This window comes from Mus musculus, chromosome 13, assembly GCF_000001635.26.
Source record: "Mus musculus strain C57BL/6J chromosome 13, GRCm38.p6 C57BL/6J".
NCBI classification, from domain to species: Eukaryota; Metazoa; Chordata; class Mammalia; order Rodentia; family Muridae; genus Mus; species Mus musculus.
The window spans coordinates 64,993,216-65,055,945 of record NC_000079.6 but is presented as its reverse complement, the minus strand read 5'-3'; the positions used below and the strand labels follow the sequence as shown (position 1 = coordinate 65,055,945).

The window sequence follows — 62,730 nt, the reverse complement described above, 5'->3', positions numbered from 1 at the left end:
GAAAAAAGGGGGAATTGTTAGGAGCAGGTGTGGCGGCAGTCCTAAAGGCGCCAGGGACTGCAGCTAAGTCATATGACTTGCACCTGACTTCCTCATATAAGACACAAACATCTTGAGAGCTGCACAGGTGTACCAGGATACAGGTGAATCCAATTTGGTGGAGATTTGCCCCTGCTGCCCTGATTAGCTGAAGCTGCGTGCCTGGTGAGGTGGCGTGGCCTGCTGTGCGTGGATGGGAACTGAGTATATAAGAGTGAGAGGCCCGGGTTAGAGGGAGGATTATTATTCGAGAGAGGATTACTATTAGGAGGGAGATATAAACAAGGGAGATATAAACAAGGGAGAGATATAAGCAAGGGAGATATAAACAAGGGAGATATAAACAAGAAGAAACAGGACTGAATAAACGTGTGCAGAAGGATCCTGCTGTGGCGTCGTTCTTGCTGGCGAGTTGGGGGCGCGCTCGACACAGGAAGCTAGTTTTTAGTTCCTCTTATATGACTCCGAGAACTACACCACCACTTTATTGTTGTTATTAGTTTTTACTTCTCAGGATAATCACATGGCTTTAAAGCATTTTTACATTCCATAAGTTCATAGTAAGTTTAAGGAAATAGTTCATGCCATAGGTCGATAAGGCTTAAGGAGTTACAGCAGAATTATTTACATGTCTTTTCATTGAGACTAGTACCTGACTAAACATTCCTCATCTATTTTCTAGCTTCATAAGTTCATTGTAAGTTTAAAGCAGTAGTTAGCATGATTTTGTCAAAAGACAAATAATCTGCATTTTTTATCTTATTATTTTGAAGTCTTGTATAGAGTAAACTAGTCCATAATTTATTTTCTGTTCTTATAGCTACAATAAATTGCCCATCCCAGTTTATGACCTTAGTTACCAGATAGTGGCCTCCTTCCTAATTCAGAAGGATTTTTCCTAGATTGTAAATTTGTTCCAAGGCTGTTTTCTTTTCCTAGTGCAATCAGCCTGTGACACATGAAGCTTTACAGAGCTCTATCTGCAGCTTTTTATTATACAAGGGATTTGAAATCACTTGTATCAATTTAGGTATTCTATAAAATCATCAGGGATTTTGAAATTATCAATTTGTCTACATAGCATTACTACCTGAAAGTATAGCTTCATGTTGATTCTGCAGAATATCTATCCAGTAGGGTGGGCAAATGCCCAGAAAAATTATTATTCTATGTAATAGTGTGAGGAAAGGTTTATCAGCATCGAGAAGCAATCCTGGGATGAAGTCTCTGAGGACCCTGCATCTCTGAGTGCATCCATTGCAGTCATGCAAAACGGTGGGCCATCTCCAGAAAACTCACTTGCTTGCCATAGTCTTTTCTAGATATCTTCTGATAGAAAGGGTTTATTTGCCTTACAGCACCACATCACTGTTCATCAGTGAAGGGAGTCAGGACAGGAACTTAAACAGGTCAGGGTCTTGAAGGCAGAAAAGGATGCAGAAGCTATAGAAGGGTGCTGCTTACTGGTTTGCTCAGCCTGCTTTTTTATAGAACTCAGGACTGTTAGCCCACCCCCACACCACCCCCAGTGGTATTGGCCCTCCCCTTTCAACACTAATTTTAAAAAAAATGTGGTACAGGTTTGCCTACAGCCCAATCTTATGAAGGCATTTTCTCAGTTGAGATACCCTCTTTGTTGACTTTAGTTTGTGTCAAGTTGACATAAAAATGTTCAACACACCCTGATACCAAGATATTGGCTATAACTGATACATAGCAGTATAAGTGGAGCACCAGGGAAGGAAAGGATGTCCAGAAGAGCAGCATGCACAGACGTGTGGAGTGTTAACTTGGGATTGAGTTCATTTTCTGCTAGCCATCTATTGCTGGATATGCAACTTACCTTTAAGAGTAGTTTGTTTTCCCAATGAGACTCCCTTGGAGGAAACAGAATTTTCATTTGCAAATGGTCATCAACTGGAGATAGCTTCTGGGTTAGAGGGTGGGGCTGTGCATCTACTTCTTTCAGCCCTAAGACCCCAACTAGTACAGATCCATCAGGCCCTTTGCACGCTCGCTCAGTCTCTGTGAGTTCATATGTGCATCAAGCATGCTTATATAGAGGTCCTTGTCTTCTTGGTGTTTTCCACCTTCTCTGGCTCTTACAGTCTTTACTCCTCTTCAGGTTTCCATGATCTCTGAGGATAGAAATTTAATGAAGACCTCCCTCGTATTTATTAGAGCTGAGTGTTCCAAGGTGTCTCCCTCTCTGGCTGTGGGTCTTTGTATTTGTTCCTATCTGCTGCAGGAAGAAGCTTCTCTAACGACCCTTCCTGACTGGACTCTGTATTACTGTGTGTGTGTGAACACATACTTAGAAGGGCATTTATTAAACTGGCTACAAGATGTGGTCTGAGTGCTCCAACAATGGCTGTTTTGCGGTGGAGAGGCCAAAAATCTGGTAGTTGTTCAATCCTTAAGTCTGGTTGTCTCAGCAGTCCAAATCTGGTGCTAAAGTCCTGGAGTACTCTTCAAGAGCTGCTGCTGGTCTTAAGTCTGTGTTGGAATACTTCTGGCTACAATAAGAGGATAAATGAACTTGCCAGAAAGTATGAGGCTAAATGGGTAAAAAGCAAAGATTCCTTCTTCCACGTCCTTTTATATGGACTGCCACCAGAAGATGGACTCAAATTTAGGGTGTGCCTTCCTGCTTCAAATAATGTGATTAAGAAAAGCTGTCACTTGCTGGGTAGTGGTGGTGCTTGCCTTTAATCCCATCACTAAGGAGCAGAGGTAGATAGATCCCTGAGTTCTACTACTACTGCTACTACTACTACTCCTACTGCTGCTGCTACTGCTACTACTACTACTATTACTACTACTACTACTACTACTACTACTACTACTACTACTACTACTACTACTACTGAGCTGACTACTACTACCACTGCACTATTGCTGGCTACACTAAATCGTATGTTAGAGGCTGAGAATGACAGAAATTAGAACCAGGGTCATTGTGGTCTTGGAAGCGTCCTGATAGGATAAAAGCAGGTAGGAAGGCCGAATCCAAATAGGACTTGGGGGCCTGTCTCCAGAACTGTCTCAGCTGGGGTCAGGCCCGGGTCAGGGCAGGGGTCAGGCCCAGGTCACGACCAACTTCCCCACAGGCCCTAGCATCTGGGATGGGCACAAGGGCGACGAGGATGCCCTGTGGGCCCGGCCCCCTATTCTGGCCGCTGCTGTTACTGCTGCCCATAAAGCCTAGCATCCCCAATGCTTCAAAGGTTTCTGGGATAGCACCTGGAAGACCACAGCCACAGCAAGGCTGGGAACCGTCGGCCAGCAGGAACCAGTATCCTGTGAACAGACCAGGTCTGTTTGAAAGGCAGTGGGCGGGCAATGAACGGGTGGAGGCCATAAAGTCCAGGTAAGGCAACGGAAGTGGTTCACTTTTTGCCTTCCCCTCAGAACCAGGCGGTCCCAAAGAAAATATCAATCAAGGGACTTTAGGTTCCCACTTAGGGACTGACTTTACATCCTAGAGCGTGGTGTGGTGCCCACGGGACCAAAACGGTGTCCAGGGCTGTCCCAATGGTGTTGGTAGAGAACATGGGATTCCTAAGAGTAGGGACAAAAGAGAACAAAGCTCCCTGAAGCCTAGACTGCCAACTCCTGGGAACAGTTGAATACAACCTGCCAAGATCTGGGACATTAAGCCATGACATTGAGCACCTAACATCAGTAACCCATAAGACTTCTAGTTCTTTGATCTGAAAAGTAAGTACAGAGCTCTGTTGTTGAGGGAATGAAGTCCCAGGGCCTCCCACCTGTCCATCTGCCCTTGCCAGGACTGCTTAAAGATGGGCTGTTGTGACAACCCTTTTATTTACCCTCTCTCATCTTCCCGGACTCCTGGGCTCTTGCTTCCACAGAACCATTAGCTGAACTTTTCATGTCAGTGAAAGCAGAGACCAGAGTTGCCTGAAGTCATCTACACAAGTCACTTGTCTTTTGCCATAGTCTTCCAATCTGTTAAACGTACATAAGTCACTTGTCTTTTGCCATGGTCTTCCAATCTGTTAAGTGGAGGAACAACCTCCTTGTGGTATTATTCTGCCCCTCAGGGATTGTGTCTCTAATAGACTGCATGGGATTGTCTCCACAGTTTGTGGGAAGCCGAAGATGGTTGGGAAAGTGTTCGGTGGCCAGGACACATTGGCTGGCCAGTGGCCATGGCAGGCCAGCCTGCTGTACCGGGGCGTGCATCTCTGTGGAGCTGTCCTCATTGACACCCACTGGCTGGCTTCCACAGCCCACTGTTTTCGAAAGTGAGTTTGCTTTATCAGGAGCCCTCAGAGAGGGATTGGGTGTTAAGAAAGATGTAGGCTGTGAGGAGGAGGGTTATAGATAATATGCCATTCTCCTCTGGGCTTTTCTGGGGTAGTTTACTTCTACCAAAGACACATTGATCCTTCCTTGACCCACAAACCACTCCACCTATATTATTACCCATATGCAATCAGAATTTCCTTCATCTGCCCAGGTCTTCATTATCTTTCATTCTCAGTTCCTGTAGAAATCCTTATATTCCCTTTCTGTGTCCACTAACACAGACGTTTTCCAAGAGGATTGGCCATGCTTTGATCTCTAGTGGTAGACCTCAGCTTATTTCCAGTCCCTTACTCTCCTGTGAGCCAGGTTCTAGGCAAAGACCACATATGAGTAGCAGCCAGGTGATTTCTTACCAATTTTGTAAAATTGAGTCCTGAGAAAAACTGTGGTCATTCTTATGCTATTATCAAGCTGTATGGAAGGGAAATGCAGGCCCCTAGACCTGAACAAATGATATGGGCAGTCAAGAGTCTCTGGAACCTGATTGAGGGTCTAGCTTCTAATAATATATGGAGGGACCCAGAGGGAATGGGTACTGTACAGTCTAGGTCAGGGCACTGAAATTTTGCTTATTGATTTTGAGATTCTAGTTTAATCCTGTTGGCACCTATTCTGTGCTGAATTCACCTGAGACCCTTTAGGTAACAGAATGTAATAGATCCCAGGTCAAGATTTCTTTTTCTTTAGAAGGAACAAGCTTCAATTAGTATGATGCAGGTAAGTCATGCCACAGTGTGTGAAGAAGGCAACCCCAAAGAACATAGGTCTATAAAGATGCTGCAGTAAGGGAGGAGGGCAAAGGAGTTGCAAAGGCTACCAAAAGGAGGGACTGAGTATGTGGAGTAAGTGAAGAGTCTTCTGGTGTGGGAGATGTGGAAACAAAGCTGCAAACACAGGCTGTTTACACAGTCCTAGTCACCAACAAGGGGAGCTTCCCTTTTATCCTCTCGTGTGCATTTACCAAATCCTATATGAATGCTTATTACCAAGTGGAGAAGCAATTCATTGCAAAGGGGTCAGGAAAAGATGCTAGATTTCTGTCTCCATGACCAAATAACTTAGAAAATGAACAAAAGGAAGGAGGATTATTTTGGCTTATGGTTTCAGTCCAAAGTTAGCCTGTTTCTTTTGAATCTATGGTAACACAGTTCATTATATCAAGAACATATGGTGGATAGGGCCTGCTGACCTCATGGTAGCTAGGAAATAAAGATAATGAAAAGAAAGAGGCTTGCAAGAACACTCTAATGACATAGCTTCTTTAAGTATCACTTCCTAAATGTTCCACACTTTCTGGGTAGTACCACAGGCTGATGAGTATGCCTTCAGTTATTGACCTAGGAGACATTTAAAATTTAAATTATAAAACTAGGATTCGTCATAGTTTTTCTTAAGTTAAAAAAGAAAGGTTAAATTTGATGGCCCTATCAAGGACCCTTCCAGTGCTGGAATTCTTTGTTCTTTCAATTCTAAGATGTAATGGGAGAATATTTTGTCATGAGATTTGAGTGGAATATCCATCAGTCTGCAGAAAGAAGGCTCCTATCTTTGTTACTTTCCTATTGCCACAATGAAATACTATAACCAAGGAAACATAAAATAAAATATTTACAGTATCTGAGGGCTAGAGTCTATGACAATTAAAACAGGGAGCATGGCAGCTGAAGCAGTAGCTGATAGCTTACATCCTCATCCACAGACACAAAGAAGAGAGAGAGGGAGAGAGAGAGAGAGAGAGAGAGAGAGAGAGAGAGAGAGTAGAGAGAGAGAGAGGAAAGTGGGAATGGCTTAGGCTTTTGAAACCTTAAAGCTTACCACCACCTCTGAGATACACTTCCTCCATCAAGGCCACACCTCCTAATCCTTCCCAAACAGTTCCACCAAATAAGGAACATTCAAATATATGAGCCTATGGGGGCCATCCTCATTGTAACTACCATATCACTTGACTGTCAGAAATGCGGAGACCAAGCTGAATGGAATCAGGGCAGAATGACCAGTGATACACGAGGATGCAGGAAGACAGGGGTATCCTCCCACTCAAGGATTATGGTAATGATGAAATTCTTTATCTTCCAGCAAATCCCAGGCCCCAGAGGACTATGAGGTTCTGTTGGGGAATAATCAGCTGTACCAGGAAACGAAGCACACTCAGAAGATTTCTGTGAATCATATCGTCAGTCATCCAGACTTTGAGAAGTTTCATTCTTTTGGAAGTGACATTGCAATGCTGCAGCTGCATCTGCCCATAAACTTCACATCCTATGTTGTACCTGCCTGTCTCCCATCCAAAGACACACAGCTCTCCAACCACACATCCTGTTGGATAACTGGTTGGGGAATGCTTTCTGAAGACAGTAAGGGAAAGAGAAGTTGGAGAGGGAGTGAGGGTAGGGAGAGGAAGAAGACAAAAGGTAGATGAGGAGGAAGGAAAGAGTGACTCAGCTGGCAAGAGATCCAGGCTGGTTTTTGAAGTCACTGAATATTGCCTTCTGTACCTCACCTCTATGGCCTGACATGAAAAGACCATTCTAAGGTCCTTCTAGCTCTGAAAGTGTGAGAGTCCACAGCCATAAACCCTCCTGAAGCTCAGGTTCTAAAGGTTGGGAAATTGTTGACATTTGCCATCTAGAATCTGGGCTCCTTGAATAGTAATGATCTTTTTATTCCAAGATTTTACTCAGTCATGGATCTGAGGAAACTTGATTAAATTCAAAGGCCATGTGTGGCAGCCAACCCAATCCATGTTAGTCAGGTTTCCAGCACTAACAAAATACCCGAGGTAATCTGTTTAAAAAGAAAGGTTTATTTTAGCTCATAGTTTCTGAGCTTCAAATATATGATCATTTGGCCATGTTGGTTTGCCAGTGGTGATGCAGCACATTGTGGCGAGGCAATGTATGTTAGAACAATGATGCATACCATATGGTGGTCAGGAAACAAAAAGAGGAAGAGGAGAGACCAATATACTCATACCTTGTTAACAGATAGGCCCAATGCCTAACTTGCTTCCACTATGGTCTACCTGTTGCCAATAGAATACTTTATGACCAATAATGTCACAGGCTGAGGGCAAAGCCTAAAATACATTGGCCTCAACACTCTATCCAAAGTATAATACATGACATTACCATGTATCTTGGTAAGTACTTGGGTAAAGTGGAAAGTCATTACATTACATTACATTATTCCATAAGTAAATTTCTCACCATTGTCCTTTAATAACTACTTCTTGGTGTGACCCTACATAGTCTTCACTTTCATTATAAAATAATAATCACATGTGGTGTGGGAACACCGATAATGCATGCTTGAGAACTATTATAGCTCCAGAGTGTTTCATCTCACTTAACCTTAGCTGGTTCTCATCCAGCTTTACAGTCTTGCCAGGTGAATTACATAATGGGGAATTTTGTTTTGTTTTGTTTGCTTGTTTGTTTTTGGTATTGGGGATTGGTCCCAGTATTTAATACATTCTTAAAAAAGGCTCTACAAGTGAAACACTAAAAACACTTGTTTTTATTATTTTATAATGAAAGTGAAGACTATGTAGGGTCACACCAAGAAGTAGTTATTAAAGGACGATGGTGAGAAATTTACTTATGGAATAATGTAAATGAAAAAATAATGTAGATTTTTAAAGCTTTATAGGTTCATAGTTTGGCATATTTCTTCTCAAACAACAGACTTTGGGTGTTCAGGGGAGAAAAACATGTCTTCCTAAGGAACTTTGCTTAGTTTTAGCATCCTTGTCCTTGTCCAATAAATTCATCTCTCTCTCTCTCTCTCTCTCTCTCTCTCTCTCTCTTTCCACTTTCACACACACACACACACACACACACACACACACACACACACACACACACACACACACACACACACACATCCTTGAAGGCAGAGCCCACATTTATTTTACAATACCAGTCTAGTACCTGGTGGGTACTTCACTGTGCTGCTGCTCTTTACCCTGGCATATGTAATTCTAATTTATTTTTTACTGTAGTCTCCAAAATGGTCTCCTACTTCTATTCTTGTGTGCTTCTATATGAGTTTCCATGTTAGCTATCATCATCATATTAAAACATAACTATACCATTTCTCTTTTCAGGACCCTCCCCTACCTTCTCATTTGAGCTCTTAATCAAAACTAAAAGTCTCTGTCATGGTATAAGGCCTTAAGTGATGAGAGCACCCAGATCCATCTCTGCTTCCTCCATTACTCCCCTCGTATACCCAAACCCAGCTTCCTTGCTACTCCTTGAATATGTTGAAGTCATTTACATGCAGGACCCTTGCTATACTTTTCTATATAATTTTCTCTCCCCTCTAATCTTGGCACAATCTATTACTTTTTTCATAGTCTCCTACTTAAAATTTACTTAATTTTGTAAGCTAAATAATCTGTATGATCACCTTTCCCTGTATTATTTCTTTAATGCTAATGAGCAAATTTATTTTCTCTGATTTTCCCTACTAAAAATGTTCTTTTGTATCATTTTACCTATCATAAAGATAAGTGATAAGTAGACTGGTGATATAGAGAGTGAATGGGTGAGTGAGATGGAGTCTAGTGGGGGAGAGGAAGGAAGGAAGGAAGGAAGGAAGGAAGGAAGGAAGGAAAGAAGGAAGGAAGGAAGGAAGGAAGGAAGGAAGGAAGGAAGGAAGGAAGGAAGGGAGGGAGGGAGGGAGGAAGGAAGATGGGTGCCTGGGTGTTGTGGATAGAAATGTTAGTAGGTACGAAGAGGAAGGATGAATGGAGATACTAATGAAAGAATGGATGGATGGAAGGATACATGTGGTAAATGGCTAGACTGATGAAGGGAATGAAAAATGAGTAGGTGTGTGGGTTAATGGGTAGATGAAGACATAGAATAAAGGTTAGAGATGGATCATAGAAAATGGATAGTACTGTTCATGACAGTGAAACTGTCAGTGAAAGGTTGATGAACAATATTGGACACATTGTGTGTTAGTGGATTTTGCCTTTTTCTACATTAATAATGTGATCTGTTGCCATGAGAGAGGTGAAGGTGGTAAGTGGGAGTTTCTGAGAAAAAGGAGAGAAGTTCATGGGGACTAGATAGAAGATGCAAACAGTCTAACGCTCAGCTGTCCTCTGGTGAACATTAGTCAGAGTAGCCTGGACTTTCCCAACTAAGCCACAGTATCCATCACTGACCTCCTCATTATTTTCACAGCAAAACTGTTACCACCATTCTCACTCCAGGAGGGTGAGGTGGGCATCATTGACAATGAGTTCTGTAATGCCTTGTACGGGCAAACACCAGGCCAAAGCAGGAACTATGTATATGAGGAAATGCTGTGTGCAGGGGGGCTCTCCACAGGAAAGTCCATCTGCAGGGTGAGTAAGGCAGTAGTGTGTTCTCCCCATGTCTGTTTTATCTCAGTTCCTCCAAGGGTGGCTCTATTGACCTCTAGTCTCTGTGGAGACCCTTCCTGTTTCATTATCTCTATTTGTTTTTCTTGGGTTCATCCCTCAATAGTCTCCTTGAGGGTACTTGTCCCTTTAGAAGATCCTAACATCAATATTCTATACCTTTTATTGAGGCATAACATATATAAAAAAATATGTAATTTGTAAGTAAATGGTTTGGTAAAGTTTCTAGTACTGACTAAGCATGTTCCTGGTACCCATCTCCCCTTTTTGCTACTAAGTATTTTGTAAGTACTTTGTCTGTGCTTAGTTGTGTTGTTATCTGCTATGAAATCATAAGTTTCTAATTTTGTTGGTGGGTTGTCAGTTTCTCAGCTCTTTATATATGGTATAGATGAAAGTTCACATTTGGACATGAAAGATTGTCTTGGAAACTATCCCAGAGAGGGAAAATAGCTAGTCTGAAGTGAATTGGCACAGCCAGGGCCTAGATGTTTGGACTCCAATTCCATCTCCACCTCTGCAGGCTTCAGCCTCCTGAGATGACACAGTCTCCACTATAGACTGGTTTCCCCATGGGGTTTTCCTTAAGGCATTTCACAACTCCAATAACTCCTAGTTTTCTGAAGACTCCTGCCTATTGCCTGGTGATATGAGTTGTCTTCACGAAGTTAGGAGACAGATATATTTTAAGACTCCCAGTTCATAGGTTGAGAAAATATTTCAGGCCAAGGTGACCAAAAGCAGAGGAGCTAACTGGATATGTTGTCGCAGATCAAGGTTTACAGAGCTAGGATCTACACATAGGTGATAGCTTGTTTTCAAGTCCCTAAATTTTGCTTTCTAGAATCAGGCATGGCAAGCAAAGGGAGTGCTGGGGAAGGTCCATATGTTTATATCCTGATATATGTCCTCATCTACCTGGTAACCTGACTTAGAAGTGTCTACTGTTCAACCCTAATGTCCCTCATTTTACCTAATTTTTACCTAATTTTACCTAATGGGGGTGTGTAAGGTCCTGACAGGCAATTGATATTTCTGGTCCTAAACATATCTCACACTAATGACTCTCTCTCCTCAGGGTGACTCTGGGGGCCCTCTCATCTGCTACCACAACAGTACATGGGTCCTGGTAGGACTGGCCAGCTGGGGCCTGGATTGCCGGCATCCCATTTACCCCAGCGTCTTCACCAGGGTCGCCTACTTCACTGACTGGATCAGCCAAGTCAAGAGACTCACTCCACTTCCAGAACCTGTATCTGTGTCTCTTCACACAGAACTTCAACCCACACCTCTGAAGGCTGCTGGCTCCCCACAACCCTGCAACATCCTTATGGCTGCACAAATCTGGTTCCTGATGTTATTTATCCTTGAAGCTCCACAGTGGACCCCAGAGTGAACACCAGGCCTTTAAGCATTATTTTCAGGTTTTTTTTTTTTCCTGAGATACAGCCTCCACTCCTTAGTTTACCATCTGCACCTTTTCCTCAGCATATCTGGCCATTCATGGTTACTACCCCCCAAAAGCATAGAAAAACCTACCAATAAAGCTTATCTTTCTTCAGCTCTGATTGTACTGCCCTTGTAGGGTTCCTATATTCCTCAGTGACCACACTTATCATGGAGTTACAATCAGCCCTCAAAAGGGAGAAGATGGGGCATCTCAAGGAAACTCCTTGAGGAAAAGGCAGGAAAATGGGGGAATGCACTATAGGAATACTGGGGAATAAGGGTGCATCCTGAGAAGAGAGTGAAGTTTTTGGGATGGCCTTGTAGACTATCCTGCCTTGGGGAATTGCCAAATCCTTCAGGGAAAGTAAAACTTTACACCTGGCCTTCAAGGTCAAGGAAGCAAGGGCCTCTTCCTGGGGGTAGGGCAGCAACACTTCTGGAATTTTAAGGAAGAAGCGCCAATGCACAGGGAAGCTGGGGGACTATTTTAAATGATTTTGTGGGGCTAGGGTTTTAGGATAAGGGATAGAATGACCTGTGATGATGTGGGGAACTAGACCATTCATCAAAACCAGACAGAAGTGGCTCTAGTGCCTGGATGAAAACTAAGCATTAAGCCAACAGTGCTCAAATCTCTACTTCTGAGTGAATATTCAGCATCACCCTCACCTACTCTTAGAGGCCCAGTTCTCCCCATGAGCCTGGTCCCTGATGTGTGAAGCACAAGCCATTCCTTTCTCTATCCATACTTCAATGGTTAGAACTTAATGTAACCTTTGTTTAGTTGACCAGGACTAAATAATCTAGGAAGATGTAAGACAAAATAACAGAAAAACAAACAAACAAACAAACAAACAAACAAACAAACAAACAATGTTCTGAGCCCATTATTTCTGCAAGTGTACCCAGCACAGAGTATTTATGTGGCCATCAGGAGTTAAGAAGCCTCTCAAATGCTGCCCACTCCAGCCTTTAGAATTCTCAATAAAGAGGACAACTCCCATTTACCCCAGGTCCACAGGAGCCAGACAGCACTCATGAGGTTCAGTGCAAATCCTTCCTAGTCCTGGTGTTTTCTAAACTTCCTGGATTCTCACTGCTAATACAGATGTACTTGTGTTCACCAGCAGCAATCTTTTGATGCTTGTACAACAGGACTTTATCACAAAAGTATCTTGTGGACACTCAAGAAAGCATACTCCCTAAGAGATGGTCTATAAAGTGCATGACTAGCATGAAAAAGCCCAAGTTTGATCCCCAGAAATACATAAACAAGGCATGATGATGAACACCTGAAATTCCTGGACTTTGGAAGTAGCAACAGAAGGATTAGAAGTTCAAGACCTGAGATTCTCTCACCTCCCAGGTCTCTGGTACATTCTGGAGAGTCCCCTCAACTTCCTACCCCCCTCCCCAAGGTTGCACTTTCCATTCTTCTGGCCCCCAGGGCTTCAGTCCTTCCCCCCCCATACCCAATCATGTTCCTCTCTCTGCCCCCCATCCCTTTTCCCTCCCAGGTACTACACACACACCGTGGTTGCTTTCTTTTCCCTCCCAAGTAGGACTGAAGCATTTTCTTTTTTTTTCCTTTTTTAAAAATTTTTTATTTGTTTAATTAGGTATTTTCCTCATTTACATTTCCCAATGCTATCCCAAAAGTCCCCCATACCCACCCTCCCACTCCTCTACCCACCCACTCCCCCTTTTTGGCCCTGGCGTTCCCCTGTACTGGGGCATATAAAGTTTGCAAGTCCAATGGGCCTCTTTTTCCAGTGATGGCCGACTAGGCCATCTTTTGATACATATGCAGCTAGAGACAAGAGCTCCGGGGTACTGGTTAGTTCATATTGTTGTTCCACCTATAGGGTTGCAGTTCCCTTTAGCTCCTTGGGTACTTTCTCTAGCTCCTCCATTGGGGGTCCTGTGATCCATCCAATAGCTGACTGTGAGCATCCACTTCTGTGTTTGCTAGGCCCCGGCATAGTCTCACAAGAGATGGCTATATCTGGGTCCTTTCAGCAAAATCTTGCTAGTGTATGCAATGGTGTCAACGTTTGGAAGCTGATTATGGGATGGATCCCTGGATATGGCAATCACAAGATGGTCCATCCTTTGGTCACAGCTCCAAATTTTGTCTCTGTAACTCCTCCTTGGGTATTTTGTTCCCAATTCTAAGAAGGGGTCTTCACTTGGGCCCTTCTGCTTGTTGACCTTTTTGAGTTCTGTGGGCTATATCTTGGGTATTTGGTCCTTTTTTTGGCTACTTATTAGTGTGTACATAGCATGTATGTCGTTTTGGGTCTGAGTTACCTCACTTGGACCGGCAGTCTCAATTAACCTGGACCCAGGAGATCTCTCAGATACTGGAACGCCAGCCAGGCAGCATACACCAGCTGATATGAGTCCCCCAACACATATACAGTAGAGGATTGCTGGCTCTGGGTTTAGTCAGAGAACATTCACCTAACCCTCAAGAGACCCCAGGGAGTTTAGAGGTCTGGTAGGGAAGGGGTAGGAGGTGGGGGCACCCTCACACACATGTCTTCTTAGTCCATTTTTGCTAGAGACTTTTGTGGCAGACCCTGCAGCTGGCCTCAACTCTACTTCTACAGCAACTTATACATCTATATTAGTATTGGACCTTGCTGCTCCAAGATCTATGGAATTAAGAACTCAAAACAATTCACCTGAGGCAAGCTTGGTCATGGGGTCTTGCAGCAAAATTCATTAGGACTCTGTGATGCCAGTTAGTAGTTTCTTCTCTTTATTGAGGGCTCTAAAGTCTGGGGAGGAGTTAGGCTGGAGTTAGGAGGTAGGCTCCATACCTATTCTTCAGTCAAGGTAGCTCATGTGGCTCAATATGAATTATGAGTTGCTTCATTGGTCTTACAGTTACCATGACAGCTCCTCACATTCTAGAAACCTGGGTGTCATTGGGCCTGGCATGGGGTTTTTGAATGCTTAAAGCCAAACTCCAGTGATACACTTCCCCCAAGAAGACCACACCTCCTAATCCTTCTAAGCCTTTCAAAGAGTTCTATTCCCAGGTGACTAAGCATTCTAATATATGAGCCTATGGGGGCCATTCTTATTATTTATTTATTTATTTTAGCCCAAATGCTGCCCCCACCCAGTTCCCCTTTCACATAGACCCTTCCCCATCCTCCCTACCCTTCTCTTCTGAAAGGGTGCCCCACCCTGTAACCCCCCCAACCCTAGCACATCAAGTCTCTACCAAATGAGACATATCCTCTCCCACTTAAGCCAGTTAAGGTTGTCCTGTTGAGGAACAGATGCCATAGGAGGTTACAGTTTTAGGGAATGCCTCTGCTCCAGTTGTTGGGGGGTGGACATTGAGATTGAGCAGCACATCTGCTACATATGTATGAGGGACCTCACTCCAGTCCATGTGTCTTCTTTGGTTGGTAGCTCGTTATCTGAGAGCTCCAGCCCAGGTTAGTTGACTCTGTTGGTCCTCCTTTGGGGTTCAGATCCCTTTTTATGGCCTTCAACCCTTCTCCAAACTCTTCCACAAGAGTCCATGACCTCTATCCAATGTTTGTTTGTGGGTAACTGCATCTGTTTCAACCAGTAGCTGGATAAAGTCTCTCAGAGGACAGTTGTGCTAGGCTCCTGTCTGAAAACATAACAGAGTGTTGTTAATAATGTCAAAGATTGGTCCTTGCCCATAGGATGGTCTCAAGTTGGGCCAGTTATTGGTTCACCATTCCTTCAGTCTTTGCTCCATGTACTCACTGAAAAGTGGATATTAGTCATAAAGTACAGAATAGCCATGATACACCTTACAGACCCAAAGAAGTTAAACAAGAAGGAAGGCTCAAGCAAGGATGCTTGAGTTACACTTAGAAGGGGGAACAAAGTAGTCATAGGAGGCAGAGGGACAGGGGATGTGGTTGGGAGAGGGGAGGGGGATGGGAATTAGTTACAGGTATGGGGAGAGACAGAAGAGACACCCAGAAAGCCAGGAGAATGAATGGAAATCTGCAGCTGCTGGTGGAGGGGGGATCTTTAGGAAGTCCCAGAGACTTGAGAGAGAGGAGGCTCCCAGAAATCAATGGGGGTGACCTTAGCCAATATGCCTAACAGTGGGGACATGGAACCTAAAGAGACCACCTCCTATACTTAGGCAGGACCCCCAGTTGAAGGAATAAGGACACTAGCCAACCCACAAATCTTTTGACCCTAAGCTTGTCCTGTCTAAAATAAATACAGGGCCATTCTTATTCAAACCACCACAATATTTCTTTAGTCTAAACTGTGGATCTGAACCTATATGTAAGTAACCCCAAAAGAATATAACAAAACTCAGTTCTAGCTTAGCCTGATTCATCTCTAACTTTATACCATACAAAGTACTCACTCTTCATATTCATGTGAAGGTAAATTGAGGTCTATTAGTACTGAATAACTACCAGAGAGGGTATCAGTAGTAAGTATTAGAACAGGAATCAACCTCAGAGACCTCTTAAGAAGGCTTGAGCACCTTTTCTTGTCACAGGATGTGCCTACAGGCCTATTGCCCAAGCCTTATATTTCTAGTAAAGGCTTAATCTGACATATCCTTGGAATGAGCATTAGATATACTATAATATCTGGGAGATATTATAGTATAGTGCTAGTGAGCCTGGGTTTAGGCTTGCTAGATACTGGGGGTGTCACCAGAGAGGAAGACTAGAAAGATCTACGATTAGCCCCACCCTCCATGATAATGCAATGGTTACTATTCATATGGCCAAAGTAAAGTTTGGTCATACTTTGGAGTGAAAAGAAATGCGCTGACTTCAGTGAGGGATGGTGCTGGAAATGTAACCAAATGCAATGGGCTTGGTGAATTCAAAACTTGGTGAATACAAAGCCAAAACAGGCACAGCCATGATATCAAAAAATAGAGCAAAATTGTCTGCAGCAAGTGAGGTGAGTAGAGAATGGGAATGGTTTCCAAAACGATGTTTCCCCCCTAAACAGAGGAAGCATGGAATTTTACTGTGGGAGGCTATTTGCACTCAAATGTGGATAGGCCAGTTCTTAAGCATGCTGATCTTAAGCTATTGTAGACTCATTTGGGGGCATTTAGTTCAAAGTTTCAGAATACATACATGATTAAAGTGGTAAACAGAAATGCATCTGAATATGTTCAGTTTGCAACATAAATGTTTAGCTGAAAAGAAAAGATATTTTGAAGCAGCATTCATATAAGTCTACTCTCAAGAATGTCTACCTTAGTCACTTGTAAGTCATAACTTGTAAGGCTTAGTCACTTATAAGTTCCTGCCTAAGACATTTGTGGGATCAGGGATTATCATAGGGTTTTACTGCTGTGAACAGAAACCATGACCAAGGCAACTCTTATAAGGATGGCATTTAATTGGGGCTGACTTGCAGGTTCAGAGGTGCAATCCATTATCAGCAAGGCAGGAGCATGGCAGCATGCAGGCCGATGTGGGGCTGGAGGAGCTGAGAGTTCCACCTCTTGTTCTGAAGCCAGCTGGCAGAAGACTGACTTCCAGGCAGCTAGGACAAGGGAATTAAGGCCCACACCCACAATGACACACCTACTCCAACAAGGCTATACCTCCCTGGGCCAAGCATATACAAACCATCACAGGGATAGATGACATAGATTTACAGAAAGATTATGTGCTTTACCTTTCTAGTCAGAGAAATGAAACTCTTGAGATTAAGGTCAAGACAGGCCTTAGGATAGGCCATGGCAGTCTGACACTATAGCTTGAAGAAATAGACACATACTTGTTTCCTTAAAGTATTAAGGCATTTAAATATAGCATAAATCATGAACAAAATTAGCAAAGTTGTTGGTAGCCTAAAAGATATAATGTCCCTATGAATCAGGGTGAAAACAATTAAGCAAACAGATCAGATAGAAAAATAAGGAAGGAAAAGGATACTCATGATATTTTATACAATTTCATTGAATGTGGTTTTCAGCTTTTGGCTATAACAAAAGAATTTATAAGATTTAAGCTATATAAACAACCTAAGTAAGGCAATAAGCAAAAATACTCAGTACTTATTACTGGGCTTTTTGTTGGCTCATAGGGCAGATATTCTAAAAGCTGTTAACAGGCTTGCCCCTTTAAGATGCTGGTAGTTTTAAAAAGATCATCTCTAAGCCTGGAGAAATAAGGCCACTCTCCCCTTTAGCTGTCTCCTTCTGGGTCAGAATTAAGAAGTTTTTCTGAGTTATGGCCTCACAGCTTCTCCCCCTCAAAGCTGCACAAGATATATGGGAGGAGTTAGCAAGAGGAGTCGGGGTGAAAATGATCAAAGTATATGGTATTAAATTCTAAATATTAAAAAAGACAAAATCACCCTAAAAATCTCACAAATGTACTTGTCCTTTGTAGGTGACACAACCTAGTAAGAAGACCTCTGCTCTCAAGGGTATAAAAGTCAATGAGGAAGAAGATACAAGCTGTTCTATATTGGCAATAAGGCTAAGCAGAGCGTCTCCACAAATCACCAGAGAGTGAAAGTTCTTTTAGGGACAAATCAGACCCATTCTTCAAAAAGAGCCTCAGAAAATCAAGTCATATTTCAGAAGCCTAAAAAGGAAATAAGTGAGAGCAAACTGACTTGTCCTTTTTTCCTGAGCACAAGCCCTGTGTTACCTGAAAGCCATGTCACATGGAAAAAGCACACACACACACACACACACACACACACACACACACACACACAAACACTTTATCTGAACCTTTATTGGGGACAATCAGTATTGTCAATAAAGGATGGAATACTGAGGATGGGAGTGATTTTTTTTCTGGGAGAAATTCAGGAAAAGCATTTTCTGTTGTAAAATTGAGATGGACTTTCTGACACAGAGTGTACAACTCAGGGTAGCAACTGAAGGTACCTGGTCAAAATGACACCTACAGATGAGATTTTGGTGAATTTCTGGCTACTGTGGGGCATGGATGGGCACTGCCTCTGACACAGTAGCTTCTTCTGTAAAGCCACACATTTCTGGAACTGTATGGATCTGTCTGCCACTGTCTCCTATCCATTTTTTTCATCACTTGCACCAAGCTCTTCTGTTTTGCAGGCTAGAGGGTATGCTTTCTGGGCAGATGGAGGGAAGTTCTTTGTTCTGGCAATTGTCTAAGATATATGGAGGCATCCAGGGCTCCTGTTGCTGTTCTACATTAAACTCTGCTGTGGACAAGTAAACCTGATGCACATCAGAATTATTCATGGGTCAATTGGAAGGTCATGAATGAATAACGGTTTGCAAGTGAATTTATATGAGACAGGGAGCATGTCATTTTGGGGCCCTAGAGCTTGTATGGGCTGACTGCTTTCTGATTTAAATTTCTCTTCCCTGGACAACTGACTGTTAAAGTCAGATGTCTGACACTCCTGGGGACCTGATCTTCCCTTCAGGCCCTTCCAGCTAACAGTGTATTTTGTGCTTTTCTTGTTTTCCCATCTGCTCCTTGAGCACTCTTACACTAGCTGGTATTCAAGATCTTGGTAGATCACGGTTGAAGGCCACTGAGCTGCCCTCCCTTACCGACCTTATTGGATACAAATATTTTTTTGTCAATTATCTTTGTTGCTTGAGGGCGCTGGACTGTTTTGCCAGAAGTTAGTCTCTTACCCAAGACCTCAGCCAACATTTTGGGCACATCTGAGCTGTGTCTATTGCCCTTTGACTCTTCCAGGCTGGTGTTGTCTAAGTCAAAGGATGTCTGTTGCTTGACAGACTTTTTCGCTGTAGATATGCTCTTTACATGCCTATCCTTGATATCAGAAGGCATCTGGGCCTTGTGTTCTTCCTTGTTCACACAAGAGGTAAAAGGGAAAGGACCATATCTTGATCCGGACATAGTGCTAGTGATCTGACGCTCAATGGTTTCATTGAGACGTGTGGTCAAATGTTCTTTCAGAGAAGTTTCAAGTTTTTTCTGACATTGGCTCACCTCTGAGGTCCCTAAAGGTTTGCATGAAAGACTATCTGAGTGGCATTGTAGGTTTGTCTCACAGTCAGATTGCAGGCCGTTATCTAGAGTGCCCTTAGTGTTACTCCATGTCTGCTGTTTTTGAACCATTTCTAGGCCTTGCTTAGAACACAGTTTCAACAGTTTCTCCTCTAATTGCTTTGCTGGGAAGCTTCCAGGTTGGCTCAAAATAGTTTTGTGTAGGTCTTTCTTGCTCTGTTGCTTAAAGAAGGGGATCCATGAAAGCCCATAGTTGCTTTTGGCTGAGGGTGACTCTGGAAGTTCTGCCTGAGGATTTATCCATAGCAGAGACTCACGGATCCTCTTGGGCAGGCCCCAGCGTTGTAGGATGAGCCTCTTTCGAAGGTGGTGCTCAAATTTCTTCTGGAGCTCACTGGTGATAAAGCATTTTTCAATAGAGATGGACTTTGGAACATGGGTCTTGGAGAGCTGACTGACCAATGAGGGATTAGGAGGTGGGGGACAAAATTCTTGTTGGGAATTTATGACCACAGTGGGTAAACCCCATACTCTTTCCTGTTCCTTTTTCAATATGTTGTATTCCAGGCAGTGGATTGCAGTTGGCTCAAGAGGTTGTGCCTCATTCTGGGGGCTGTGAAAATACACCCCACAGATCCTAAGTTGGGAATGAGGTGATAGCACTGGATTTGGGAGTTGAAGCTGGGCCTGGAGGTTGGCTTGAGAGACAGGTTGGGACTGAGATTGGGACAGACTTTGGGACAAGTTATGTAGTTGACTTTCAGACAAGGGCAGAGTTGTGCGGTGGGTAAGCATTGGGGAATCTGAGAATCTGTTGAAGCACCCAGAGATCAGGGAACTGTCAGTCAACACAGTAGCAATAGAGTTCATGGACTCACTGTGTAGAGAAGGGAGTCCCCAGAAGGACTGGGTATTTTTATCCTCTAACTGATCTTCAGAGGTCTTGGAATAAGACAAATGCTGGGGTGTGTGAAGTCTCTCTTTACTGCTCTCCAAAGAATGGGAAACTGCCAAGTTCTGATGATCAAACTCTGAGGTTTTCTCCCAAGTTTTAAGTGAATCAGTCCTCCTTCCATCTTGTGTCTCAAGTAGTGCCACGGCACCAAGGCTGGAAAAGTGAAGGTTTCCAGGCAATGTGAGGTAGGTTGAGGTGTTTCCCCATAAGTAGGATTCAGAAGAATAGGGGTCAAGAAGCTCTTGGTTAACTGGATGTGCTGACTCCAACTGGGAAGAGTTGCCTGTATCAGTCTGCTGCTGGATAAATTCTGACATTGCATGACTTGAACTGCAAATGCCATTGTTTATTGGAACATTAGCGAAAAGCTCCATAGGGCTGTCCACCAGAGAGAGAACAGTTGTTGGTTGGAGAAGCAGTTCTGTTTCCGGAGTGACATATTGTTGTGGAAGAGGTAAAGAGGCAAGTGAATGGAGAGAATGGTCCAGTGGGGATTTAGCATTCACAGGAGGAGTAGACTCTGATAGTAGAGAGCCACCCAGTGGTGAGAGAGAAAGTGTGTCTTCTAGGTACTCACTTTGGTGAGATGAAATGATGGAGGAAGACTGTAGAGAAGGCTCACATGCAGTGTCTGAAATAGGATAGTCTATAGTATTTTCTGGGAGAGGAAGGGACAAAGTCAGCGCTGTCTCCGTCACAGAAACTGTGGAGTCCAGACTGGACATAGTGACAGCGCCATCTTGGTGAGTGGCCTGAGAAAGCAGATGACTGATCTTAGCAGTTGCTCCATTACACACACCACAGTAGGGATCTGGACACAGTAGTTGCCGAAAATTGGAAGAATCATACTCTTCACCTAGGGGGCTGCAGGAGATAGAATTTTCAATTCTGTTGTAAAGACCAGAATTGAAAAGGGCCTGCCTGCCTTGCTGTGATGGAGATACCCAAAGCCTGTGTGTGTGTGTGTGTGTGTGTGTGTGTGTGTGTGTGTGTGTGTGTATTCATTTTATGACACCCATGGCTTCCAGAGAGGCTATAACCTCTCTCCATGCTTTTCATCTGTGTACTTGTCTCTTTTGATACCCTTCCCATGACAAGAGCAAGCTGTGCTGAGTCTCTGTGATGTTTTGATCATAAGAAAAGGAGGCCCAGGAAAAAAGGAGAATAATACCTTTGCACAACAGACAGCAGCTCTCTCTGTTCCTGTGACTTTCTCTGGGTAATTCTACAACCTGGGAAAGCAGAAGTATTAGTTGTAGGTAAGAAAGGTGGAAATATCAAACAGGAGTCACTTTAAGGAAAATACTTGGGCTATTAAAGTAAACAGACAAGGTCAAATTGTCACTAAGATGGCTCACATGTTATGTGTCTTTATACAAAAAAATCTTTATCTACATTGTCCCATGTGATGATACTTAAAACACCATATAAAGCACACAGGCCTTAGTTTCCTCAGAGGTGTATGGGCACCTACATGTTAAGCATGTGTATCATACCAGAAGGCAGGAATGTGTGGCTCTAAAACAACCAGCCAACCAAACAACCAAACAAACACGTAGTGCTCCCTGGACTTATCCAGTGCTCACTGTATACATGGAACACACTCTCCTGATAGTGCATGTCAGCTTCATGTCCACAGGAGTGCAGAGAGGGAACTGACTCTGGTATGTTTATCACGCTGCCTTCCAGTGAGTCTCTCCTTTGAGAACTATTTCTTGTCAGTTAATTATCTGGCAACTTTACATCCTCAGATCATAGACCTAAGACCTTATGGAAATGACAGGATGGTAAACTGGGAAGAGGAGATCCAGCAGATAGATACCTACCTTTAAGTGACTTCCTCCTTTCTTTGTTAGCTGAGCCCTGGTACTGTGGACATAGAGAAATGAACAAGGTGTTAGAATTTTCCCTCATGTTTATTTTCTGAAGAAACCCAGATTTCATAAACCAAGATTATTATGACATTTGTTCAGTTAATGAAATTTAGTTCTTTCTTAAATTAACTTTTGGAGGTGACCTGATGTTTTCTTTTTCCTTCTTTGGGAAATTAAAGGAGAATTTTGTCTGTAAGAGCTATACTTGGAGTTATCAGTTAGAAAGTTGAGGCCAGCAGCAACATCTGTGCTTTTCTGGAGACAGGATTGTCCAGTGGGACAAAGCTTGAGTTTCAGGTTCTTCTCAGAGCCTTCAAGAAGTCAGCACTGCTTTCCTGACCAGCTCAACCTGGCTGATTGTTGGGTAAATCTACATGCAGGGTGAGAAATAAGCCTGGGATTCTCATTCAGGTGTTCAGCAGGAGAAGCTATTCTCCTTTGAATATTTAAGTGAAAACTTTAGTCCTCTCTGTATTCCTCCCATGCCAGGACTCATGCCCTAGGACAGCAATGTTTTTTTCTCTCCCCAGTGTCCCATATCAGTCATGTTTCTGAGACAGACAGGCTCATCCAGTACTAAATCCAGTACTCATTGAGTTCTGTAGTACATCAATAAAAAATATCTCTTGGGGGTTCATCATACATCCTCACCTTTTTGATGTCCTGACTTTTCCAAGGTGGTGGGAAGAATTGTTTCAGTATCAAATACCACAGGTATAGAAGAATAGACCAAACTCCACTCAGAAAGATGTAATTGGAGCCAATATCCAAGAATGCTGATCCAAAGCCTAACCATGATCTATTTAGAAAAGAGAGGATGTTCTCCATACACTGAGTCTCATGGATGCCTGAGGTATATGAGTTCTGAGATTGCATGGGCCTCACTGTAGGCCTAGGTCTGCATCACAGAGCAAGGGAGAGTCATAGAGGGTTTGTGAGGACAGAGAGAAGGGTGAGCCCTCAGATCCTCCCTCCCCCTCCTCCAAGCTCCTTCACTGACTTCTGCTTGAGACTGCTGCTCTGTTTCCACCCCTCCTTCCTTACTTCACTTTATGTTCCTCAGGGAACTTTCTTGTTACCTCTGTAATCTGGATGCCAACCCATTCCCCTTTAGTGTTTGCAGCTCTTGAATTGGAGTCATTCAGTTCTCCAGACTAGAGTGTCCAAAAGGATGCCTTGAAGTTTAGCTTTGGGCCAGATATTTAGTCTCAGCAGCACAAATGTCCTCCCTCTAACACAGCAGTCTCAAAGTTGAGGGTTGTGACCCCCTTGGATATCAAATTGCCCTTTCACAGGGGTCACATATCAAGATATTCTGTATGTCAGATATTTATATTGTGATTAATAACAGTAGCAAAAGTACAGTTATAGAAATAGAAATGAAATAATCTTATGGTTGGGAGTCACCACAAGAACTGTATCAAAGGGTCACAGCATTAGGAAGGTTGAGAACCACTGCTCAAATATAATATTTCTTCTCTACAGAATGGCTCTTTTTCCGAATCCAGCTATACAACAAAAGTATTTCCTCATACATTTACTTTTGTGAATATACCATAGCAAACTTTGCTTCAGTCAGAAGGACAGGCTGAATTACAAAACTAACATAACTAAAAGATGTGTATACAAACTTCAAACCTCTTGGGCTAGTGGGATATTCCATTTACTTTTCTGGAGTGATTGAAGCTTTGGGTAGACCAAGATTTCACAGATAACTAAACTTCTTTTCAATTTTCCCCCCTCAACAACCATCCTCTGAACTCTGAACATCCATCCTTCACCAAATTTCCAGGTAGCTTTTTCCTACCTGGAAATAGTGGTATGTATACATCTGTATCTGCTGCCTGTCTCTAACCCTTAGCTTTGTGAACATCAAGTGGCATTTATGTTTTGTTTAACACAACTCTCACTTTATAGTCCAAGCTAAACTAGGTCTCACCATATAGCCCAGGCTGTCCTCGACCTTGTAAGCAATTCTTTTGTCTCAGGTTTTCAAGGGCTGGAGTTATAGATATACACCACCACACTCAGGTCGTCAGCAGATGTTTACTTTGGTTTCGGTTTTGGTTGGTTAGCTGATTGGTAGGGACTCATGTGACAAAGGATGTCCCCACTGTAGCTAAGAATGAACTTGAACTCCTGATCCTCACAGGTGTGCTGTGCCACCATTCCCTGCTCTCATGGCAGTTTTTTTTTTTTAAAGATTTATTTATTATATATGTAAGTACAATGTAGCTGTCTTCAGAAACTCCAGAAGAGGGCATCAGATCTCATTACGGATGGTTGTGAGCCACCATGTTGTTGCTGGGAATTGAACTCAGGACCTTCAGAAGAGCAGTCAGTGCTCTTAACCACTGAGCCATCTCTCCAGCCCATCTCATGGCAGTTTTTGAGGACAATTTCTTATCCTATTTCTGTCTTTCTTTTTTTTTTAATTACGTATTTTCCTCAATCACATTTCCAATGCTATCCCAAAAGTCCCCCACACCCTCCCCCCGCCAACCCCCTACACACTCATTCCCGTTTATTGGCCCTGGTGTTCCCCTGTACTGGGGCATATAAAGTTTGCCTGTCCAATGGGCCTCTCTTTCCAGTGATGGCCGACTAGGCCATCTTTTGATACATATGCAGCTAGAGTCAAGAGCTCAGGGGTACTGGTTAGTTCATAATGTTGCAACTACAGGGTTGAAGATCTCTTTAGCTCCTTGGATACTTTCTCTAGCTCCTCCATTGGGGGCCCTGTGATCCATCTAATAGTTGACTGTGAGCATCCACTTCTGTGTTTGCTAGGCCCCGGCCTAGTCTCACAAGAGACAGCTATATCACGGTCCTTGCAACAAACGCTTGCTAGTGTATGCAATGGTGTCATTGTTTGGAGGCTAATTATGGGATGGATCCCTGGATATGGCAGTCTCTAGATGGTCCTTCCTTTTGTCTCAGCTCCAAACTTTGTCTCTGTAACTCCTTCCATGGGTGATTGTTTCCAATTCTAAGAAGGGGCAAAGTGTCCACACTTTGGTCTTCGTTCTTCTTCAGTTTCATGTGTTTTGCAAATTGTACCTTATATCTCGCTATACTAAGTTTCTGGGCTAATATCCACTTATCAGTGGGTACATATCATTTGAGTTCTTTTGTGATTGTGTTACCTCACTCAGGATGATGCCCTCCAGGTCCAACCATTTGCCTAGGAATTTCACAAATTCATTCTTTTTAATAGCTGAGTAGTACTCCATTGTGTAATTGTACCACATTTTTTGTATCCATTCCTCTGTTGAGGGGCATCTGGGTTCTTTCCAGCTTCTGGCTATTATAAATAAGGCTGCTATGAACATAGTGGAGCATGTGTCCTTCTTACCCTTTGGGACATCTTCTGGATATATGCCCAGGAGAGGTATTGCGGGATCCTCCGGTAGTACTATGTCCAATTTTCTGAGGAACCGCCAGACTGATTTCCAGAGTGGTTGTACAAGCCTGCAATCCCACCAACAATGGAGGAGTGTTCCTCTTTCTCCACATCCTCACCAGCATCTGCTGTCACCTGAATTTTTGATCTTAGCCATTCTGACTCATGTGAGATGGAATCTCAGGGTTGATTTGATTTGCATTTCTCTGATGATTAAGGATGTTGAACATTTTTTCAGGTGCTTCTCAGCCATTCGGTATTCCTCGGGTGAGAATTCTTTGTTTAGCTCTGAGCCCCATTTTTTAATGGGGTTATTTGATTTTCTGGAGTCCACCCTCTTGAGTTCTTTATATATAATTGGATATTAGTCCCCTATCTGATTTAAGATAGGTAAATCTGTTGGAGGCCTTTTTGTCTTATTGACAGTGTCTTTTGCCTTGCAGAAGCTTCGCAGTTTCATGAGGTCCCATTTGTCAATCCTCGATCTTACAGCACAAGCCATTGCTGTTCTATTCAGGAATTTTTTCCCTGTGCCCATATCTTCGAGGCTTTCCCCCACTTTCTCCTCTATAAGTTTCAGTGTCTCTGGTTTTATGTGAAGTTCCTTGATCCACTTAGATTTGACCTTAGTACAAGGAGATAGGAATGGATCAATTCGCATTCTTCTACATGATAACCACCAGTTGTGCCAGCACCATTTGTTGAAAATGCTGTCTTTCTTCCACTGAATGGTTTTAGCTCCCTTGTCGAAGATCAAGTGACCATAGGTGTGTGGGCTCATTTCTGGGCCTTCAATTCTATTCCATTGGTCTACTTGTCTGTTACTATACCAGTACCATGCAGTTTTTATCATAATTGCTCTGTAGTAAAGCTTTAGGTCAGGCATAGTGATTCCACCAGAGGTACTTTTATCCATGAGAAGAGTTTTTGCTATCCTAGGTTTTTTATTATTCCAGATGAATTTGCAGATTGCTCTTTCTAATTCGTTGAAGAATTGAGTTGGAATTTTGATGGGGATTGCAATGAATCTGTAGATTGCTTTCAGCAGGATAGCCATTTTTACTATATTAATCCTACCAATCCATGAGCATGGGAGATCTTTCCATCTTCTGAGATCTTCTTTAATTTCTTTCTTCAGAGACTTGAAGTTCTTATCATACAGATCTTTCACTTCCTTAGTTAGACTCAAACTAAGGTATTTTATATTGTTTGTGACTATTGTGAAGAGTGTTGTTTCCCTAATTTCTTTTCATCCTGTTCATCCCTTGTGTAGAGAAAGGCCACTGATTTGGTTGAATTAATTTTATATCCAGATACTTCACTGAAGCTGTTTATCGGGTTTAGGAGTTCTCTGGTGGAATTTTTAGGGTCATTTATATATACTATCATATCATCTGCAAGTAGTGATATTTTGACTTCTTCCTTTCCAATTTATATCCCCCTGATCCCCTTTTGTTGTCGAATTGCTCTGGCTAGGACTTCAAGTACTATATTGAATAGGTAGGGAAAAAGTGGGCAACCTTGTCTAGTCCCTGGCTTTAGTGGGATTGCTTCCTGCTTCTCTCCATTTACTTTGATGTTGGCTACTGGTTTGCTGTAGATTGCTTTTATCATGTTTAGGTATGGGCCTTGAATTCCTGATCTTTCCAAGACTTTTATCATGAATGGGTGTTGGATCTTGTCGAATGCTTTTTCCCCATCTAACGAAATGATCATGTGGTTTTTGTCTCTGAGTTTGTTTATATAATGGATTACATTGATGGATTTTTGTATGTTAAGCCATCCCTGCATCCCTGGAATAAAATCTACTTGGTCAGGATGGATGATTGCTTTAATGTGTTCTTGGATTCGGTTAGCGAGAATTTTATTGAGTATTTTTGCATTGATATTCATAAGGGAAATTGGTCTGAAGTACTCTATCTTTGTTGGATCTGTCTGTGGTTTAGGTATCAAAGGAATTGTGGCTTCATAGAATGAGTTGGGTAGAGTTCCCTCTACTTCTATTTTGTGGAATAGTTTGTGCAGAACTGGGATTAGATCTTCTTTGAAGGTCTGGTAGAACTCTGCACTAAACCCATCTAGTCCTGGGCTTTTTTTTGGCTGGGAGACTATTAATGACTGCTTATATTTCTTTAGGGGATATGGGACTGTTTAGATCATTAACGTGATCCTGATTTAACTTTGGTACCTGGTATCTGTCTAGAAATTTGTCCATTTCATCCAGGTTTTCCAGTTTTGTTGAGTATAGCCTTTTGTAGAAGGATCTGATGGTGTTTTGGATTTCTTCAGGATCTGTTTTTATGTCTCCCTTTTCATTTCTGATTTTGTTAATTAGGATGTTGTCCCTGTGCCCCCTAGTGAGTCTAGCTAAGGGTTTATCTATCTTGTTGATTTTCTCAAAGAACCAACTCCTCGTTTGGTTAATTCTTTGAATAGTTCTTCTTGTTTCCACTTGGTTGATTTCACCCCTGAGTTTGATTATTTCCTGCCGTCTACTCCTCTTGGGTGAATTTTCTTCCTGTTTTTCTAGAGCTTTTAGATGTGTTGTCAAGCTGCTAGTGTGTGCTCTCTCCAGTTTCTTCTTGGAGGCACTCAGAGCTATGAGTTTCCCTCTTAGAAATGCTTTCATTGTGTCCAGTAGGTTTGAGTATGTTGTGGCTTCATTTTCATTAAACTCTAAAAAGTCTTTAATTTCTTTCTTTATTCCTTCCTTCACCAAGGTATCATTGAGAAGAGTGTTGTTCAGTTCCCACGTGAATGTTGGCTTTCCCTTATTTATGTTGTTATTGAAGATCAGCCTTAGGCCATGGTGGTCTGATAGGATGCATGGGACAATTTCAATATTTTTGTATCTGTTGAGGCCTGTTTTGTGACCAATTATATGGTCAATTTTGGAGAAGGTCCCATGAGGTGCTGAGAAGAAGGTATGTCCTTTTGTTTTAGGATAAAATGTTGTGTAGATATCTGTCAGATCCATTTGTTTCATCACTTCTGTTAGTTTCACTGTGTCCCTGTTTAATTTCTGTTTCCACGATCTGTACATTGATGAAAGTGGTGTGTTGAAGTCTCCCACTATTATTGTGTGAGGTGCAATGTATGCTTTGAGCTTTACTAAAGTGTCTCTAATGAATGTGGCTGCCCTTGCATTTGGTGCGTAGATATTCAGAATTGAGAGTTCCTCTTGGAGGATTTTACTTTTGATGAGTATAAAGTGCCCCTCCTTGTCTTTTTTGATGACTTTGGGTTGGAAGTCGAATTTATCCAATATTAGAATGGCTACTCCAGCTTTTTTCTTCAGACCATTTGCCTGGAAAATTGTTTTCCAGCCTTTCACTCTGAGGTAGTGTCTGTCTTTTTCCCCGAGATGGGTTTCCTGTAAGCAGCAGAATGTTGGGTCCTGTTTGTGTAGCCAGTCTGTTAGTCTATGTCTTTTTATTGGGGAATTGAGTCCATTGATATTAAGAGATATTAAGGAAAAGTAATTGTTGTTTCCTTTTATTTTTGTTGTTAGAGTTGGCATTCTGTTATTGTAGCTGTCTTCTTTTTGGTTTGTTGAAGGATTACTTTCTTGCTTTTTGTAGGGCGTGATTTCTGTCCTTGTATTGTTTTTTTTTTCCTGTTATTATCCTTTGAAGGTCTGTATTCATGGAAAGATAATGTGTGAATTTGGTTTTGTCGTGGAATACTTTGGTTTCTCCATCTATGGTAATTGAGAGTTTGGCCGGGTATAGCAGCCTGGGCTGGCATTTGTGTTCTCTTAGTGTCTGTATAACATCTGTCCAGCCTCTTCTGGCTTTCATAGTCTCTGGTGAAAAGTCTGGTGTAATTCTGATAGGCCTTCCTTTATATGTTACTTGACCTTTCTCCCTTACTGCTTTTAATATTCTCTCTTTATTTAGTGCATTTGTTGTTCTGATTATTATGTGTCGGGAGGAATTTCTTTTCTGGTCCAGTCTATTTGGAGTTCTGTAGGCTTCTTGTATGTTCATGGGCATGTCATTCTTTAGGTTTGGGAAGTTTTCTCCTATAATTTTGTTGAAGATATTTGCTGGCCCTTTAAGTTGAAAATCTTCATTCTCATCAACTCCTATTATCTGTAGGTTTGGTCTTCTCATTGTGTCCCGGAATTCCTGGATGTTTTGAGTTAGGATCTTTTTGCATTTTGTATTATCTTTGATTGTTGTGCCAATGTTCTCTATGGAATCTTCTGCACCTGAGATTCTCTCTTCCATCTCTTGTATTCTGTTGCTGATGCTCGCGTCTATGGTTCCAGATTTCTTTCCTAAGGTTTCTATTTCCAGCGTTGCCTAGCTTTGGGTTTTCTTTATTGTGTCTACTTCCCTTTTTAGGTCTAGTATGGTTTTGTTCATTTCCATCACCTGTTTGGATGTGTTTTCCTGTTTTTCTATAAGGACTTCTACCTGTTTGGTCGTGTTTTCCTGTTTTTCTTTAAGGACTTATAACTCTTTAGTAGTGTTCTCCTGTATTTCTTTAAGTGAGTTATTAAAGTTCTTCTTGATGTCCTCTGCCATCATCATGAGATATGCTTTTAAATCCGGGTCTAGCTTTTCGGTTGTGTTGGGGTGCCCAGGACTAGGTGGGGTGGGAGTGTTGCGTTCTGATGATGGTGAGTGGTCTTGATTTCTGTTAGTAGGATTCTTACGTTTGCCTTTCGCCATCTGGTATTCTCTGGAGCTAGTTCTTATAGTTGTCTCTGGTTAGAGCTCGTTCCTCAGGTGATTATGTTAGCCTCTATCAGCAGACCTGGGAGACTAGCTCTATCTTTAGTTTCAGTGGTCAGAGTACTCTCTGCAGGCAAGCTCTCCTCTTGCAGGGAAGGTGCCCAGATATTTGGTTTTTGAACTTGCCTCCTGGCAGAAGTTGTGTTCCACTCACCAGAGGTCTTAGGATCCCGTGTTGAATCCTGTGTTGGTCCTTGCGGGTGTCTGGAGACTCCCCGGGCCAGGAACCCCGGTGCTGCAGTGGGCCGGAAGGGCTACTTCTGTCTTTCTAATAGCGTTCCCTTTGTTATTGAAATATTTCAGCTCAGCATAGATTTTGATAGAAAAACTTTATCCTTTATTCTTTTTTTAGGCAATCCAAAAAATATTAGTTAGATGCCCCCAAACATTTTATTTTCAGGTTAATTCTGCTAGAAACAAATAATAAAAGAAAGGGCATTTCTAAAAAAAAAATAAAGGGACTAATTTATATTTATGAAAATGAGATTGTCACTAACATCCCATTAATTTCTCAAGTGATTTAAACATGCTGATAGTCAATGCCCACCCTGATCTGCTCATCTCTGCTTTACCCTCACCTGTAGTTCTAGGGAAGGTCTCAAGGTATTGGTCTTGCTATGTACTTAGTTTTCCTAACTAATAGCCTTAGAATTTGAATGTTCTAATATAACACAAATTTAAACCTGGACCATGGGCATCCATTTCCTAGGTAGGTTCAAAGCAAGCTGCTATGTAATAGTTTATTTTGTGATCAAAATATCACAATGGATGAGGGGAACAGGATCATGAGGAAGGATTATGTAAGGAAAGGAACAACAGCAGATTCCACGTACCTGAGTAAGGTGATGTCACCTGGAAGCATAGTCTTCTCCAGAATTGGGTCCACCAAACAACAGGTTCATATTCATGGTGCAATGCTTCTCTTTCCACTTTATACTTAGTTCCTCTGTGGTGCACCCCTCAGTCATTAGTTCCTGATGGTCAAGATGGTTATCTTTGGATGACATATTGTTGAGTTCTCTGTATTGGAGATAGAAGGTACATCAGAGACGTGGCCCTGGATGTCCTGGTTCATTTATTTCTGCAAACACCTTTTGGCCAGCAGTTTTCCCATAGTTCACAGAACCACCCCCTACTACCAAGATTGCCACAGTGGCCTTGTGATAGTCTTAGAACTCAAGAATATTACTAACTTTGGGCATCATGATAATGGCCAATGGGATTTGAGATATCCCATCTCAAATTAATTTTTCAGACAAGAGACAATATATCTACATCTACATCTATATCTAATCTATATCTAATCTATATCTATATCTGTAATCATCTATATCTATCTATATCTCCACATATCTCTACATATCTATCTATCTATCTATCTATCTATCTATCTATCTATCTATCTATCTATCTATCTATCTATCCTCCCTCTCTATCTTGGTTTTGCTGTCTCCATGATCTTCTTACTTGTGCCTCAGGCTACCAATCAGAAACTTGTTGCTTAAAATTTCTGCCAGTTTCATGCCATGCATTGGCCTCTTCCATCTTGTACCATGAGAACTTTCATAGGATAATCTCTGAACTAAAAAAAACAAAACAAAACAAAAACAAAAACAAAAAAAAAACAAAAAAACCTTTAGTGGAGATTTAAAGCTCTTTGTTATTTACTTAGCTTCTCTGGAAGGGAATTATGACTAAGCTTTGGCTACAGAGATGATATAAAACCTAATGATGGGGGCTGGAGAGACGGCTCAGAGGTTAAGAGCACTAACTGCTCTTCCAAAGGTCCTAAGTTCGATTCCCAGCAACCACATGGTGGCTCACAACCATCTGTAATGAGATCTGGCGCCCTCTTCTGGAGTGTCTGAAGACAGCTACAGTGTACTTACATATAATAATAAATAAATCTTAAAAAAAAAACCCTAATGATGTGCTTCATCTGGATACATCACTTCCTGCCATTGAACACTTGGCTAAGGACATGGCAGTATGAAGAAGGACTCTTCCAGTGGCCTTGGCTCTGGAACTGGCCCTTGGCCTGAGTGAATAACAACCTTTCTTCCCTCTCCTCAGGACTTTCTATTCCCTTACCCTCTCCCAAGAATATTCTGACTCATGCTTTAACTTTGATAAACCTTGAGGTTATTAAATTACACAAAGTAAACCAGTTTCAAAGCTACAAATACTGTATCACTCCTGTATTAAAACTCAAAGATTGAAAGCCAAATTCATGTTGCCAAGGGTTGGGAGCGAAGAAATGGGGACCAACTGTTTATTGGAACATAGTTTGTTTTGTAGGATGATAAGGTTTTGGAGCTCAATATACTACAATGGGAATATACCTAGTATGGAACTGTGAACTTAGAGCTGAATGGTAAATTTAAAATTCCTTGTATTCCACAACAATTTTAAAAGACCTTTGGCAATATTTGGTGGAGTGAGGATCCACGTCTGCCTGTGTGTGTGTGTGTGTGTGTGTGTGTGTGTGTGTGTCCGTCCATGCATTGATGTTGGGAATCTTGCTCTGCCACTCTTATTCCTTTGAGTTATGATTTCTCATTGAACCTAGATCTAGGATGACACTTAGCTCTCCTTTCTGTATCAGCTACAGTGTTAGGTTGAAGCTTTATATGTGGATGCTGGGATTTGAACTCAGCTAAGCATGCTCACGCAGTAAGAATTTTAACCTGAGTGATCTCTCTAGCCCCCATTACAGTATTTTTGTGTTGGTTGGGACCATAGATCTATTTCTTTTCTGTTATTAACATTCTTTAATGACAAGATTTGTAATGTCTTAAAATTAGACACTTGGCATTTTCTTTTTTAACTTGGGGAAACTGTAACATAGATAGAAGTATAGATGTAAAACCACTAATATTCAAAATATATTCTCAAATAAACACACTGGAGCAAGTCTCCCAGACTGTATATCAAGGCAAATAGTTCCATGCAATGAAGGATATCTGCTGTAGAGAAATTGTCAAGCTACTGATATGGAAACTAGAAGAAGATTCTCAATCATAGACAACATCTCAAAGAATATGCTGTCTTCAATCAAAGCATTAGGCCAGCCCCCATTTCATGTTGCTTAACTTCTTTTTGAGTGATTTAAGTAAATATTGGGCCATGAATCAAGTCTTGATATAACAACCAGTTAATAAGGCTCTGCTTATTGGCATTGTGTCTGCGTCCACTAAAGACTACCTCTTGGTTTTCTTTTGTTTCATTTCTCTTTATGAGTAAGTCAATTTTCTTGTTTTCAGTTTTTTTTTTTTTTTAAGCAGGAGGGTGGAGGTCTTAAACTAGCCTACAGATTTGATGCTGTAGCAGAACTTGGGATAGTAAATATTGTAATCTAAAAGAAATTATAACCTAAATATAATATAATTGTAATCTAAAATGAACTATACTATGTTCATCAAGATAAAGGTGACAAAAATTTTTCCAAATAGATCTCAGGAAGAAAGAATAATAAATTATTGCTATTAGTAGTAGGAGTAGAATTAGTAGTAATAGTATCTGATTGGATATAGGTGCATCACACATAAACTGCACACTGGTTCTGTGATATTGGGCAGTCTCAACTCTGTCTTCCCATTCGAGGCCCCAGCCTTTGCTGATGTTAATGCAAAAATTATTTAATAATACTTGTTAAACACATGGTAACAATGACCTGCCAGCAACACTTGTATAGCTCTCTAGAGTTATTTGATGAGATTAAAATGACTATCTCTATTTACAAGTTTAAAGAATTCCATGCTTTCTTAGCTCATGTGGCGCACGCCTTTAATCCCAGCACTCAGGAGGCAGAGGCAGGCGGATTTCTGAGTTTGAGACCAGCCTGGTCTACAAAGTGAGTTCCAGGACAGCCAGGGCTATACAGAGGAACCCTGTCTTGAAAAATAAAAAAACAAAAACAAAAACAAATTTCATATAAAGCAGAGTTTAATAAAACTTAGAATCAGTAGAACAGTCCTGAGTTTGAATTCTGACTCCACAATTAGATGGCACCTTTAAAGTTAGTTAATGTCTCTAAATTTATTTACCTCTTAAAAATTAAGAGTATAAAAAAAACTTAAATATTTTTGGCAGATGCTAAGTTTACATTATAAGCTCATAATGTATTTCTGGGTACAAAGTGAGCTTTTTTTTAATGTATGTGAGTACATGGTAGCTGTAGAGGTGATTGTGAGCCTTCATGTGGTTGTCAGGGTTGAAATTTTAGAACCTCTGCTCCCTCTGGTCAGTCCCACTCGCTCAGCCCTTGCTCTGTCCCAAAGATTCATTTATTATTATTAGCTGACTTCTGATATACCAGAAGAGGGCATCAGATCTCATCATGGGTGGTTGTGAGCCACCATGTGGTTGCTGGGATTTGAACTCAGGACCTTCGGAAGAGCAATCAGTGCTCTTAGCCGCTGAGCCATCTCGCCAGCCCACAAAGTGAGCTTTTAATAAACATGTTTGCTTCTGCTTTTTTAAATGTTCAAAATAATGGTTGATGTTTCCATCTTAGTCTTACAAAGTGAGAATTCTGAATATAATCATTTTAAGTGAAGTATGAAGTGAATCACTTTGGTATCTGCTTTCATAGTTTTCATTAAGCATCAAGAGACAGATTCAGACACTAAGATATCAACCTCATTATGAACTGAAAAATGACTATAGACAAAGCCCTTAGAATTAAACTAAAAGAATTCAAAACATATGATAAGGAATTTAACAGTTGAAAGACACGAATCAAGACCTTAGTAATTATAAAGATGTAACATGTTACACAAGAGAACAATCAATGTAAGCAAAACTCTAAGAACAATAATGAATAAACCATAAAAAACAACAAATTATCTTAATGTGCTTGACAAAGGATCCCCAAATCTGTATAGAATAAAAAAGCCTAAAAGTCACCTAAGTTCTTACAGAGCAATAAAAATGCTCATACTCTACATGCCACTTTTCATGGAAAATGTGCAAAAATATTCACTTAATATTTTGTGACCTACTGTAACACATGCTTTCAGTGGAGCCAATGGAAGTAGAGAGACACAGACATATCTTTTGCTCACAAAGGTTATTCCAAGGGGTGAAAATTATTCTCCAATTACAAAGATACTTATTGCTGCACCTAGAGAGATTCAGAATGTTCTCCACTCATGCTTGCATACCATACTACATTTTCCCCAAGCATACCACTGGCTCTGCATTGCCCATATCTAACACGTGGGGCTCTACACCAGTATACTTTTAGCAACTCAGAAGAGTATTAATGAACATGACAACCACCACTTTTACTCATTTCTTTGACCAGAGTTAAGTAACCTCAACTTCTGGAAGCTCCGAATGAGCCTACCATGTGAGGACAATCTCTCAGTGCCTGATTACCAGTGGATATGCCCTCAGTGAGACCTCTTTATAAGTGCTAAGAAGTTAGCTTGAGAGGGTTCCCAGACCTGTGTAGTTCCTGAGATTATGACCCTGGGCTCTAGCACTAATAGAAGATGTCAACCTTTCTTCCTTAAACTGGATGAAGCTTGGTCTTATGGCTCTGGTAATGTTCTACAAAACTTGATTCTCAGACATCCTCAGCTTTTGCTGTCCAGCTCTTTCCTGCTCATGAGGAAAATATATACTTCAAACAAGAGTGGAAACAGATGGACTGTTAAACCTGCTTTCCTCATTTCCCAGGTTTTTAGTAATATTCATCACATACAAATAGAAACCTGCCCTGCAAGTCCAAGATTCAATATGGCAAGGAAATGTCACATTCACAGAGTGAGCAGAGTAAAGCCCACGAACAATGACAATTGGAAAGACACCTTTTGAAAGCTAAATGACGAAGGATATCAAAGAAAATACCAGATGCATCATATAGGTCCAATCCATGAGAACAAGATGGTGTGTTAGGATTAAGTAGATTCACCAGTCTACTTGGTCCTGCCCAGAGGAGATTCAGTGAAATGAAGAGGGTGAAGATTCTAATAGACTGGGAAATATATAGACACAGGAAGTAGAAAGGTCAATTCTAGATAGCTCCTTTACTAAACTTTGGGAGCAAAATGAAGGGTTAGGGAATATGCTTCATAATTTCGAACATGACAAATAATACAAGAGCTGCATATTTTGTATCTGGTCATGTGTGGTGAATTAATTATAAATATAATGAAAACATTTATGACCCACCCTAACCAAGGGGCAAATGGTACAAGAAAGGGGAAGGACACTCAAACTACAATTTCATAAGGAAGTAGAATTCTCAAGTCATCTGGTTTTCTCAGATCCTGTTCTGGCAGTAGCAATTAACTTGCAGGAAAAAAAATTTCTTTGGTTCCTAAAGGGTTTAAGCAGGCTTTATAGGAAGTGTAACTTTTTTAGTGATATAATCAACAACGGACCAGAAGAATGCTTTTCACAATTAATACTGGGCATGGGCTAGCTCACCTATTACAAGATCTTTCTCCTTTAAGTTCTGGGCACTGATGTGCTAAGGAAGCTGGCCCAAATTCTTCTGACTTGGCTTCCAGCTTCCTGGAGTTTCATTTGAGGGTAAAAGAGAATCATTGGGATTTATGGACCTATGTGTATGTATAGCAGAGGGCAGTATCTTATGACTGATTATAGGAATAGGGATTAGAAATGACGGTAGATTTCAGAACTGTGCAAGATTTACCAGTAACAGGAATCGCCAACTTCTACCCAACTTCCTTGCTTTGTGACCTTGTGTTGAACTTTGCTGACCCTTCGCTCCCAATATGAAAATGAGATGTACAATACATCTGAAAGGCACACCAATCCTGAGTGCATTGCGTAATGAAAGAGGACTGTGAGCTCCCAACACTAACTTGAAACATGCTGCAGAGACTTCAGCTTATTTGTATGCCTTGTTGGGACGGTGAAATAGGATATAGAGAATTGGTTAGCATGGCTGTGGGCACTGATTATTTAGAAGCTTTCTGGTAGGGAGAAAATATAGCCTGTTATTCTGAGAAGCTCAAGGTGCCAAGCATGTTGCAGATAACATTTTAAGGACAAACCAGGCTAGTTCCGTGAAGCAGAGATTTGTGCTCCACAGATGTCGTCCTTGGGAAGAATCTAACCTTTCACCACTGGCCAAGATGATCCCGAGTGAATATATTCACTGTCTTTTTCTAATCATAAACTAAGAATATATGGCTATTTATAAAAAAGATATATATATGTATATATATATACACACACATACATACACATATATATATATATAATCTCCTGCACACACACACACACACACACACACACACACACACACACACACACACACACACACACACACATATATATCCTCTGCACCGTGACCCTACTATTGATACATCTGATGATCTGATGATCTGGCCAAGAGGCTCATGACTCCTCCCATTTCCCATGTAACAATATAAGCCTGTTAGTTTATGTTTAGAAAAGGGTCGTGAGACTATTTGCCTCTGTGGGAGGAGTTAAATAGTATAATAAATGCTAGTCTATCACCTAAGTGATTGTTGCAGGATATTTGATCACACTGTGAATACCAAGTCTGTGTTATTTATTGAAAAAGAAGCTGATTTTAGTTGTGGTGTTGCTCAGCCTTGGTACTCCTTTAATCTCTCTGGCTGGAATTCAGTAGCCAGATACTGAAGGTGAAAGCATAAACATCACAGATGCTGATTTCAAAACTTCTATTGTGCCTGCTCTCCTGGTGTGTCAGCAGTGTGAGCCCTTCAGCAGCCTGTCTCTCTGTATCTATCTGAGGGTACAGAGTGTGGATTCATGCTGCCTTCTCCTACAAGGATGTGCCTAGAACACATACGTCCTCACAGTTTTGAGGGGCTTGTGTGTTTCATTTTATAACCTGGCTTGAGCCTGTTGATGGTCACTGAACCTCATACAAAGGTTGCTCATACTGCCCTTCCCATGTTACTATCTTCACCTGAGCTATTGTAGCACTGTGGACCTGGCCTTGGTGGTTGTAGTATACTCCTTTACTGAACATCATCTTGGAGCATAGGCTACTTGGGGACTCTGTTCTCAATCTAATTAACCTGCCCTGGGATACGTAGGTAGGCTGTGATAGTGTCTCTGGTGGAAGAACTTTTTCCTCCTGTGGGACCTCCTTCCCGCACTCAAGCTCTGGCCCAGAAATCTGAAGGGAAATATAGTAGAGTCAGTGCCCATCAAACAGTTGATGCTCTCCCAAAGATGAGGCTAAGACCCGTGTAGGCCCTTATGTTTCATAACTTGGTCCCCAGTTGATAGAACTATCCGGCAAGGAGTAGTAAGTATAGCCTTGTTGGAGGACTTGTGTCACCGAGGGTGGGCTTTGAGGTTTCAAAAATCTACTCCAGCCTCAGTTAACTCTTTTTATTCCATGCTTGTGGATCAAGATGTAACCTTTCAGTTTCTGCTCCAGGGCCACGTGTTGCATGTAGTTTTTGCTACCCTGTTTTATGCTCCAGGCAGACTGTGCTACCAGTCCCCCAGGTTTCCTCAGATCCATGGATGAAAAACACAGACATAGACATATACAGACAGACAGAGACACGCGCGCGCGCGCACACACACACACACACACACACACACACACACACACACACACACACACTGCTCAATTTTCAACCTGCCTTATTGGCACAATTACTGGTGATATTGATCTTCCGCAGCTAGTGTGCCCATCCCAATATTCTTAGCTCAGCTCCTTAATAAATCTGCCCTCAACTTTAGTTGCTCCGTTACCTTCTTGTTCAGCAACCCAAAACTGCCCTCCACTTAGTTTTGTTTCTAATCTCCCGGGGCCTATGGCTGCTCAGCCTGAAATCTCACATGGCTGGTCCTTTTCACCCTCTGAAGCATGGCAAAAAACCAAAAAAAAAAAAAAAAAAAAACCCAAAATCTCCCTTTTTCTCCTGCATCTCTTAGTCTGCCTGCAGGGACCCAGAAGTCTCATCTCTTTTCTTCCACCCAGCAATTGGCCCCTGGCATCTTTATTGATCGATGAAGAACCAATTGGAGAACAGGACCTTAGCATCAGAAACAACTCCCTACAACTGTGCCTGCTTTTCGGCTGCCATGTTCCCTGCTATGATGATCATGGATTCTAGTCTTCTGAAATTGTAGCTCCCATTAAAAACTCTTCTAGAAGTTGCCTTGGCAATGCTGTCTTAGCACAGCAGTAGAAAGTAACTAGGACAGGGCTAGAAGGCAGGTTTGGGTATCCTTTTACTCATGTTCATACTCTGAGAAGGATAAAATGGAAGACTAGTTTTGAGTCAGATTTCCTGGTGACTGGGATTTTCTGTGGAAAAACTGTTTGTTTACCTACTCCTGTGCAAGACAGAACCTCTGTGCTGGGCATGCAGGCACATTGCCACCTGGACTTCTTGTCTGGCTCATGCTGAGGTTGTCTCAATCTACCTCAGGTAGATTTCCAACTCCATGCCTTGGTGCCCATGCAGTCTCATCAGTTAAAAGTAGGAAGACACATGTAGGAACTCTTTTGGAAACTAGACTATATAGTACTTATTGTTAACTTCTGAATCTGCTGTGTCATAGCTCCCTACCTGATTCCTCTCTTCTGAACCTTTGCTTCTTTTAATCAACCCTTCCCCGATACCTCTGCAGCCAATGGTGACCACTCTCTGTTGTCCAGGTCAACTTTCTCAGGTTCCAGATAATAAGGAAGCTGTCACTTTGTCCTTCTGGATTGTACGTTCCATATCACATAAATGGGTACAATTATTTTAAGTAAGTTGCAAAGACCCTTAGAAAATGCATGGATTAAAAATAGAAGTGTATTTTGGTTCACCACCTATCTGGTTTTATGTGACTCGACTCTCTTCCCTTTCTATTGGAGTCTCTTTCTTCTAGGAAGTATGATTTCTCCTTTAGGGAAGCAGGAACCAACATAGTCTTCAGAAAGAATTCATCATTTTTCCATCCCTGTCTTATGTGTAGGAAGAAGCTGTGGTCACACTCTGGGGTTGGGCACTGGTGAAGCTTGGCTCAGATGTCCCCTGAAGGAGAGACCTCTTTTCCTTGTGATGAGTGTCCATGATGGGCATCCTGCCTCCTTAAAGTTCATTATATATGGTGTGTTCTGGGGGAGTAAGCTGTTCTTCATGTTCTTCACTCTGAGGTGTAATTTAGAATATCTGGCTTTTAGAAAGAATGCTCTTTGAGGGTATGCTGCCTAAGGACACAACCGTGAAGGGCATGCATCTCTTCTGAAAGCATCTTCTCATGAGATGAGCAGCTACAGAACCACATTCAGGAGCTGCTTCAGGAGGGAAGGTCCTATTGTGTTGATACCACAAGATGTCAGGCATGCTGAATTTCTGTTCTTCTTTACTGCAGTCTTGTCATTGTTGTGAAACTGGTGTTTTGCTAGAAAGGTGCGGGTGAGAAGAGCAGGGTCACTCCTGTGCTCTTCAGGGAGAAGTGGGCCATTGGAAGGAGTGAAAGTGTCATGGCAACACCAGATTGTACAGGTTTAATTTGATGATAAATATTTTTAAGGTTTATTTATTTATTATATGTAAGTACATAGTAGTTGTTTTTTTCAGACACAGCAGAAGAGGGCATCCATTCTCATTACAGATGGTTGTGAGCCACCATGTGGTTGCTGGGATTTGAACTCAGGACCTTCAGAAGAGCAGTGAATGCTGGTAACCACTGAGCCATCTTTCCAGCCCGATGATAAATATTGTTGCCCAAGAATGGTTGACGTTTTAATATTTGGTAAGTTGACATTATATTATTTTTTTCATGTAAAGAGTCTCTAATGTCCTTGGGACTGTAGCTACATGACCCACTTGGCTACAATATTGAGGTCTGGTTTGCTAGGGAGCATCTCCCCAGAGGATGATTGGTTTGGAAGTTTTTCATTATCCTTGAGCCACAGATGTTTCATAATGTCATCATTCATTGCACTGCTCTCTTCCATGAGTTCTTCAGTCTGCTTTGTTTGGTGTGTTGTCCTACCAGCTGGTTCAATGAACCATCATGGTCTGAAAGCCTAGATTTTTAATCAATCCCAGGATCTGTGCTTCACTCTGTAGACAGTCTCTGCTGGCTAATCCCTGACCTCTTTTATATGTCTAATGAATCCCATTGATACCAAATATGATAGAAAACAGGGATATTTGTGGAGCTGGATTGTTCCATTTGATACAGCTCTAATTACATCTAATTTCCTCTTATGGCAAAACATGGTGCTTCTTTGGGGCTGATTATGTTGCCCTCAATTCTGTTTATATAATGTATTGTCAGTTTGTGTATGTGGAACCATCTTTACATTCCTGGTTGAATCCATTTGATCATGGCTTTTAAATGTATTGTTAAATTGTGAAGTACGAGTACTTTCATTTAGGATTTTGACATCTATGCTTATCAAGGAAATGTATTTATAGTATCTTCTGTTTATAATGTCTTTTACTTAGTTTTGTTATCAGGGTAGTATTGGTTTTGTATAAAGAACTTGGAAGTTTTCCTTCCCTTTCTCTCTTATGGAATAGGCTGCAAAGCATTGGTATTAATTCTTTTAATGTTCTGGTAGAATTTACCTGCTAATCCGTGTGGTCTTGGGCTTTTTTCTTTGTGGTATATTTTTAAATTTTTATTAATATTTCAATATTATCCTTAGTTATTGACCTATTTACATGCTTTGGTTTTTCTTATCTCAATTTGAGTAAGTTTATGTTTCTGGAAATTGGTCCATTTCTTCTACATATGAATAAACGTATTTTCAAAATACCCCCTAATGATTTTTTGAGATTATACTTTAATTTCAACAATTCTCCCTTCCCTTTCCTCTCTGCTAAACACTCCCATATACCCATCCCCACTCTCTTCAAATTAATGGTCTCTTTTTTAAAATCAAGTCTTATTGCATGTATATATTTATTTGCACACACATATATATTCCTAAATATTTGTTGAGTCCATATAATATTGTTTGGGTGTATGTTTCCAGGGATAATCCCTTGGCACTAAATAATCAATTGGTATGCTCTCCTATGATGTGGGAGGTCACCTCTTCCACTCCCAGATTTACTCATTTATGTAGGGTTGAGACCTCATGAACTTTTCTCCTCCATTTTGGCATGTCCATTGATGACCTGTTTAGCTTGTATTTTGATGGTCATGTTGGTGATAGTTTATGTGTATAGCTTTCTGGGATTATGCTATTACTAGGAGACACAATCTCACATGAAACTCCTTGATCCTCTAGCTCTAATAATCTTTATTAGAAGGATAATCTTTACCCAGAAGAGGGTGTCAAATCTTGTGACGGATGGTTGTGAGCCACCATGTGGTTAGCTGGGATTTGAACTCAGGACCTTTGGAAGAGCAGTCGGTTCTCTTAACTGCTGAGCCATTTCACCAGCCCCTAATTTAATTTCTCTTAACAGTTGAATAATGTTTCATTGTATTATTTCATTATTATAATCTTTCATTGTGAAATTTCACTACAATTTTATTACCTACTCATCAGTTGATGGATATCTAGGATGTTAGCAATTTCTAGCTATTACGAATAAAGCAGAAATGGACATAGATGAGCAAATATCTCTGCAGTAAGGTGTAGAGTCATTTGGGTATAGCAGATCTTGTGGTAGATCTATTATCAGCTTTGTGAGGACCTTCCACACTGATTTCCATAGTGTTTAATTTGCACTTCCACCAGTGATGAATAAGTATTTGTCTTAGTCAGGGTTTCTATTCCTGCACAAACATCATGACCAAGAAACAAGTTGGGGAGGAAAGGGTTTATTCAGCTTACACTTCCATACTGCTGTTTATCACCAAAGGAAGTCAGGACTGGAACTCAAGCAGGTCAGGAAGCAGGAGCTGATGCAGAGGCCATGGAGGGATGTTCTTTACTGGCTTGCTCAGCCTGCTCGATTATCGAACCCAAGACTACCAGCCCAGAGATGGTCCCACCCACAAGGGGCCTTTCCCCCTTGATCACTAATTGAGAAAATACCTTACAGTTGGATCTCATGGAAGCATTTCCTCAACTGAAGCTCCTTTCTCTGTGATAACTCCCGCCTGTGTCAAGTTGACACCCAAAACCAGCCAGTACAGTATTCTTCTTTCCCTACATTATTGCTAGTATTTGTTCTTATTTGTTTTTAATAATATTAGCCAGTCTAACCTGGATAAGATGAAATCTTAAAGTAGTTTTAATTTGCATTTCCATGATAATTAAGGATATTGAACATTTTAGTGTGTTTTTCAGCCATTTGCTTTCATATTTTCAGAACTTCCTGTTTAGTTTTATACACCATTTTAATTGATTTTTCTGGCCAGTTTTTTTTTTAATTATATATTCTAGATACTAACCCTTGGTTAGATTATAATTGCTAAAGAGTTTTTCATTCTGCAGGATCTATTTGATCAAATGATGTCATCCTTTGCTGTACAGAAGGTTTTTAACTTCATAAGGTCCTATTTATCAATTTTTGGTCTTCATACCTGCATGATCTGCATCATGTTCAGAAAGTCATTTTCTGTGCTAACAGAGATACATATTTCTCTCCATAATCTTTATTAACTTTCATTAGCTTTGGCACACGTTTTTATCATCTGTCACTTGAAAATATTTTAATTTTAACTATTCTGATTTCTTGAATCAGAATTTGCAATTGTGTTGTTAACTTCCCATTAGTGTGAAGAAGAAAAAAAAACATTTGAGGAAAAAAGCTTGAGATGTGGAAATATGGGCTTATAATTAAGAATGCTTACTGCTCTTGCAGACAACCTTAGTTCATTTCCTAGCAGGGATAATGAGGGGCTCACAACCACCTGCAACTCCAGCTCCAGGGGGTCCACTGCTTCCTGCTGGTCTCTAGGGGCACCTGCAATCACATGCGCATGCTTACACAAGACCCCTATCTACCCCTACATACATACAACTAAAAATAAAATAAATATATTAAAAAAATAAGAAAACAGCTTGTGCTGGCAAGATCCCTCAGTAGGTAAAAGCTGTCTTCATACAAATCTGATGACCTAAGTTTGACCCCAGATCCCACAGTTGAAGAGAGAAAGCTGTCCTCTAACTTTCACAGGTATTCTTTGGTAAACCCCATCTGCACACACTTATTTTAAATTAAATAAAAGGAAAAGCAATTTGAAAAGTGGATGTTTATGGACTCAGCTTCAAAGGGTTTAGTTAATGGACAGCTCTATTGCTCTTAAGCCTTTGATGAGGCACAGTGTCGAGGCCATAGGACATGGTTCAGGAAAGCTGCTTGTTTCACAACAGCTCAGAAGCAGAGAAACAAAGACCAAGGATCAGGGACAAAATATCTTCAAAGTCACATCATGCCACCCCTAGCCTGTGACTGTCTAATGAGGCTCTACCACAAAATAGTCTTTTAGGCTATGAACTAATCAATGGGATAATCCATTGAAGAAAATAAAGTCTGCATGATCCAATAGTTTTGTGGTACAGGGATCAAACCCAGTGCTGTGACCATGTTAGGTAAGCACCCAGTAACAACAATGTCCATGGTTAATCAGTTACCTGTAATGTAAACCGTCTTTGGGTTGTCTGTCCCAAATAATTAAGATTACAACATCTATGCAAGCTTTATATGCCCCAATACAGAGGAATGCTAGGGTCAAGAAGCGGGAGTGGGTGGGTAGGGAAGCAGGGTGGAGGGAGGGTATAGGGAACTTTCGGGATAGCATTTAAAATGTATATAAAGAAAATATCTAATAAAAAATAAATAAAAGAAAAGATTACAACATCTAATAAGACAACTTATATTTCTATCAATTAGTTTCTTCAAGGTACAAAATCATAAAAAAATGAGCCAAATACTCTAACAGCATCTAAAATGACAATCTACTATTTTACATTTTTAAATTGGCATGTCTATACTTATCTATTTGAAATATTATAATGGATGCAATGCTTGGCTCTGCAGAATTGTATTATAATTGCTGTATGTATTTAAAGATTTTTTTTATCTCAGTTGTGTGATTTAAAACATAAAAGTAACAGGACAGTTAATTTTACAAATGCAAGTAAGTATAAAATTCAATTTCCAAACAAAATTATATTTGACAGCACCGAATACAAATCACTGGTAATGACCTTCAAGCTGTAAAATGTCTCAGACATTTTATAGAAATAGACCTTTTTCTTCATAAATGCAGGGTGCATGTACATGTGGGTTCTGACTGTAGAGCCCAGACCATGCTGATTCTTGCAGATATTCTAGAAGGCGAATGATGAGGACAATATTACTTTTAATGGAAGTCTGCTTTTACGAGTTTTCAGATGCCATTCTGAGGCAGCATGGTTTACTATGCTCTACGGGGAGCCTGGTGCTCTGACTGAACTCATCCATTCCTGACATTGGGCTAAATAATATTTTAAAGAAATAATCACTATAACACTTTTTAAAATTGAGGCATCGACAGCCTGGAGTCCTGTAGAAGTTATATATGGAATTCAGAGGGATATTTTTCCCCTGTCAAGGAAAGGTCACAGGAAGTAATCATGCGCCTCAGCTTCATAGAGGGCAACACACACACACACACACACACACACACACACACGTCAGAATGTTCTTTACAAGAATTTTTAAACCTGTCTCCATTTTCTCAGATACAGTTCTGTGTACCTAGGAGAACGGTCACTATAATTAGGCTATTTACTGGTTATGACTGAGCACTGGACCAAATTACTGAATAAAAGTGAAGATTAAAATTTCTAAAAAATTGGACATAGTACTACCGGAGGATCCCGCAATACCTCTCCTGGGCATATATCCAGAAGATGTCCCAACCGGTAAGAAGGACACATGCTCCACTATGTTCATAGCAGCCTTATTTATAATAGCCAGAAGCTGGAAAGAACCCAGATGCCCCTCAACAGAGGAATGGATACAGAAAATGTGGTACATTTACACAATGGAGTACTACTAAGCTATTAAAAAGAATGAATTTATGAAATTCCTAGCCAAATGGATGGACCTGGAGGGCATCATCCTGAGTGAGGTAACACATTCACAAAGGAACTCACACAATATGTACTCACTGATAAGTGGATATTAGCCCAAAACCTAGGATACCCAAGATATAAGATACAATTTGCTAAACACATAAAATTTCTAAATATACGATTTTTAACAATATGAAGTTATAAGGACTCACTGGTGGAAACTGTGGCTCTTACATATGCATTCAATTTTATATGAAGAGGCTAAAATAGTAACTACCTTGGAAAAAATTTATATTTTATAGGATAAGTGACTAATTAGTTTAATATAAAATCACCAGTTTTGGAAACATTATTAAATTTTAAATCACATATTCTATTTGAGATGTAAAACAACCTTGTCCACCTGGAAGTCATCCAAGTGTTGTCTTTTTTTTTAAATAAGATTTATTTATTTATTTATTTATTTATTTATTTATTTATTTATTTATTTATTTATTATATGTAAGTACACTGTAGCTGTCTTTAGACTCCACAGAAGAAAGCATCAGATTTCATTACAGATGGTTGTGAGCCACCACATGGTTGCTGGCATTTGAACTCAGGACCTTTGGAAGAGCAGTTAGTGCTCTTAACAACTGAGCCATCTTTCCAGCACCATCTTTAGTGTGTGTGTGTGTGTGTGTGTGTGTGTGTGTGTGTGTGCATGCGCTTGAGATTATAGTTTAACTACAGTTCCCCCTTCCCTTTCCTCCCTCCAAACCATCCTATATGCCTTTCACTGATCTTCAAACTCATGGCCTCTTTTCTCTCTTTTCTTTCTTTCTTTCTTTCTTTCTTTCTTTCTTTCTTTCTTTCTTTCTTTCTTTCTTTCTTTCTTTCTTTCTTTCTTTCTTTCTTTCTTTCTTTCTCTCTCTCTCTCTCTTTCTCTCTCTCTCTCCTTCCCTCCCTCCCTCCCTCCCTCCCTCTCTCTCTCTCTCTCTCTCTCTCTCTTTCTTTCTTTCTTTCTTTCTTTCTTTCTTTCTTTCTTTCTTTCTTTTTTCTTTTCTTTCTTTCTCTCTCTTTCTTTCTTTCTCTCTTTCTCTCTTTCTCTCTCTCTTTTTTCTAATTACCAAAGTGTTTCAAAGGTACAGTGCACCATTAGAAAAAGCAGCTACTGAGTGGAGATGAGGTCACTCAGAACCACTGCATTTCAGCTTTGGGGCTGAGAGAACTGGTAAAACAGTTTGAGCCTTTGAAGATCTGGAAACTTGGGCAAGTTTCCCAAATGCTCATATGATTTGAAACTCACATTTACAGTTCCAAGAACGTTAGTTGTTTAATACATGCACAGCACCAGTCTGAAAGGAGAAAGAATGAATTCATTCTCTCAGAATATTCATCTTCTCCAGTGTTTGAGCACTGAAGGGACGCTTCTCTGGGTCTTTGGAGTTCATTACCAGCTTTCTTGGTTTCCAGTTGGCATATGTTGGCCTTGATCACAGGAGCCTAGTGCAAAACTTTCATGGACCCTGCTTGTGCTTTAAATAAGACATGAGACTTCTATACAGTTTATAAAGCTTTTGGTCTTATGCTGGGGCAGACTCAGCTAGCTTCTAACTTAACCTGACTTCCTGGTCTATGTCCCTGCCAAGTGGCTAGCTCTTTATCTCCCAGCTCCTGTTCCAGTTCCTCCTGTTCCTTCCTTTCTCTCTCTCTCTCTCTCTCTCTCTCTCTCTCTCTCTCTCTCTCTCTCTCTCTCTCTCTCTCTCTCATTTTCCTGCCTTCTGCTCTTTATTATAACAAATGAGCAGTAAGACAACACCTGATCCATCTCATAGGATTGCGTTTAGGCAATGAGGGCTGCCTGACTTTCATTCTTTGAGCAGGTGTGGAAGGACAAGCATTTACAACTTAAAAACCCAATAATAATAATAATGGGCCATAGAACTGACAACACCAAAATCCTGCCAGAATTTAGCTCTATGCAGACACAGAATTAACAATTGAAAATGCAGCAATTGAAAATACAGAGACACACCTTAATACAATGTGAAGAAATGTCACTGAAACAGAGGCCAGTCATTTATATCTCGCTATATATTGATATGTCATTGAGGCCTTTACTCTGGGCAGCTCTTCCTTCCTAGTATAGACTTGGCGCTCTATCTACAAAAAAGCATGATAAGCTTCCCTTGCCTTTTCTTTCTATTTCACTTCAGAGTCTCACACAGTTTTCTATGGTGGTAGACCTGACCACACTTGTCACTGTGGACATGCTTGAATTCTGGGATATTCTCTTGCAATCTTTGCTTCTGGTGTTGCTGCAGCTCTTCCACGTATCTCTTGGCAGCAGTGACTTCAACTTGGCTATCTCTGTCTTCAACTCAATTATCTCCATCTGTCTGGTCTTCTCTAGGCTCCACTTTATGTACCCTGAGCTAATTCAATACCATAGTACTCTAATTAGTAGCACCTGAGAGCATGAGCTGGCAACCCATTTGGCAGAGGATGGCGGTGGGGGTGGGGGGGAGGGGAGGAATGTGGAGGAGAGAGTGTCCAGATAAGTTGGGTATTGTGAATGTGAAGTGCTTGTCATCAGAGCTTGCATGTATACTCCCTGGAGGAACCACTTTGGTCTTCTTTTTCCCCAAGTTGGCACTAAAGAGTTATGCCAACCAAGGCTGGGGTCCTGGGGAACTGCCAACTTTGTAATTCAATTCTCCAGAGCCTTAGCCTTAACTCATTGTTCTAGCAACTCATGTCCTATCAGTGAACATATTTAGAATGGCTATTTTGAGGCCTTTTTCTGGTCATTCTTATGGGCAGTTTATCTTGCCTGCTTCCTCCATTCCTTCTGCACTCCAATATCTAAGTTTTTATCAGAAGCAAAAGGATGTAGAAACTATATGTAACTATTCTTAGGTATTTATCTCTTTTATCCAGGGTTTGTTTATTTATTCAGCAGTTGGCTGGTTTGTTTTAAAATGATGTATATTCTCATATCCTCAAAGCTTTCAAACTCCTGTGTGAGAGACAGAGCTTAGGGGCACCCAGAATTACCTGGCGATGGCAACACTTTTTTTGTTGCTTTTTTGTGGGGGGGGGGGATTCTTTATTTACATTTCAAATGTTTTCCTCTTTCCAGGTCTCCCCTTCAGAAACCTTCTATCCCATCCCACCTCCTCCTGCCTCTATGAGAGTGCTCCCCCAACCACCCACTCAAGTCTTCTCTCCCTGGCATTCCCCTACACTGGGGCATCGAACACCCTCAGGCCCAAGGGCTTCTCTTCCCATTGATGTCCAACAAGGCCATCTTCTGCCACATATGCAGCTGGAGCCATGGATTCCTCCATGTGCATTCTTTGGTTGGTGGTCCAGTCCCTGGTAGCTCTGGGGGGGGGGTCTGGCCAGTTGACACTGATGCTCCCTCTATGGGGCTGCAACCCACCTCAGCATCTTCAGTCCCTTCTTCAACTCCTCCATCCGGACCCAGCCATCCAATGGTTGGCTGTGAGCATCAGGACGGTAGCACTTTTAACAGTATTCTTTTTCTCTTTGCCTGACTACAGTGGCTAGACTTTAATAATTGGCAGCTGAGGATTTTGTTTGAAAGAGTCTCATGGAATGAGACTATAGTATGTTACTCTATAGATTAAACTGATTAAATTATGAATTATTGATTTTTTTGAAAAAAGAACTTCAAATACTAAGTGTTTAATAATTGTTCTTTCAATTGTTCTTATAATTCTTATAAGCTAGTGCTGGCCAGGGATTTTGTTCTCTGTACATCTTTCACTCTAGTTTAGCTGGTGTCTTCACAGACTCTGAATTTTTCTCCACATTTCTCCTACTACAGTATCCACCATAACTCATTAAGGCCTTGGCACTCAGGCTCAAAAACAAACTTTCATCACTCTATGTGGGCCAGAAACTATTCTAGAATTTTCTTATTCAACTGCCCAGGGTAAAATGGGCAAAGTGTTACACAAGGAGTCATTCCAGCATTTGATATTCCCTTTTCTATCATTTAAGAAATGTTCAGTTTGGGCTAGAAATGAGATATGGTTGTCTCAGGATCATAAGAGGTAGTAGCTATATCCCTGACTGCTATTCTCTGCTCCCTCTGAAGATAGCATGAAGGTCCTAATTGAAAGCAGACAGAGGGTTCACATTAGGTTAGGTGTGTGGTGATAAGACTCACTACACACTATCCCAAGTATAACCACAAGAGGCCAGTATATGAGTACTTCAATGTACCTTCTTGGCCATATCATTTATTTTGAGAAATTATGCATAGGAGTAGCTCTGAAAATTCATCTATGTGTAAAAGAAATTTATATCTATGAATTAAATTCCCATGTGGGATTCTATGCTGTCTGTACCAGAGAAAAAGAATGGATGTTTTTGTTATGTCAATGGACTCCCTTAAAACAAAGATAAGGCATAAACTCAAATCTGTATATAGACATGTGTTCTGCTTAAAGTGTTTTTCCTGGTCTTCTTTCTCTTTTCTCTATCCTCATTAATTAATTAATTAAATAATTTTGTTGATGAAACAGGGTCTCTTGCAGACCAGGCTAATCTCAAATTCACTGTGTAGCCAAGGATGACTTTGAAACTTCTGATCAGCCCACCTCTATCTCCCAGGTTATAAGATTTCAGATGTGCGTTCCCTTACATAGCTTTGGGTTTCTTTCCTGCCTTTTATACACTTTGTTTGTTTGTTTGTTTGTTTGTTTGTTTGTTTTAGGAAATTCCCTCTTGTTTCTTTTCCTCTGTATTTTAATTTTGAACATCCTTAATTCTTTCCTATAGGCTTGTTACCACTTGCCAAATATTCCTCTCTATATGCTTGGTGTTGGGAGATAGATGATTTTCTTTCCAGACAGCTAGATCACACAGCATTTAAACAAATTTATAAAAAGTATAAAGAAACTGAATAGAAAGCTTAACACTTTCCTGGAAACTAGTGGTTCTCAAACTGTGGGTCACAAGCCCTTTGGAGGTCAAAGGACCTTCTCACAGATAGTTACCTAAGACCATCAGAAAGCACAGATATTTACATTATAGTCCATAACAGTAGCAAAATTACTGTTATGAAGTAGCAACAAAAAATAATTTTAAGGTTGAAAGTCCCTACAACATGAGTGTTAAAGGGTCACAGCATTAGGAAGGTTGAGAACCACTGTTCTAGAGCCTCTCTCTCTCTCTCTCTCTCTCTCTCTGCCTTCCTTTATAGCCCATCTCTACTTCTTTTACCACTATAACCCAGAAACACTTCCTACCAGAGACTCACAATAGCTACCCTGGAATGGGACTCAGGTGGGTAATGTTTTACTATCCTTCTTGTTCTCCATTACAGTTTCTCAAGTCTTACTTTCAACAGCCTGCTTGCAGGAACCTCCATCCCACCCCAACTCCAATCATTGAAGATTCTACCTCTTGGTGAAAGCCCCCTATCCCTTTCATTCCTATCTCTTCAGATTTAGCCTTTGTCCTACTGAAACCTCCTTGCCCCTCCTCCTATCACACCTGTACTCCTGGGAAACTCCACCTCTTGGTGTGGACCCAATTCACTTAGCTCTTTTCCCCAGCTCTTCTCACCTTTCCTCCTAGTCCATCTCCATTCCTTTCTTCTTACCACAAGCCTGCAGAAGCATTCTCCACCCACAAATCCCACAACCACCATACTTGCCCAGGATTCAGAGAAGGAAAAAAACAACCAAAAAAAATGGAACACTGACTGGACACATGACAATATCAGAAATCAGCACCTAGAAACAGCTCAGTCATCATGATTACAGCTGCCCAGAACCCAGCATAAAAAGACAAACATGGAAAAAAAAAGACAAACACGAATAGCAAAGACAATATACTTTCATCAGAACCCAACAATAACCATATTATAGTAGACCCTAAGAAATTTAATATAGGGCTGGAAAGATTGCTCAGTGGTTAAGAGCACTGACTGTTCTTCCAAAGGTTCTGAGTTCAAATCCCAGCAACCACATGGTGACTCACAACCATCCATAATGAGATCTGATGCACTCTTCTGGAGTGTCTGAAGGAAGCTACAGTGTACTTGCATATAAAAAATAAATCTAAAAAACAATAAAATTCAACACTGAATTGAACACAGAAAATGACTTCAAAGTAGAAATTATGAATATCTTCAAGAAATTTGAATAAATATAAGTTGAATATAAATAAAAATATGAATAAATCCTATAGTCAAGATCATGAAAACACAAAAATAGAGTTAAACAAAATAATGAAAATAATTAAAGACATCAAAGCAGAATTTAACAAAAAAAAATAGAATTACTAAAGAAAACTCAAACTGAAGTAAAACTGTAAATAAAAAATTTAGGAAGTTGGGGCTGGAGAGATGGCTCAGCAGTTAAGAGTACTGACTGCTCTTCCAGAGGTCCTGAGTTCAATTCCCAGAAACCACATGGTGCCCCACAACTGTCTGGAATGGGATCTGATGCCCTCTTCTGGTGTGTCCCTTCGGACAGTGTACTCACATATATAAAATAAATGAACCTTTAAAAAAATACCAAAAGCCTTAGGAAGTCAAACAAAAACTTCAAAGGTAAGCCTCACCAACAGACTATAAGACACAGAAGAGAAAATCTTTTTATTATTATTTTTATTAGATATTTTCTTCATTTACATTTTAAATGCTATCCCCAAGGCCCCCTATACTCTCCCCCCGCCCTGCTCCTCAACCCTTGCATATGTAGCAGAAGAGAGAATCTTAAATGTTGAAGACAAGGTAGAAGAAATGGATACCTCAGTCAAAGAAAATGTTAAATTTAAAAAGTGTCTAGGCAAAAGACATCTAGAATATAAGGGATGTTATGAAATAAGCCAAATCTATGAATAATAGGAATAGAAGAAGGAACAAAATCCCACATCAAAGGCACAGAAAATAAAATATTATTAACAAAACCATAGAACAAAGTTTCCCCAACCTACAGAAGGAAGTATCTATTAAGGTACACAGAGCATACAGGACATAGAAAGGACCAGAAAATAAATTTCTCATGGCACATAATAATCTAAGCACTGTATAAAGGAAAGAAAAGGTACTAGACCTTAAGGAAAAATGGCCACATAACATATACAGGCAAGCTTACTAGAATAAGATCTAGCCTCTCATGGAGACTCATGAAGCTAGAATGACCCGGAGAGATGTCCTACAAACTATGAGAGGCTAAAATGCCATCCCAGACCACTACAGTCAGCAAGACTATCAATCACAATCAACAGAAAAAGAAAAGCACTCCATAGTAAAACGAGATTTAACCAACTTCAATCTCTACAGAAGGCAATAGAAAACTTCAGTGATAAGAAATTAACTTCATCCAAGAAGACACACACACAAAAAAAATCCCTGAACAGAATCAAAAGATGGAGAAAAAACTCTGAACAATAAATGAACTGTTGGAGATAGCACAATTCTGACTTCAAGTTGTACTATAAAGCTACAGTAATAAAAAGGCATAGTATTGGCATAAAAACAGATATATTGATCAATGGATACCCAGACACAAATTCACACACTTATAGACCCCTGATTTTTTTTAAATAAAGAAGCCATATATACATATTATAAAAAACATAGCATCTTCAACAAATGGTGTCAGTCAAAACAGACAACTGCATGTAAAAGAATGCAAATACTTCCATATTTATAACTCTTCACAAAACGAATTCAGATGGATCGATAACCTCAATATAAAACTGGCTACACTGAATCTGATAGAAGAGAAAGTGCAGAATAACCTTGAATTCATTGACACAGAAGACTTTCGGAACGGAACATCATTAGCATAGGCACTAAGATTAACATTAATAAACTGGACCCCATGAAACTGAAAAATGGCAAAGGATGCCATCATTCAGACAAAGAAGTAATCTACAGAACAGGAAAAGATTTTTTACCAACTCCACACTCAACAGAGAACTAATATCCAAAATATATGAGGAACTTGAGAGATTACGTACTAAAAAAATTTCAATTTACAAATGAGGTACAAATCTAAACAGAGAGCTTTCAACAGAGGAAACTCAAATGGCTGAGAAACATTTAAAGAAATGCTCAGCACCCTTAGCTATCAGGAAAATGCAAATCAAAACTACTTTGAGGTTCCACACCTGTCAGAATGGCTAAGATCAATGCCACAAGTGACAGCTCAGGCTGGAAACGGGTCATTGCTGATGGGAGTATAAACTTTTATACAGTATGGAAATCAGTGTGGCAGTTCTTCAGGAAGCTGGGAATATATTTACCTCAGTAATATTCCAGTATCTTAGTCATGTACCCAAAGGACTTTACATTTTACTGCATACGTACTTGTTCATTAAGGTTCATTTGTTGCTCTATTCACAATAGCCAGAAATTGGAAATAGCCTAGATGTCCATTAACTGATAAATGGATGATGAAATGTGTTACTTTTATACAGTAGATTGTTATTCAGCTATTAAAAATGAAATTACAACATCTATAGGTGAATGATTGGAACTATCACCTCAAGTGAGGTAACCCAGACCAAGAAAAGCAAATATTGTATGTGTTCTTTCATACATGGTTGTTAGTTTTTAAGTTTTTGTTATCCATACTCTAATTCTTATACCTGAAGAGGTTAGGAACCTAGTAAGTAACTTTAGGGGCAGGAAAGGATATACCAGTGAAGGGGAAATAGCATATATTGTTATAGAGATACAGGGGGAGGAGAGAGAGAGGATTAAACAGGGAAGGAGGGAATACAGGGAAGGTCAACTAATACTGAGGGGCATTTACAGGCCTATATGGAAGCCTGCTACTGAAGAAGATTCCTAAAATATATATGAACTAAAAACTGAGCCGTTAAATAGTGGAGGAGACAATGCCATATCTTTTTTTTTTTTTTTTTTTTTTGGTTTCAAAGTTATAACGCATGGTTTTAAAAGAAAAAGGAAGAAAGGAGCTGATTACAGGTATCAGGAGATTGGGAAAAGAAAAAAAAATGAGGAAAAGTAAGGGAGAGAAAAGTCTGAGGATCCAGTGGCCTGAAATCCCAGTCTCCACCCATAGCCCAGCCCTTGGAGCAGGAGTGAAGAATTAGATCAGTTTTGTATAAGAGTTTTTAAAAAATCAAATCACAACAAAGTTGAATTGGCTTCTTTTGAGCCTTTGGGATATGTCTGTTACTCTGGCCAGTCCCGCCTCTTCGCCAGCCGATTTTGGCTCCTCTAGGCCTTCGCCTGCCCCAATCTGGCATTTCCACCGTGTGAACACAAAGAGTGAGGCGCTCCATGGTCTGGCCCATGTGTCCATCCAGACTCCGTAAGCGGAGTGCAGGGCTCCCAGGGCAGTGAGAGGTGAGAGGGGCAGACTCTGCCCAGGCAGTCCTCACATTGGACAGGGCAACAGATGGCCTGTCCCAAGAGCTCTCCCTCCCTTTCTCCTCCACCCCAACTCAGGTGGAGAGAGAGCAGCTGTCACCAGAGCCTACGTTGGTGAAGGTTTCGGCTCAGCACCAATTGGACATCAGCAGTGAACCTGAGGGCATCCAGCACTGGGAGAAGGTTGAGAAGGGCTGTGTCATTGGGGTCACTGAACTAGGATTTGATGGGGATGGCATTGTCTGGTGGCTCCTGTAAGCCCCAGGGGAGTTATCTAGGATCACGATGCTGGAAAGGTCACTGTAGACCACAGAGAGGTCTTTGATGTAGCTGCCCAACTCCAAAGTGCAGTGCTGTCTGTAGTGGCCTAGTCGGCCACCACTGGGAAGAGAGGCCCCTTGGTATTGCAAACTTTTTGTTTGTTTGGTTGGTTTTTTTTTTTGTTTTTTCGAGACAGGGTTTCTCTTTGTAGTCTTGGCTGTCCTGGAACTCACTCTGTAGACCAGGCTGGCCTCGAACTCAGAAATCTGCCTGCCTCTGCTTCCTGAGTGTGGGATTAAAGCGTGCGCCACGGTATCGCAAACTTTATATGCCCCAGTACAGGGGAACGCCAGGGCCAAGAAGTGGGAGTGGGTGGGTAGGGGAGCATGGTCGGGGGAGGGTATAGGGAACTTTCAGGATAGCATTTGAAATGTAAATAAAGAAAATATCTAAAAAAAAAAAAAAAAAAAAAAAAAAAAGAATGCTTCTGCTGAACCGGGTGTGGTGGTGCATGCCTTTAATATCAGCACTCGGGAGGCAGAGGCAGGCGGATTTCTGAGTTCGAGGCCACCCTGGTCTACAGAGTGAGTTCCAGGACAGCCAGGCCTATACAGAGAAACCCTGTCTCAAAAAACAAAACAAAACAAACAAACAAACAAAAAACCAACAAAAAACAAAAAACAAAAAAAAGGAAAGAAAGAAAAGAAAAAACCAAATCAAACCAAACAAACTATCCCCCCCCAAAACAAAGCAAGCAAACAAACAAAAAACCAAAACCCAAAACCAAAACAAACAAAAAAGAATGCTTTTGCTATCGTCCAGTTTATCTGCCACAGCAGAGCCATAAATTTCCATGCTTGCTGTGAACATGACAAGCTCATACCACTGGTTTACCACTTCTAAGGAGAAATCCACATGGAGTCTCTTATGTACAAAAAAACCAGACAGGATGTTTGTCTATTACCACCTTGAGGATGAAATGGGGAGGTGTTCCAGGTCTCACTGTAGGCCTCAGGACCCCATCGTGGTGAGAGTAAATAAGGGTTTCATCCATATCCACACCAGGATCTTCCTCTTCACCTGGGCTAGTAGATTCCCAGACAAGGGAGATAAGCGAAGGATATCATATTGAACAGTTAGATACTGAATTACCGTGAGGATCTGCTCCGCAAAAGGTAAATATGGCGAAGGCCACAAACCCTCTGGGGGCAGACCCCCGCCGCAGGGAGGGGTAACGACCTGTAGAAAGAGGCTGCAGAGATGAGCACCGAGAGGGTGGCTCAGAAAGCCACCCCCAGTGAAGGGAAAGCCCAGCGGAACCGGGAAATGGGGGACTGGCATGGGCAGCCTGCGGGGGCCCACATGAACAGGAAGTGGCACCAAGGATTTCGAGTGGGCTGCAGGCAGAAACAGGTCAGTCTAGGACAGGGTCCTCTGAGACCAGGAGAGAAGGGCATGGAGAATTGGAGGAGGGGGAAGTGGGGGAGTGACAATAACATATCTTATGCTACTAAGTAAAACTTCCAGTGCCAGTAATGGGTTACATCTAATTGAGCCACTGGCTAAAATGACCCCCATAGAACTCTCCAAAGTAGCTCAAGCCGATAGTATTTGTTGCTCGCCACAAACTGAGGTAAGCCTCATTTCTTGAAGACAGCACTTAAACATCTCATTGAGGATGAAAAAGTTGGGCTGGTGCCTAATGAGAGGTTTCACTTCTACTGATTAACATTCATCTAGTCCTAAGTATTAGATGAAGAACTAGAAGGTACTCTGAATGCTACCAGATGAGAATGGAAATCATCAACATAACTAATTAGCCTGTGACCTACAACATTGCCATACCTGTGAGAGATGCTGGTGCAATAATGTCATGGGTGTTTTAGAATTAAGTAACCACTCTGATTAGATTTAAAGCCCACTGTCACTGCTCGGGTGGCCAAGAACTTAAGGCTTGATAGGTCATGGCCGTAGGGGAAAACGAAACACTACTGTTCTGCTAAAGAAACATAGCAACAAAATGATTCCTAAAAACATTTGCTGCAACCATAGATCAGTGCCTCACTCATACATCACTAGAGCAGCGTCTTGCAGTAGATGGCAATTAACACAAAGACCCACCAGCAGATAATATCTACACAGTTAGAGATATTTGAGTACTCAGTCCTAAACGGGATGTCTCCATCAAACACTCCCCTTAGAACTCTGGGAATTATGCAGAAGAGGAGATGGAAAGATTTATCTGACTGCAATTTGTACTTACTTGCAAAGGAAAAATTACTCTTCTCCAATGGAGTCTCATTGGGTATATTAACCACATTTCAAGGCAGGCCCCATGTTTAGAGTATATGGCCAACACAAAACAAACTCAAAGATAATTTTTGTAGATTTTTTGTCTTATACAGCTTTATTTGGACATTGTTTGTTTTATTTATCTTATGCTTGTATATTTTCAATTCTGAAACATTCATTTGTGAGAAATAGTTAAATAATTAAAAATATTACATATAAAATTTTAAATAGAGTTTCAGTTATCCTTTCTTAGACTTTTTCTACCCTGCCTTTCTATCTCCCACTCAATCTTTCTTGATCCATTATTACATATTTTTTCCCATTGACTAGCTTTCATAGTGCTAGAAGGTGCTATGTGTGCTACGGGGGAGGAAAAGTAATAATCAGACTTACCCAGGTATGAAATCTGTAAGCTACAATAATGACAGGTCTGACAAAGGCCCACTGGTGCAATGGTGGCACAAATATAAAATTAACTAACCACCAGGTGTTTAGATTTAATGCCTGCTCTATAAGACAGAACCATTAAGAGGACTAAATCCTGAGGCTAGGTAGGTCATAAACCTCAGAGGAGAACCTACTGATATTGTTTTGCTAAATGGACATACTATTAAATTGATTTCCAGTGATTTATTTTTATACCAATAGATTAGTGCACCTCTCAACACTATTTACAGAAGTTTCTTCTTTTTCAGTAGATGATTAACGGTGACCCACAACTGGTCAATATTGACAAAATAAAAGATTGTGGAGACAGCCGGCCACCTTCCTGGTGAGAGCACGGGGTCTGCCTGGCCTGAGAGGTTTGTGGCACAGGCGCCGGCGGGAGCCTTCTTGGCTCCGGGACTCCGCGGAGGGCAGGCTGCAAGAGACAGCCGGCCACCTTCCTGGTGAGAGCACGGGGTCTGCCTGGCCTGAGAGGTTTGTGGCACAGGCGCCGGCGGGAGCCTTCTTGGCTCCGGGACTCCGCGGAGGGCAGGCTGCACGGGTGACCGTGTGGAATACAGAGTGCCAGCTGTTTCTGGGACGGGCGAGAGAGTCGCAGAGCTTCTGGGCGGCGCCATCTTCAGCTCCAGACAGCCGGCCACCTTCCTGGTGAGAGCACGGGGGTCTGCCCGGCCTGAGAGGTTTGTGGCACAGGCGCCGGCAGGAGCCTTCTTGGCTCCGGGACTCCGCGGAGGGCAGGCTGCACGGGTGACCGTGTGGAATACAGAGTGCCAGCTGTTTCTGGGACGGGCGAGAGAGTCGCAGAGCTTCTGGGCGGCGCCATCTTTAGCTCCAGACAGCCGGCCACCTTCCTGGTGAGAGCACGGGGGTCTGCCTGGCCTGAGAGGTTTGTGGCACAGGCGCCGGCGGGAGCCTTCTTGGCTCCGGGACTCCGCGGAGGGCAGGCTGCACGGGTGACCGTGTGGAATACAGAGTGCCAGCTGTTTCTGGGACGGGCGAGAGAGTCGCAGAGCTTCTGGGCGGCGCCATCTTCAGCTCCAGACAGCCGGCCACCTTCCTGGTGAGAGCACGGGGGTCTGCCTGGCCTGAGAGGTTTGTGGCACAGGCGCCGGCGGGAGCCTTCTTGGCTCCGGGACTCCGCGGAGGGCAGGCTGCACGGGTGACCCTGTGGAATACAGAGTGCCAGCCGTTTCTGGGACGGGCGAGAGAGTCGCAGAGATTCTGGGGCGGCACCATCCTCAGCTCCAGACAACCAGCCACCTTCCCGGCAAGAGCCACAGAGCTTCTGAGGCTGCGACATCTTCGACTCCAGACAACTGGCCACCTTCCTGGCCAAAGCAACACAGCTTCTGGGAAAGATCCTGTTTTGGGCCTTCACCTTCAGCCAGGAGGAGGTCCAAACACCAGATAACTGTACACCTTCCCTGAGAGAGGAGAGCTTGCCTACAGAGACTGCTCTGACCACTGAAACTCAGAGAAGAGAGCTTGTCTCCCACGCCTGCTGATAGAGGGTAACAAAATCAACAGAGGAACAATCTTTTAACAAAGACAACTATAACAACTAACTCCAGAGATTGCAAGATGGCGAAAGGTAAACGTAAGAATCCTACTAACAGAAGCCAGGACCACTCACCATCATCAGAACCCAGAACGCCCACTTCGCCCAATCCAGGACACCCTAACACACCTGAAAAGGTAGACCTGGATTTAAAAGCATATCTCATGATGATGGTAGAGGACATAAAGAAGGAATTCAACAACTCACTTAAAGAAATACAGGAGAACACTGCTAAAGAGTTACAAGTCCTTAAAGAAAAACAGGAAAACACTGCTAAAGAGTTACAAGTCCTTAAAGAAAAACAGGAAAACACAACCAAACAGGTAGAAGTCCTTATAGAAAAACAGGAAAACACATCCAAACAGGTGATGGAAATGAACAAAACCATACTAGACCTAAAAAGGGAAGTAGACACAATAAAGAAAACCCAAAGTGAGGCGACGCTGGAGATAGAAACCCTAGGAAAGAAATCTGGAACCATAGATGCCAGCATCAGCAACAGAATACAAGAGATGGAAGAGAGAATCTCAGGTGCAGAAGACTCCATAGAGAACATCGGCACAACAATCAAAGAAAATGGAAAATGCAAAAAGATCCTAACTCAAAACATCCAGGAAATCCAGGACACAATGAGAAGACCAAACCTACGGATAATAGGAGTGGATGAGAATGAAGATTTTCAACTCAAAGGACCAGCAAACATCTTCAACAAAATTATTGAAGAAAACTTCCCAAATCTAAAGAAAGAGATGCCCATGAACATACAAGAAGCCTACAGAACTCCAAATAGACTGGACCAGAAAAGAAATTCCTCCCGACACATAATAATCAGAACACCAAATGCACTAAATAAAGATAGAATACTAAAAGCAGTAAGGGAAAAAGGTCAAGTAACATATAAAGGCAAGCCTATCAGAATTACACCAGATTTTTCACCAGAGACTATGAAAGCCAGAAGAGCCTGGTCAGATGTTATACAGACACTAAGAGAACATAAATGCCAGCCCAGGCTACTATACCCAGCCAAACTCTCAATTACCATAGATGGAGAAACCAAAGTATTCCACGACAAAACTAAATTCACCCATTATCTCTCCACGAATCCAGCCCTTCAAAGGATAATAACAGAAAAAAAACAATACAAGGACGGGAACCACGCCCTAGAAAAAACAAGAAGATAATCCATCAACAAACCTAAAAGAAGACAACCACAAGAACAGAATGCCAACTTTAACAACAAAAATAACAGGAAGCAACAATTACCTTTCCTTAATATCTCTTAATATCAATGGACTCAATTCCCCAATAAAAAGACATAGACTAACAGACTGGCTACACAAACAGGACCCAACATTCTGCTGCTTACAGGAAACCCATCTCAGGGAAAAAGACAGACACTACCTCAGAGTGAAAGGCTGGAAAACAATTTTCCAAGCAAATGGTCTGAAGAAACAGGCTGGAGTAGCCATTCTAATATCGGATAAAATCGACTTCCAACCCAAAGTTATCAAAAAAGACAAGGAGGGACACTTCATACTCATCAAAGGTAAAATCCTCCAAGAGGAACTCTCAATTCTGAATATCTACGCTCCAAATGCAAGGGCAGCCACATTCATTAAAGACACTTTAGTAAAGCTCAAAGCACACATTGCACCTCACACAATAATAGTGGGAGACCTCAACACACCACTTTCATCAATGGACAGATCGTGGAAACAGAAACTAAACAGGGACACAGTGAAACTAACAGAAGTTATGAAACAAATGGACCTGACAGATATCTACAGAATATTTAATCCTAAAACAAAAGGATATACCTTCTTCTCAGCACCTCACGGGACCTGCTCCAAAATTGACCATATAATTGGTCACAAAATAAGCCTCAACAGATACAAAAATATTGAAATTGTCCCATGTATCCTATCAGACCACCATGGCCTAAGACTGATCTTCAATAACAACATTAAGAATGGAAAGTCAACATTCACGTGGAAACTGAACAACACTCTTCTCAATGATACCTTGGTCAAGGAAGGAATAAAGAAAGAAATTAAAGACTTTTTAGAGTTTAATGAAAATGAAGCCACAACGTACCCAAACCTTTGGGACACAATGAAAGCATTTCTAAGAGGGAAACTCATAGCTCTGAGTACCTCCAAGAAGAAACGGGAGAGAGCACATACTAGCAGCTTGACAACACATCTAAAAGCTCTAGAAAAAAAGGAAGCAAATTCACCCAAGAGGAGTAGACGGCAGGAAATAATCAAACTCAGGGGTGAAATTAACCAAGTGGAAACAAGAAGAACTATTCAAAGAATTAACCAAACGAGGAGTTGGTTCTTTGAGAAAATCAACAAGATAGATAAACCCTTAGCTAGACTCACTAGAGGGCAAAGGGACAAAATCCTAATCAACAAAATCAGAAATGAAAAGGGAGACATAACAACAGATCCTGAAGAAATCCAAAACACCATCAGATCCTTCTACAAAAGCTTATACTCAACAAAACTGGAAAACCTGGACGAAATGGACAAATTTCTGGACAGATACCAGGTACCAAAGTTGAATCAGGATCAAGTTGACCTTCTAAACAGTCCCATATCCCCTAAAGAAATAGAAGCAGTTATTAATAGTCTCCCAACCAAAAAAAGCCCAGGACCA

General features: G+C 41.3%; 2 protein-coding genes and 1 pseudogene across 5 annotated transcripts; 1 reads left to right on the top strand and 2 right to left on the bottom strand.

Annotated features, from left to right (window-relative positions):
- The first annotated feature begins 3,074 nt into the window (after positions 1–3,074).
- Prss47 (protease, serine 47) lies at positions 3,075–11,333 on the top strand. 4 transcript variants are annotated; one of them, XM_006517493.3, is made up of 5 exons: positions 3,075–3,354; positions 4,148–4,310; positions 6,454–6,707; positions 9,573–9,736; positions 10,851–11,333. In XM_006517493.3, the coding sequence occupies exons 1-5, from the start codon at positions 3,165–3,167 to the stop codon at positions 11,166–11,168; spliced, it is 1,089 nt and encodes a 362-aa protein (XP_006517556.1). In that variant the 5' UTR covers positions 3,075–3,164; the 3' UTR covers positions 11,169–11,333. The 4 variants fall into 4 exon arrangements, with proteins under 4 accessions (XP_006517556.1, XP_006517555.1, NP_001361137.1 ...); XM_006517492.2 differs by having other exon boundaries at positions 6,454–6,731; NM_001374208.1 differs by lacking the exon at positions 3,075–3,354 and adding an exon at positions 3,550–3,759 and having other exon boundaries at positions 6,454–6,731.
- A 6,608-nt stretch (positions 11,334–17,941) lies between these two features.
- Spata31d1c (spermatogenesis associated 31 subfamily D, member 1C) lies at positions 17,942–22,888 on the bottom strand. The gene is made up of 4 exons (NM_001083890.2): positions 22,681–22,888; positions 21,982–22,024; positions 21,327–21,387; positions 17,942–21,019 (listed from the first exon to the last, which is right to left on the bottom strand). The coding sequence occupies exons 1-4, from the start codon at positions 22,855–22,857 to the stop codon at positions 18,739–18,741; spliced, it is 2,562 nt and encodes an 853-aa protein (NP_001077359.2). The 5' UTR covers positions 22,858–22,888; the 3' UTR covers positions 17,942–18,738.
- A 32,699-nt stretch (positions 22,889–55,587) lies between these two features.
- Positions 55,588–57,113, bottom strand: Gm6888 (annotated as a pseudogene).
- Between the last annotated feature and the right edge of the window lie 5,617 nt (positions 57,114–62,730).

Bases quoted from the DNA above. Each gene is read 5' to 3' on its own strand.
- Prss47 (XM_006517492.2), top strand. From the start codon at position 3,165: ATGGGCACAAGGGCGACGAGGATGCCCTGTGGGCCCGGCCCCCTATTC. The intron at 3,355-4,147 runs GTCTGTTTGAAA...TTGTCTCCACAG, and splicing joins GTATCCTGTGAACAGACCAG to TTTGTGGGAAGCCGAAGATG. The intron at 6,732-9,572 runs GTAAGGGAAAGA...TTATTTTCACAG, and splicing joins GGGAATGCTTTCTGAAGACA to CAAAACTGTTACCACCATTC.
- Spata31d1c (NM_001083890.2), bottom strand. From the start codon at position 22,857: ATGGAGAACATCCTCTCTTTTCTAAATAGATCATGGTTAGGCTTTGGA. The intron at 22,025-22,680 runs GTGAGGATGTAT...CTATGTCCACAG, and splicing joins AAAGTCAGGACATCAAAAAG to TACCAGGGCTCAGCTAACAA. The intron at 21,388-21,981 runs GTAGGTATCTAT...CTGCTTTCCCAG, and splicing joins AAGGAGGAAGTCACTTAAAG to GTTGTAGAATTACCCAGAGA.